Source organism: Chrysochloris asiatica, unplaced genomic scaffold (assembly GCF_000296735.1).
Source record: "Chrysochloris asiatica unplaced genomic scaffold, ChrAsi1.0 scaffold00039, whole genome shotgun sequence".
Classification (NCBI taxonomy): domain Eukaryota; kingdom Metazoa; phylum Chordata; class Mammalia; order Afrosoricida; family Chrysochloridae; genus Chrysochloris; species Chrysochloris asiatica.
The window spans coordinates 17,937,124-18,002,359 of record NW_006408557.1 but is presented as its reverse complement, the minus strand read 5'-3'; the positions used below and the strand labels follow the sequence as shown (position 1 = coordinate 18,002,359).

General features: G+C 46.8%; 2 protein-coding genes across 2 annotated transcripts; both read left to right on the top strand.

Moving 5' to 3' along the window:
* The first annotated feature begins 14,308 nt into the window (after window positions 1–14,308).
* Window positions 14,309–32,884, top strand: BPIFB1 (BPI fold containing family B, member 1). Its single transcript, XM_006860684.1, has 15 exons — window positions 14,309–14,423; window positions 17,042–17,174; window positions 17,837–17,944; window positions 18,721–18,870; window positions 19,845–19,926; window positions 21,211–21,274; window positions 23,366–23,451; window positions 25,922–26,101; window positions 26,925–26,978; window positions 27,462–27,620; window positions 29,419–29,486; window positions 30,262–30,307; window positions 31,114–31,177; window positions 32,042–32,118; window positions 32,852–32,884. Exons 1-15 carry the CDS (start codon window positions 14,309–14,311, stop codon window positions 32,882–32,884), a joined length of 1,419 nt encoding a protein of 472 aa, XP_006860746.1.
* A 7,250-nt stretch (window positions 32,885–40,134) lies between these two features.
* On the top strand, window positions 40,135–57,349 carry LOC102818601 (BPI fold-containing family A member 1-like). Its single transcript, XM_006860763.1, has 11 exons — window positions 40,135–40,243; window positions 41,246–41,462; window positions 47,440–47,544; window positions 48,641–48,772; window positions 49,786–49,870; window positions 49,977–50,040; window positions 50,630–50,715; window positions 51,484–51,666; window positions 54,114–54,167; window positions 55,290–55,442; window positions 57,278–57,349. Exons 1-11 carry the CDS (start codon window positions 40,135–40,137, stop codon window positions 57,347–57,349), a joined length of 1,260 nt encoding a protein of 419 aa, XP_006860825.1.
* The last annotated feature ends 7,887 nt before the right edge of the window (window positions 57,350–65,236 follow it).

Sequence of the window (65,236 nt, the reverse complement as noted above, 5' to 3'; positions counted from 1 at the left end):
TAGTTTAAGAATGTTCCAGGAAAGATAGAGTCCCCACTGAATAATTTTCATCTTGTCTAGAGGGGTCTGGTGATTCTTATGATTGAATAGTGAGTAAAACTGTTATCATAACTAATTGCAACTGTCAACAATTGTAAAGGTAGAAGTTTTATAACAAAAATGGGGGAGTAGTTAACCTTACAGTCCAGAAACAGAGGACCCTAGAACTATCAAGGGAGAAGAGCACAAGCAGAATGCAGGACCCTATCCAAAGAGGCAGCAACACCAGAAATGGAGGCAGAGATGAGGACATGGAGAGAGAGAGCAGCTGAGGACTCTAGACTCATGAAAAGAGAGGGACTGAGTGCTGGCAGGCAGGAGGCAGTCTTGCAGAATGTGCCCTTTGGTTGTTTAAATTATTATATATTAAGTGTTTTTGTATATATTTCCCCACCCTACATGCACCATCCAAAAAAAGAAAAAACAGAGGGAATGGAAGCAAGTACCATTGAATGACAATGCACGGAGGAAATTGTAATCATTGCAGTGAAATGATGGTGTAAAGCCAATGTTCTCCCATGGCAACTATCACTCAGTTTACAATTAAAAAAAAAAAAGATAATTGAATGTTGCCCTTAATGTTTGAAGCCCCCTCACATACTGTCTTTCCCTTCACCCAAGGAGTCCTAGTGTGGTGCTGTGGGCTAATGTGTCAGACTTCAAAGTCGTTTGAACTGCAAAGTTGGTGGTTCAAGCTCACCAGCTGCTCCTTGGAAACCCTATACAGGGTTGCTATGGGTTGGAATTGATTCGACAGCACTTAACAACAACAACAGCAAGTTAATATACATCTTGATTTCTCTCCCTTCCTCTCCTATCCCTGGTATCAAAGAATGTTTCTTTCATGTGCAAATCTTTTCTTGACTTTTTACAATAGTGGCCTCATACAATATTTGCCCTTTGTAATTGACTTATTTCACTCAGCATAACATCCTCAAGATTCATTCATGTGATGATGTTTGGCAGATGCATTGCTCTTCTTTAACATTGCATGGTATCCCAATGTGCATTGTGGTTTGGTTATCCATTCATCTATTGATAGGCACTTAGGTTGTCTCCATCTTTTTCATTATTGTGAATAATGTTGCAATGAACGTGGGTGTGCATATATCTGTTCTTGTAACAGCTCTTATTTCTCTAGTATATATATATATATCTAACAGTGGGCTTAAAAGGAGCTCTGGTAGTGTAGTGGTTACGAATCGGGCTGCGAACCTTAAGGTCAGTGGTTTGAAACTACCAGCCGCTCCGCGGGAGAAAGATGAGGCTTTCTACTCCCGTAAAGATTTACACCCTCGGAAACCCTGTACAGGGTCGCTATGGGTCGGAACCGACTCAACGGCACTTAACAACAACAAAAACAGTGGGCTTATTGGACCATATGGTATTTCTATTTCCAACTTTTTAAGGAAGTATCATAAAGTTTTCCACAGTGATTTGCCATTTTACAGTGTCAACTCATTTCTTGATGCACCATAGCTTGGTGTGGTATTTTCCTGAAGTGTGGACTGCCTACCTCACCACGACGGTCATGAGAAATGCATTTGCCTTTCTTCTGTCAGTCCTTCCACAGACTTCATCACCAGTTCCTGTCAGTTTGACCCCATGCTAAGAATTTGCATTTCCACTCCAGATACACTGGTTCAGAATCTTTTTTAACAAGATCTCCAGGTGATTCATATAGTTCTCCCAGTGTGGAAAAATATTTTTTATGATCACTTTCTTTTTTCTTTAAACTACTTCCTGGAATAAAGAATTTATGATCACTTTCTTCCTTAAACTACTTCCTGGAATAAGGAATTTATGATCACTTACTTTTTCCTTAAACTACTTTCTGGAGCAAAGACTTTATGATCGATCTCTTCTTCTTTTCCTAAAGTAGGAATGTGCGCTTTAAAATTTTTGAAGTAGCCAACCGGGTAAGGGAACAGATTGTGCAGTCAAAACCCTAGCCAATAGGGTGAGACACAGCCTTGAGATTCCCGTCAGGGATTGAAAATCCTAGTGGACTGCCCACTCGGTGTGCTCGCTGGCCTGTTCGTGTATGTACAGCTATGCGCACGCACCCTCTTGCAAGAGAAAATTTTACTTTGCCAAGGTAATTTAGTCTCACTGAGTGTCTTTTACGCGACATCGGGATTCATTTCTAATACCAGGTAATTCTTATTGTTGTTGTTGAGTGCCGTTAAGTTGGTTCCGACCCATAGTGACCCTGTCTAGGGTTTCCAAGGAGGAACTGGTGAGCTTGAATTGCCGATCCTTGCAGTTCAAACTGACTTTGCAGTCCAGTGCATTAACCCACAGCGTCACACCAGGACTTACAAATATATAAGAATCAACTGGGGATTCTGTTAAAGTGTAGATTTTGGTTCAGTGTTTCTGGAGTGGAAATGCAAATTATCAGGAGGGGGTAGAACCAAAATGAACCAGCTCAAAATCCTGGGGAAAGGCTTGAAACAGGGCTAATATGTCTTTAACACCCATCCAAGCTAAGCTCTTGGTAGGCTCCCTTTTCAAAAGAGAAGTCAGGTTCCTTGAGCAGGCAGCATTGTTAGCCAGAGTTTTACAACCTGTTTCTCTTTATTTTCACTGTAATTTGGGGAAAGATCTTCCTGAAGGGATCTTAGCCAAACTTTATCTGTGAAGTGAGTGCCCACTGCCAGGTGTTTGGGGGTAAGTGGGTTAATGCAAGAAAAGAACATAAAACGGTGCCAGGCACATGGCATGTGCTCACTAAAATTAATTATTGCCATTATTATCATCATTAGAGTCAGTTGCTGCTTGCTCTTTATGGAAACTGATGTTGGCTTTTAATTTTTCATGGTGATCTGAAATTTCCTTTTAGATATTGAAAATCAATTTTCTTTATGCTTTCACGTGACTCTGTTTATTAAAATGCATCTTGAGCAAATGACAGTCGCAGTAGTTGGCACATGATAGGTTGGTGAAGACAGCGCTTACACAACAGATGCTTGGGGACATTGAAAAACTCAGGGCATAAGTTTTGGGGTCAGACGGACGGGATTTCAAGTCTTGGCTTCTGGCCCAAGTAGCCATGTGATCTTGAATAGGCCATCCTGCCTCCCTGCACCTCCATTTCCTTATCTGTAAAATGGGGACAATAACAGGCACAAGGACCCAGTCTGACAGGTAATGAGTACTTAAACTGGTAGAGTCAGTCCTGTTCTCTCTACTTCATGCAGCGCCATCAGTTTGTACATAATTACTCACTGCCTTTGAGCCAATTCCTGCTCATTAGCAACCCTATAACCCTCCAGGGTTCCCTTGGCTGCAGTCTTATGGAAGCCTACTGCCACAGCAAATGGTGGATTCGAACCATCAACAATTTGGTTAGCAGCCACAAGAGTTAGCCCTCAAAATTGTATTCGAAAGGCAAAAAACATGCGAGAGTTGAACAGGAGAGATTTACATGGTGTAGATATGTGTACACCCATGTGTAAGTCTATCTGTCCTTAGTTTTGCACTCTCTTCATGACTGAAACTACTGGACACTGTGTCTATATTTGTCTGTTTCTGACTCACTCTCTTTCTTCCCAGGAGAATGGAAGCTCTGGAGGGCAGAGCTGGGCTGTTTGCTCCTGCTACGCCCATAGTATCCAGAATGGGCTCCCGCACACAAAGGACTAACAATACACGTTTGTTTATTGACAGACCTGCTGGCTGAGTTTCTAAAGAAAATGAGGGAATCAGGGAAGAAAGAATTCCTCCCACACAGCAATCTCAGGTTTCAGGTGTAGGTGACCCCTTGACCCTGCCCTGGACTGTTGAGGGGGACTTTCCTGCCCTCCTGACCTGGAGAGAAGGGGCAGGGGCAAATGGGGAGGGGTGTTGACTCTGAGAATCTATCTCAGAAGGTGGCCATTGGGGTGGATGAGGCTGATCCTCTGAGCGTTCCCTCAAACTGAGGCTCACTGTTTAGGACCAGAGGCCTGGTCCAAGTATGACAAGGAGCCCATCAATTACCAAGCCCTCCCCAAAACCCAGAGCCAGACCTCATTTCTAAAGACTTCATTCCTAAGGGAGGGTGTCACAATGTCCCAGACTTTTTCAATCACTTTGTTTTCCTTTGTCCAATGCTACACAATATCCGTAATTCCAACTGCAGTTGAGAGGACAGAAATCTTGATCTTCACAGCTCCCGGCCTCAGCTCCAGCCCTGCTTTTTGTGAGTTTTTGCTGCCATTGTCCCTTCTAGTGGCACTACTGCTCAGAGGGTTGAATGGGTTAATATGAGCAGGGCCCTCAGAACAGGGCCCAGGAAGGGAGCAAGACTCATGTGGTTGGTAGTTTATCTCCCAGTATCAGTGGCTGAGGCCAGCCAGGCCAGGTGCAACACAGCAAAGAGGCAGAGACCTGGAGTTTCTCCTACAGGCCCAGGCTGCAGACAGAGAGGTAAAGACATTTGTCCAAGGCCACACAGCTGTGACATCACCTGGGCTGTCCACAGGCCCTCACGGCTCCCTCCTGGGCCTCTGAGGTGGCACACAAGATGGACTTAGGCAGGGCAGGAGACAGAGATAGAGAGGAAGAGATACAGGGGTAAAGAGTAAGGAAGGGAGTAGGGAGGGACAGAGAATGAAGGGGCAGAGGGAAGGACAGAGTCAGTGAGAGAGGGAGGCAAAGCAAGAGATACCCAAGAGACCAAGGGCCAGAGGGCAGTGACCCCAAGACCTGGTTTGGGGGTGAGACCAGAATACCCCTTGTTCCATAGGAAGTTCCATTATAAAACATGGAATTTTGGAATGTGGAGGGGCTGCAGAATCCCAGCCCCCTTGCACCCAGCTCTTACTACCCCACCACATCTATCTCCTGCTTTGGGCTCTGGGGTCCCCTGAGATCCACCCCATTCCTTTCACCTGCACACCCCCAGTTGAGCTCCCAGACTCTTTCCCAAACTCACCCCCTGCCTTTGTTCCTGCACAGCCCTCTATCCAGAACCTCCACCCTTCCTGATCCCCCATACCAGCCTCTTATTACTATCCCCACCCTTCTATCTCTGCTCCAAGAAAGCCTTTTCTGAACAAAGGCTCCTAGCCAAGCAGCGCTGACCCTCTTGGGCCTCCACGAGCTGGTGCCAACAGTCACACGCTACGCAGATATGGGTCTCCCTCAAGCACAGTACTGCTCACGCTCCCTGTGTTTGCCTCCATCCTCATCTGACACACTCTGCCTGCAGTGACCTTAAGCACGGCACGTCCCCACTCTGGCACTGTCATGGCATGTGACACTCCATAACAATCACCCTGTCGACCTCCATTCATCTACTTGGCTCGGACTCACTGCTAGTACAGCACATATCCCTCCTCCGGATTTGCCTGCACCCCCCTGAGCACACTTTGCCTCTGCCAGGCTGACCTCCTGTGTGTTGACTTCGAGTCACTTGCCATCTGCATGGGCACACCAACCAGGGTCGCCCTCCTCACAGCCTTGACCTTGACCCTGCACCGTCCTTGTCTGACTTCTCCGCTTGACTTTAAGTCAAGCACCTGGTACCCCCAGCAGACGTAGGATACAGTAGGTTCAGCTAAGTCTGTTTGTGTTGAATTTAATCTATTCCTGCCCCACAAAGGAGGGATTAGTGTTTCAATGTTGATTTCTTTCTTTCTTTCCCGGGTGGTTCCGGGATGGCATGGCTGGACTTTTTTGTTGCTATTGTTAGCAATGGTATTGAGGTGTTTCCCCAGGTATCCCAAGTCGGTGGGGCTGCAGGTCCGGCATTGGGAAAATTGTGAGATTTGAGGTTTCCTCCCTACCCAGTCCTTGGTCCAACCTTTATTGACTTGTTTGAAAGTCATTTAATGGATTGTTTGCTGATTTAAAAAAAAAAAAAAGCTTTCAGTGTAAATTTTTTTCAGTTCTTCAAAACACAAAAGATAGAGGAAAAAGTCACTTGTGTTCACACCACCAAGAAACAAGCAGTGTTCCCAATGTGCTGTGTTTCCTCCCAGTGGTTTTCCTTGAGAGGGGAGGGTGAGATGAGGGGGAACAGGGGGCTTAATAAAAACTAGAACTGAATGCTACCTTGTAAATTGCTTCTTTTTCACTTATGAAAAGCCTTCGATTGATTTCTCTACATTGGTTTTTGATGGCTGCATGGTGGGCCCATTTACTGCATAAATTCCCTGTTGCTGAAGATTTAGACTGGTTCCATTTCAGGGCTGTTACAGTCCTCTTTGCACACACCACCGGGGAATTTCCTCAGACTACACTGAGACATACCCTGGGTGGGTGGATATGAACCTTTCTGAGAATGTGTCCTCAGGAATGAACCAGTCCTCACTGGCCTGAGCTCCCTTTGCTACAATCAAAGATAACCAGAGCCAGCCTGACCTACATCACCATGAAGCCCCAACATATTCATTTTACAGTTGGAGAGATTGAGGATCAAAGAAAACAAACTCATCCAAAGTCCACTCAGAGTCAGTGCCAATCCCCAGGCTGAAATCTATGTTATCTAGAGGTTTTCTACTCGCCTATGACTTTGACAAGGAACTCTGGTAGTGTAGTGGTTACGAATCGGGCTGCAAACTGCAAGGTCAGCAGTTCGAAACTACCAGCTGCTCCGTGGGAGAAAAGATGAGGCTTTCTGCTCACGTAAAGATTTACAACCTCGGAAACCCTGTTCAGGGTCGCTATGGGTTGGAACCAACTCAACAGCACTTAACAACAACAACAACATGACTTTGACATTTTGCAAAGGAAATCATAATCTTCAACAAGGATGAATGTGGGATAACAGCAAAGATGTAGTAGCTATACTATCATGCAGACATTGCTAATCAATCACCACACACTCTTATGCTGAGGACTTCAATGGTAGTAGCAATGGTGGTGGTTATGTGCTGTGGAGTCAGTTCTGACCCTGTATAGGGTTTCTGAAGCAATAAATCTTTACAGGAGCAGAAAGCCTTATCTTTCTCCCACAGAACTGTTGGTAGTTTCGAACTGCTGGCTTCAATAGCCATTATTAAATGACAAGAATTGGCACAAGAGCTGAAATGTTTCTGCCATTCCAGTGTGGCATCTTAGGTGCTGCCAAAGTGCTTTTTCTAATTGAGGACTTAAGCATGCTCATAGGTGGAGTGAATTTTTGTCTTTTTCTTTCCTTCAACAAGGCTTCCTGATTTCTGTTTACCTTACCTGAGAATGTCCTCAGAGATGCTTTCTGGTTTTCAGTGTGATTGTAGACTTCCTGGGACTCCTGGTGTGGCGCTGTAGGATCAGCATTGGTCTGGGAACCACAAAGTCAGTGGTTCAAACCCACCAGCTGCTCCTCAGAAACCCTACACAGGGTCACTATGAGTCAGAATTTACTTGACAGCGCTTAACAACAACGTAGACTTTCTGGGAGTCCATGTGTGGAGCAAACGGTTAACTGGCTTATTGCTAACCAAAAGGTTGTTTGTTTGAGTCCATTCAGAGGCTCCTTGGACGAAAGATCTGGCAGTGTATTCCCAAGACTTCGCCACTGAAAACCTCGTGGAACCGTTCTACACTGAAACACCTGGGGCTGTTGTGACTCATAGTGGAGTTGACGACTAGTTTGGTTTGGGTTTTACGTTGTTGGTGTTGTTAAGTGTCATCGAGTTGGTTCTGACTCACAGCAACACTGTAAAAGGTTTCCGAGGAGCGCCTGGTGAGTTGAACTACCAACCTTTCCATTCAAACTGACGTTGTGGTCTAGTGCATTATCCGCAGTGTCACACCAAAACTCCCTTCCGATCAACAATGCCAAATGGAAACAACAGAGCAACCTGGGACAGAGGGGCAGAGCAAGGCTTCAAGTGTCAGGAAGAACTGGGTCCAAAGCCTGGCCCCTCACTCGATGACTGAGGGACCTTGACCAAGGCACTTGTCTTCCACAAGACCTAATTTCCTCATCTGAAAAATGGGACTAATAATGCCCTTATTTTCTCCTCTCTGGACCTCAGTTTGGTGATGTGTAGAACGGACTAGTTGTTTCCACTCTGCCACCTTGCTGTATCTGAGCACCCAGTTTTGACTTAACATCAGCTTACCTCCCCTACTCCTAGCAGAGCTCTCTATATCCCTATCTTTCTCCCTACCCCTCTCTCTCTCTGTCTCTCTGTGTGCCTCTTTCCCTCTCTTTCTGTCTCTCTCCATCTCTCTCCGCTCTCTCTCTCCCCATTTCTCTCCTCTCTGTATTTCACTATGTCACGCTCTCTCTCTCTCTCTCTCTCTGTCTCCCACCCCCGTCTCTCTCTCTTCCCATATCTGTCTTACTCCCCCCTTCTCATCTCTTTCTATCTTCCCTCCCTCTCTCTTCCCATCTGTCTCTTAGTCTCCTTCTCTCTTTGTCTATGTTTTTCTCTCTCTCCCTCCCTTTCTCTGTGTGTGTGTTTCTCTATCTCTGTTCCCCCCACCCCTGTTTTCTTCTCTCCTCCTCTTTTCCCTCTCTCTGACTCTATGCAGGGATGGGGGCACAGATACGAAGGAAAAGAAAGAGGCTAGAACAAACTGGTCCTGCTGCAAGATGGCTCTCCACTCTCTGGAAAGCCAGAAAAGATTTCAAGCCAAGTCTCATGGGCTCCTTCACTTTGAGAGTACTTTCAGCCTTTCCTGCTGAGCCACTCCAGTGGCTGGCTGCCCTGCACACCACCCCAGCCCCTGGCTCTCAGCATTGTCTCCTCACTTCTTCAGAAAAGATCCTTGGGAAGGCCCTAACCTCTTGACTGCAGGGTCCACACCCAGTCTTTGGAAAAGCCCACATGCACCTTGACCCCATCCAGAGGAAGGAGAGGCCTGTCATTTCCCATCACAGAGGCCACTTTCTACCATGACTTGAGCTCATCAGCCATTTCTCTCAGGCAGGAGACAGAACCAGTTCATTGCATGTCCTGATGACAAGGGACACACCCCACAGGTCCCCAAGTGGCCCCTGAAAGGCCTTCTCCTTATAGGCCTGCACTGAGGACCAGACAGCCCCTTCCCTTCTCCCTGAGAGAGTGAAAGGAGGGACCACGACCATCTCCTTCCTTGCCTCTCCTTACTTCTTTATCACTTTGGTGAGGGACGTGTGAGCTGTGTGACCAGTCCTTGGCCACCTGCTTTCAAAGTCGGTGCTGCAGTCTGGCCCCCTTTTTGGTTTGCAGCATATCCGCAGAGCTGTGGTGTCTTGAACGACACTTCAGTTTTCAGACCCAGTTCCGGGGCTGTAAGGAAATCCCACCAGTGAGAAGTGAGAGAGAAGAACCAGGCAAGCTCTCTCCAAAGATGTGCCACTGAGGCTAAGACTCAGTGACTGGGAAGGAGCAAATCTGGGGCAGGGCTGGCGAGAGTGCTACTGGGAGAGGGCTCAGCATGTGCAATGGCCTGAAGAAAGAGTAGCGGGCAAGAGGAGCAAAGTGGTGAGAGACAAGCGCCTTGTAGGAGCTTGGATTTTGAGCTAAGAGAAGTGGAACCCACTGAAGGGCTTTAATAAGCAGGACAGCAACAAGATCTAAGTAATGTTTGTAAGACTGAACTCTGGCTTGTGGGTGGAAATTAGATTCAGGAGGGACTAGGTAGAAAGGAGACCAATAAGGAGACTGAAGCAATATGAAGGAAAGCAGGAAGAGAGGAGTGGACAGGTGAAATGAACACCCCTCAAGGCAGAAGAGGATCCAAGCCCCAAGAGAGTAAGTAAAAAGTTAGTGCTTTGGGGGTCAGACTGGGGTGAGAGGACATGAGAGCAAGGTAGAGTGTGACTGAAGAAAGCTTTAGGCAGATATTGCCTTCTGGTCAGTGTGCTGGTGTTGATATTTTAATAACAACAATAATAATAATTGTTGTTAGTTGTTGTGCACTTGATTCTGGTTCTTGGCTACTCCGGCTGTGCAGAGTAGAACGGTACTCCATAAGGTTTTCAAGGCTGTGACCTTTCAAAAGCAGTTTGCCAAATCTGACTTCCAAGGTGCCTCTGTTATTGTTGTTAATTGCTGTCCAGTCAGTTCTGACTTCTAGTGACCCTGTATAGGATTTCCAAGGAGCGGCTGGTGAGTTTGAACTGCCGACCTTGTGGTTCAATTCAAGCCAGCCTTGCTGTCCAGTGCTTATCCTCTAGTGCCACACCAGGTGCCTCTGGGTGGGTTCAAATGACCAAGCTTTCAGTTACTTCTTGAGTGCCTAATCATTTGTGCCACCCAAGGACTTCAAACAATAATAATAGCATTTACCATTTACTATGTTACTCAATGTTCCAAGCACCCTACATGTATTTTACACAATGTTCAAAACAATCTCATTTTGTCGTTAAAGAGAAAGTGGCTCAGAGTGGAAGCAGTTCTCTTGAGGTCACACAGCTGACAAGCACAAGAGCAGAGATGTGAGTCATGTACGCTGGACATCAGAGGCTTCCACTGCTCTACTGCCTGACCGGGTCAGATGGTGTGAAGGGGCATTCCCAGGAAAAGACGAGCAATGGGCTCAGGACTGTGAGGGGTGAGACCAGGAAAGGGACGTCTCTGGCAGCCTGGGAAGGGCTAGGCAGCTTGGAGACCAGGGGGTATTACCAGCTGTTACAGACAGTGAGTTCTAGATGCGTCAGGCCTATGCGGCACAGTCATGCTTCTGACCCAGTGAATAGGTAAGGGGTCAAGAGGCAGGAAGCAGGATCTGAAACAGGCCCTGGCACTGGGCTCTGGCTTCCCACAGAGGGACATTGTCCACCGGCAGCAGGTGTGCCCAAGGTACTGGCGGGGTCCTTCCCAAGAGGCCTTCCTGGCTTCCAAAGCATTTTACTTGTTGGCGCTCAGGGACCTTGGTATGTTTGCCAAAAGCATTTCACCTTGTTCCTCTTAAAAATAGCAGGAAGAGGTCAACCTACCATATGCTGTGTGACCTCAGGATTGCCCCTCTCTTGTCCCTGCTGCAGAGAGAGTTAAGATTTGCCCATTTCAATGGCCCTCCCACCTCTAAAGGCCCAACTCCATGCTTCTAGACTGAACTGGGCACCAAGGACGATATCACAGGAGTTACAAGGTAAGGAAGATGGCGTGGTGGTTAAGACCAGGTGTTCTGTGCCAGATGCTTGAGTTCAAAGACTTGCTGTCACTCCTTGTTGAGTTCCAAATGCCTCCAGTAGAATCAGGACTGTGGATGACTATGCAGGTTAACTAAGGCAAGACCTGTACAAAGGCAGTGGGTGATAGGGACCCTGCGAGGCCTCTCACATGTGCCCTTGGTTCAAGGTTGTTGTTGTTAGATGCCATCCAGTTGGTTCCAGCCCATAACAACGCTATGCACAACAGAACAAAACACCACCTGGTCCTGCGCTATCCTCACAATTGGTGTTACACTTGAGCCCATTGCTGCTGTCCCTGTGCCAAGCCATCTCCTTGGGGATTTTCCTCCTTTTCGCTGACCTTCCACTTTACCAAGCATGATGTCCTTCTTCAGGGACTGATCCCTCCTGATAATATGTCTGAAGTATGAGAGATGAAGTCTGGCCATCTTGGCTTCTAAGGAGCATTCTGGTTGTACTTCTTCCAACACAGGTTTGATTGTCCATGGTACGTTTAATGTTCTTCAAGGTTCAGCTTCAGTATTTGTTCACTCTACAAACATTCACTGAGATCCCTGAAGGAACAAGCAAGGCAAAGTCTGTGCTAATTGCTGCAGAATGAGTGAATGCCAGCCTGTGTTAAGGGCCTACACCTTAGTCATGCTCTTGGAAGCTGTGAGGAATGACCCACTATTATTGCCATTTTATAGATGAGGAAATTGAGGCCCAGAGAAGTGAAGTACTTTCCCCAGGGACATATGCAAGAAAGTGACAAAAATCAGATCCAAACAGATACTCTTTAGTGAATTAATGACTGGAAGTGTGAATCCTTGGGCGCATTGAAGAATACGGGGTGGGCAAAGCTATTCCTCCCTTTCCCCAAGTTAATTATCTTGACTAAACTATGATCATCATGTACCTACAAAGGTGCGTCCTTTTACAAATAATAACACCTACTGACGTTTACCAAGCACTTACTGTGTTCTAGGACCCGTGCTCTATATACTGTGCTTCCCTCTGCACACTGGGAAGGAAGTGCTCTCATCACTCCCAGTTCATAGACAAAAAAGCTGAAGCTCAGAGAAGCTAAGGAATATGCTCCAAGTCACACAGCACAGAAGTAGTGGGGTAGGACTCAGATTCCATTGGTCCCCAGGACACCCTGTATCTGCCACACTGTGGAGACATCCCCAGGTGGGTTTGGAGGCTGAGTTCTGGTTTGAATCCTGACTCGGCCATCTGCTCCAGGCTGTTTCCCATGACAAAGTCAGGATAAAGATGTTGACCCACTGCTACACTCAACGAGTCCCAGTCCCATCGTAAATACTTAGCCCCTCGTCACAGCTACTGTTCCCATGTTGTCCATGGGAGTTCCTGCCCATGAGTCAGGGAGACCATTGCATGGCCTACACTGTGCCTGGCCCAGCCCCCATGCCAAGAGCCCCAGCATCCCACTTGCCCCTCCTGCCAGGCCAGACCCTCCTTTCTGTAAACTCAGGAAGCTGGTGCCCCAAGGCTGTCTCCGGGCAGGGCTGTGGTTCACAGCTAGCCACAAATATTTACCTTGGAGACCTTGGACTGCCCTGAGGCCACTGCCAAAATGTAAGGGGTGGCCTCCCAGGCTGAAGTGTGCAGGATATAAGGCTGAACTTGTAGCTCTCTGATCGGAGAGGCAATCGGTCCGGAAAGAACTTTTGCATATCCAGGTAAAGTGCAAGAAAGGGCCCTGAAGCCTAGATGCCAGGAAGATTCTGAGCTAGAGATATCGGAGCAGAAGTGAGGCTGGTCCTTGGTCAACCAAGACCCTCTGAGGGTCAGGATCTATGGTGGAGAGCTGCCCAGCTCCCTGACCCATAGACCAAAGAGCGGTGCTAAAGGGACCAGACTGGCTGACTCTTTTCCTGAATTTGACCCCCAGGTCATAGGCCTGCTCTGCACACACGGATTGCTCTGTACCCCAGTTTGTGCTGAGACAAGAGAGGGACAAGGAGAAAGGCACTTGCAGTAGGAGCCAACGTGGTACTCAAAGAAAACCAGGGACACAGTAGAGGGTAGTCACGGAAAGCTTCCTAGAGGAGGTAATATGTCCGTTGAGAAGCTGAGTTTTGAAGCTGATTAGGCTAAGAAAGGAGTCCTGGTGTGGCCTTGGGAGTTACTGTGCTGAACTGCAAAGTCGGCAGTTCAAGCTCTCACCAGCTGCTCCTTGGAAACCCCATACAGGTTTGCTATGGGTTAGAACCGACTCGATGTCGCTTAACAACAACAGGAGAAAGAGAAAGAGAAAGGCAAGGGGAACAGCATAAGCTGCTTCCACCACTTGGAATTCTATCAGATCACTCTCATTCATGCCCCCAAGGCAACATTTCTCCAAGTGTGGGCTGAGCTTCTTGCTGGAGATGGGAAACTTTCAGAGGAGATGCTACCTGGACAGGGTTTTTAAAGATGAACAGGCAGAATGTGGTGCTGTAGGATCAGCACTAGACTGCAAACCACAAAGTCGGCAGTTCAAACCCACCAGCCACTCCTCAGACACCCTGCACAGAGTCACTTTGAGTCAGAACTGGCTTCACGGCACTTAGCAACAAAAACAACAGGCATTTGAGGATGAGAGAAAGCACTCCAAAACAAGGGGAAAGGCCCAGCACAGGAAAGAACCAGGCATGTTCTGGGAACCTATAAAGGCTGGAACTCTATAGAGCAAGAGAAGGAGGGAAGGGGGAAGTGGGGTTGAGTGAAGTTGGGTCATTGGTTGTTATTGTGAAGTGCCATCGAGTCAGTGCCAACTCATAGCAACGCTGTATAAAGTTTCCGAGGAACAGCTGGTAAGTTTGAACCGCCAACCTTGCGTTTCAACCAAACTGGACCGCAAAGTCGGCTTGAACTGAAGGTTGGTGGTTCAAACTCACCAACTGCTCCTGAGAAACCCCATACATGGTCACTTTGAGTCAGAACTGATTCAACAATAACATTAAGTAGGTGTCATGTCCATTTGTCAGATGAGAAAACTGAGGCACAGAAAGGTCCCTTGCTTGTCTAGGTCCACACATCTAGCAAGCAGCAGAGCAGAGTCAGGCAACTGAGCCCACACTCCTAACTACTGCCCTAAACACCTCTCCTGGGCCCCATGCTCCACCTCACCAGGCATAGCAGGCCTCCTGTTGGCCTCTCTGCCCAACCAACAAGGCCTTCTGTACTCACTCCAGGCTCTGACATCTGCCACGTACTGCTTACCCACCCTTCTGGAAGATGGCCAGTCCGTGGACCTTCACCCTCATCTGTGGTTTGCTGGCAGCTTCTTTGGTACAAGCCACCCTCCTCCCCCCTGCAGTTCTCAGCCTAGGCCCAGAAGTCATCAAAGAAAGTAAGTCTTGACCATCCAGGTCTCATCACTATAAGGCAAGGGGGTGGGTGGGTGAGGGAGCCCTCCAAAGCAGGGTAGGAGCCCCATCACTAGGGCTGTACAATGCATAACTCTGGGAGGAGACTTACTGGACCACCTGTGAACTGTGGAGTGTCTATGATCTCAAGAGCTTATGATTCTGAGAGTCCTGTTCCACAGATCTGGGGTTCCAAGAATTCTGCACCCAAAGTTCCCCATATCCTTCAGAAGGGGTGCATGGCCAGCACATGTGATGATATAACTACCTCTGTACTCTCCTATCCTGAAACTCCATCCATCATCAGAGCACCTCCTGTGAGTGAGACCAAGTGTTCTTCCAGTCCTCAGAATGGAGGGCCTTGACTGGGAGTCTAGTGGCTTTGGGCTCCAGCACAGCTTCACCCTTCTCCAGCTGCATGGCCCTATGCAAGTCCCTGAGCCTTCCATTTCTTCCTCTGGAACAAACTGAGGGTCTGCCTCACAGGATGGTTGTGAGTACCTGATAAGACAGGAATAGACAAGAACTTTATAAACTCTATGCCTGGGCTTCTGAATCTCAGTGCTATTGGCATTTAGAACTAGATAGCAATTTGTTATGGGAATCTATTCAGCATATTATAGGCTCTGTATGATAAGCACTGGACTGCAAGCCACAAGGTCTGTGGTTCGAACACACTAGCTGATCAATGGGAGAAAGATGAGACTTTCTGCTCCCGCAAAGATTTACAGCCTTGGAAACCCTATACGGGGTTGCTAGGAGTCAGAACGGACTCGACTCTCTATGAGTAACAACAAGAGCATGCAAGCCCAGTAGTGACACCTAAAAACATCTTCAGATATGCCAAATAGTCTCTGGGGAAAACCACTATTCTCAAGTATGGTCTCCTAAGGAGCAGAATGCTTAGTCAGCTCCGGAAGTTCGCTGTTAAAGCACTTAGAGAACCAAATCTCTGTATTGAGTAGCCCTGAGCCAGGACTGTATGGGCAAGGGCTTGGATCCTCAACCAGGATGAGCAGCAGAGAGCTCTAACAGGCCGCAGGAGGAAGTAGAGATGCTCTGGGCCTAAAGTTCAATCAGAAGGAACTTGGAGATGAGTAACTGTGGTTTAGGTTTCCCAATATTAGAATATGAGTCGAGTGCCAGTAGTTGGTTGGGATACAATCCCAAACAACACCCGCAGGACAGTGGAAGCAAGTAAGTAAAAGGGAGTACAACCAAGCCATTTACCACTGTGTGACTGGGATCAGAAACTACACAGTACTTCTAACAGGTACATGGAATAAAAAGAATTGTTATCAGGGAGTTTTTGAGTAATGGGAAATTGGCTAAGAGAGAAAAGAAAGGGAATTCTAAAGAACATCATAAGGATGAAGAAGCAGTATCCAAGGACAGAACAAACTTGGAGCGGGCTCAAACCACGTTGGAGAAGCTGTGGCTGAAGTTACTGAATAGTGAAGTTTGAAGTCAGTAGGCTACTAGCGGTTGGAGACCTGCCTGCTGAGATGCTTATGAAATTCTCGGAGAAGCCCTCCAAGGAGGAAGGAGAACTGCTGCTGACTCACTTGGAGGTGACTGGAAATGAGCTGGAGAGCTCAGAGAAGTCCTTCAGGAGTGCTGCTGAACTTGCAGTCCAAAGCCATTGGGAAACGGCATCACAGAGGTGCACACCTGGACCAAGAAGGGAAGCCCCTTCCTCCTCCAGTGCCTGTCCAGAGTGCTACTATCAGGGCTTAACACTGTGGCAGTCAGCAAAGGAGGAATATTTGTGGGACCCAGCCCCATTGCAGCAGAGCGGGCACAAAGGGTAGGTGTAAAGTTGAGAGGCAGTAACTTGACTATGAGAACTGGAACTCTGGAAGACAATCAAGGACACACACTTGAGTTGAAGAGGCTGATTCATCAGTTATTCACTAAGGGCTGCTTCTGAGGCACCAACTTTCCAGCACTCTCATCCACTCTGCACCTAAGTCAAAAGAGCTCTGGCTGCCAGACAAAACGTCCTCAGGCAGTGAGAAGCATTGAGGGGACGTGGGTGCGACCCACACTTTCCACCTCCACTGTTAGCTGGACACAGTGAATCTCTAGTCACACAGCAAGTCTGGAGTAACCAGTATCCAGGGCTCCTGAACCTCCTCACTCCTTCTCTGCTCTGTACCTGAGGGTCTTTGGACAGCAGGCTTTTAGGATGTGGATACCAGAGAATCGTTAACTATTGTGTTTGGGCAGCAAAACTGCACCAAACAGGGCCTTGTGGGGCCCCTGACTCTCGGTTCTGGAAGTGTCCACTGACTGGTGGGGGGAATACAAGTCCATGTGCCAGGTGTACTTACCAGCCCTCCTGGAAGAGCCTGGCAATACCCAGTGGGCTGAATGGCTCCACCTGTGCTCCAGCTTCAGTGCTCTTTTGAAAATGACCCATCTAGGCCACCATCCTCACAGTCCCATGTACATAGTGGAGATGGTCAGGATGGAGCTGCCCACATGCTCACCTCCTATCAGGGTCCAAGTATCCCTGGGTGATGCTCCTCCCCATCCTGAAGTCCCCACAAACCATCCTTCTTACCGCCCCCTGGACCTTAACCCTGGGGTCTGCCTCTAGAGTTGACAGAGGAGCTGAAGGAGCATGACGCCGTCAGCATCCTCCAGCAGTTGCCCTTGCTCGATGCCATGCAAGAGTCATCTGACGGCATCATGAGCAGCCTGGTGAACTCCATCCTGAAATATATTGTCTGGTAAGTGTAACAGGACAAACTTCCACAATACTTCCCTGAACACACTGACATGCTCAGTCAACAAACATCCATTTGTATCAGTTCTGTGCCCAGCTATGGAAAATGAATCAGACTAAACCTCTCCTTTGAGAAGCTCTAAGAGTAGTTAACAATAATTACAAGATAGTGACACAGGAACTCTAATAGTGGTAACCCCAGAGGAAGGTCACCCGAAGTGGGAATGAGATGGCTCTTCTCAATGGAGGTAATACTTGAGCCAGTGACTCAGAGTTCACCAGGAGGCAAGAAGAAAATGGCATTCTCGGCAGAGAGGCCAGCGGGGTAAAGGCACAGGGATGTGCAAGATTCCATCAGGATGGCTGGAGCTCCATCCTAGGGTACAGATTAAGGGGAGGGACTCAGTCACAGAGAGTCTTAAAGGTCAGTCCAATGAGCTGGAATTAATCATCCAAGTGAGAGGGAATTGTCATAATGCTATGAGCAGGGGTGGAGGAGAGGGATGGGGCAAGACCATGCTGGGAAGGGATCAGTGGACAGGGCTTGGGCTGCAGATACCAGCCAGGCACCCAGGGGAGGTGGGAGAGATAGAGGGGTAGCAAGTTTGGCAACAATGCTCAGTTAAGCATACGGCATGATTCTCATCTCTCCCAAATCTCATTCAGGCTAAAAGTCACCTCTGCCAGCATCCTGCAGCTTCAGGTGCAACCCTTGATGGATGGTCAGGAGTTAATGGTCAAGATTCCACTAGACATGGTGGCTGGATTCAACACGTGAGTGGCACAGTGGGTCTGGTGGGTTCACCTACTCATGCACCAGTGAGTATCTAGGACAGGGAAAGTGGTGGGAGGTTAGGTCAGCAGGAAGCTGGGCCCAGATCACACAGGGCCTTGTGAGGCAAGGTGAGGGTTTGGCTTTCACTGAGGAAGACAGGAGGGTAAAGGGTTCTGAGCAGAAGAGACCCATAAAGTGACAACATTTTTAAAGAAGGTTGCTCTGGGATCAAAAGTAGAGGCAGAGAGGCAGAACTGTGACAGTAATTCAAGAGGTGACAATGAAGGACTGGCCACAGGCTGTGGAATAGTGGAGGGGTGAGAAGTGGTTGGATTGTCGAGTTGTTCTGAAAATACAGAGACAATGGGGTTTCATGGTATATTGACTGTGAGCTGAGAGAGAAGTCCAAGGTGACTCCAAGGTTTTTTGCCACTTGAAGGATGAAGTGGCCAGCATTGAAGATTGGGGAGCAAGTGTGGGAAACACTACAGAGTTCAGTTTTTTACATGTTACATTTGAGATGCCTGTAAGACATCTGGATAAGGAATGAGGCAGAAGTTTGGAAGCTGTTGTCATATGGATGGGATTTAAAGCAGGAGAGGAATCCAAAACCCAAGTCTGAGACATGTTGGGGAAAAGAAATCGGGGAGACAAGGAGAAGCCAGAAGGAGACTGAGGAGAAGCCAGGCAGATGGGAGGAGAGCCAGATGACAGAGGGACAGCAGGCTTGCTTCAGCTTAGAGGGTGCTCACACGGCCTGCACCTCCACCCCCAGGCCACTGGTCAAGAGCATCGTGGAGATGCACATGGAGACTGAGGTCCTAGCCATCATCCAAGTGGAGAGCAACGGGCAGGGCCATGCCCGCCTCATCCTCAGCAGCTGTTCCAATAGCCAAGGGAGCCTGCGCATCAGCCTCCTACACAAGTGAGTGCAGCCAGCCTCCCACTGGCCTCCAACCATGCCTCGGAGGGAAGTAGGGGCTGGTTTTGCCTAATTTTACAGATGGAGATCACTGAGGCTCAGGGAAAGAAAGGGACTTATCCCTCTGGAATGAATCTACAATGTCTCAGAGAGTTCAAAACATAAGGAAGCAATAATGGTGGCATTTGAGGTATGACACCAGGAGGTAGGACAAACCTTTAAAGGTAGAGAGAGGCCTCCTTCCTAGGGTCTCTCAAGCACTCCAAGTAAACTCAGGTAAAGCCATGGTGTAAAAACAAAGGCTTTGGAGTCAAGCAAATGCAGCTCCTTTATTTACTATCTTCATGACATTGGGTACTTCACTGCTCTGTGCCTCAACTTCTTCATTTGTAGAGTTGATGACATCTTCCAGAAAGCAGGGAGAGAATTAGATGAAGCAATAGCCAAAAGGCACTCATAATAGTGTGTGACACATAGTACTCCCTGCCACCAAGTTGTTGCCTACACACAGGGACCCTATTTAGGGTCTTCAAAACTGTAAATCTTTATGAGAGCAGCCTCATCTTTCTCCCATGAAGTGAGGAGTGGGTTTGAACCACAGACCTTGAGGTTAGCAGCCCAGTCCCTAACCCACACCACCATCAGGGCTCCTTGTGGAACACGGTAGGTGTTCAAAAACACTATGCTTCCTTTCATTTCTCCTTAGCAGGAGAATGGGGACACATGCCAATCCCTATTATCCCACAGTCCAGCACAAATTTCAAGACAATCCCTCCCCCTAGATCCTGCTCTCAGAGAACTCTCTGACACTTTCTACATCTGACTCAGGGTCTACACTCAGCTCTACCCCTAACAGGCTGTATAGCCTTGGTCAGATTCCTTCCTCCCCTGGACTTGATTTCCCCTTTTGTAAAATCAGGAATGGACGATTATCTCTGGTCCTTCCTAACTTCTCTTTCCCTTCACCTCTTCGGAAGGCTCTCCTTTCTGGTCAACTCCTTTGCAAACAAAGTCATGAATCTCCTGGTGCCAGCCCTGCCCAAACTGGTGAAAAGTCAGGTGAGTGAAATCAGGGCCTCTCTAGTCTGTGAGGATTGTGCCCCCTACAGGACTGGGGTGGAACTATAAACTGGTGCTGAGGGATGAGAGTCTCTTGGAGCATGAAACTGCTGGATCTGGCCAATTCTATCAGGTATGATGACTGAACATGGCAGATTGTTGAGATCAAGGTAATGGATTTCCCAAAAGTCAGTCAGGGGGACTCAGGCTGATAACTTGATGTGCTGGTAGATATTTAACAATGAACTCTGGAGAAGGTAAGAGCAGGAAGCCTTGGTTTGTAACACTTGCTGATTGCCACGGTGTAAATACTCCCTCCATGGTTGGCTGCAAGCTACCAGTGTGATGTCACAGAACACAGACAGTTGAGAAGACATGTACAATAACACACTATTGTATATCTCCACCATACAGACACAAAAATGTAAATAATCTTAAGAGCCATTTGTTGTTGTTGTTATGTGCCATCGAGTCGGTTCCGACCCATAGCAACCCTGTACAGGGTTGCCAAGGCTATAAATCTTTATAGGAGCAGAAAACCTCATCTTTCTCCTGTGGAACAGCTGATAAGTTTTGAACTGCTGACCTTAAGGTTTGCAGCCCGATTCGTGACCACTACTACATTTTATTATTATCTATGACTTAAGAATCATAGATAATAATAAAATGTAGTAAAATAATTGTTGTTGTTGTTAAGTACTGTCAAATCAGTTCCAACTCATAAAAACTGATTTGACCCACTAGTAGGAGTGAAGGAAGGGAGATTGTGGGAGAGGATGTACAAGCAGTAGGCAGTTCCTTGACTGGGAATTTATAGCCTCTGAGTTCTAGGTTGGCAAAGTAGTTGGGGACAGGGAACAGTTAATCATAGAAAGAAAGAAAAGAATATTTCTCAAAGTGCATTGTCATTTCTAAAGAGTAGTAAGACATAGTCAACTAGAAGGTTTTAAACAACCTTGGAGCACGGCCCTGGAAAATGGGCTGCCTCTGAGCAGAGAACAAAAACTTTGGGTCCCACAGCCATGGGAATCCAATGCTGAGTGTCCTCCTTAAGCAGAACAAGTGAGACCACATTCTCTCAACCTCACTCAGTTTCCCATCATTGGAAGGGGTGGGTGGCTCACCTGTGCATTGTGGGATATTTAGTAGCATCACTGGTCTCTACTTGACCATAGCACAACGCCCCCAACGGGTGACAACTAATAGCCAAATGCAGTGTTGGGGATGAGAAATTCAGTGCATTCCGGCCCCTCATTGATGAAACTCCTGTTTGTGTTGTTGCAGCTGTGTCCTGTGATCCAGACATCCTTGAAGGACATGTATGCTGACCTCCTGCGCCTGGTGCGAGGTAGGCGCACTGCTCTCCTGCCACTCTCCTTTAAGACTGAGCCAGTCAGGCCTGTTCTGAAACTTGGGCCCACCAGCAGGTCAGATGAGCCGCAATGGGTTCCCTCCCCTACACCCACAGACGGAAATTCACCACAAATACAATATCACAAGCACCTACTATGTGCAGGGCTCTATGTGAGGCCAGCAGGTACAGTGGGAAAGGTGTGGGCTGCGGAACCCCAGGTAAACTCAAGTTCAAATCCCATCTTTGTTACTTTCCTTTGGATATGTCACTCCACCTCCTTTTAGCCTCAGTTTTCTCATCTATAAAATAGGGGTTATGAACTTCTACTTCATAGGATTGCCAGTGGGGGTGAAAGTTTACAGGAAAGTTCCAGGTTCTCTGCCTGGCACACAGACATACTTACAAAAGTGTGCTGGATGCACGGGTCGGTGGGTGAGTGAGTGAGCAAGCCAGCAACACAGCAACCACAGTGTCTGAGGGATGAGGGGACAAGGGAAGGGACAAGATCTGTGTCCAGGAAGGCGGCATGTGAACTGCAAGGTCGGCAGCTCAATCTCACCAGCTGCTCCTCAGAAATCCTATATAGGGTCGCTGAGTCGGAACTAACTTGACAGCACTTAACAACAACAACAACAACAACAAGAATTACAAGAGATAAAAGGATGTGGGCTGCTGCAGAGTGGAGATTGGTTTTGTTTTTGAGGGTGCTGAGGCTTATTCCAAGAGCAGCCAGAAAGGAGTGGAAAGAAGAGAACAGAATTAATATACCTGGAGCATTTACTATGGGCCAAGTCCTCAGACAACCCTAGCAATCATTTATTGTTGTTAAGTGCCGTCGAATCAATTATGACTCATAGCAACCCTGTATAGGGTTTCCAAGGAGCAGCTGGTGAGCTTGAACCGCCACCCTTGCAGTTCAAACAGCTTTGCAGTCTGATGCATCAGCCCACAGCGCCACACCAGGACACCTAGCAATCAGTACCCCTCTCCAAATAAGGAAACTGAGCTCCGAGAAATTAAGCCATTTGTCCAAGTTCACAGAGGAAAGCAACGATAGGGGAAGGCTTGAATTCATTTCTTTCAGTTCCAAGTCTGAAGTCATTCAGATCTGAGCCAACTTTATTACACTCTTAATAGGTGCCAGTTGTCTCCAACCTTATGAAGCAAGTATTACTAATGTTGGTGTTAACTGTCATGGAGTAGGTTCTGACTCATAGTGACCCTGTACAGGGCTTCCAAGGGGCAGCTGGTGGTGGGTTTGAACAGTAAACCTTGTGGTTAGTAGTCCAGTGCTTAACCTACAGCGCCCCGCCATGGTTCCATTTACACCCTCACTTTAAGATGAGTAAATCGACTTAGTCCTGGCGGGTTAATGCGTCATAATGCGTCAGACTGCAAAGTCATTTGATCTGCAAGGTCAGTGGTTCAAGCTCACCAGCTGCTCCTTGGAAACACTATACAGGGTAGCTATGGGTCAGAAGCGACTCAACGGCACTTAACAACAACCATAAATAGAGGTGAGAAGAAACCAGTCACTGGAGCTCAACCCCAGATCTGTCTGGCTCCTTTTCCGGTGCAGGTCCCGGGATCTCTCAGGGAGTGGGCGGGGCCAAGTGTTGAGCCGGCTGGAAAAAATGCTAGTCTGAGCCCTGGTCTCCCCAGTCCTCACCTTTCTTACAACGCCACAGCCCTGGGTAGATGAGACACTACCACCACCTGGTGGCCAAATTGGGAATCCCAACGAGAACAGATAAAGTCTAGGTACCCAAACTGGGAGGTGCCGGTCAGTCTAGCAGGGGACATGGAAAGTTACAAGCAAAATAGTTCCATTTTTTTCGCGAGTTGGCATAAGGCTGACTGGTTCCAAGTCTTCTCAAAATCTGTAAAATGAGTTAATAACAGGACCTAATTCATAGGGTATTGTGAAAATTAGAACAGTGCTTGGCACTTAATATTAAGCACGTAAATACCAGTCATTATTATTATCACCATTGCCTTTGTCAACATCATCATTACTACTCCTGCTTCTCTCCCACACCATTCAGCCCTCCACCCTCACAGAACTGTCTTCTTGTCCCTGCGCAGTGCCCGTTTCCCTAGGCTTTAACCGCCTGGAGTTCGACCTTTTGTCTTCTGCCATCAAGAGTAATGTCATCCAGCTCAGCCTGAAGGTGAGTGTCACAGGACCTTCCCTGAACACCCAGACTCAGACAGCATAGGTCTGTCTCAAGGGAGACAACACCAGTTACAATTGGGAAAACTCAGAAAAGTCACAATAGACTGAGCAAGCCCCACGCAAACCATCTGAGGGAGAAAAACCAGCAGGTGGAACCTAAGGTCCACACACAGAATATCGACCCAGGGAGATCTGTGCTCCGAATCGGATTTCACCAGCTAGGACCAGGAGTATATGTTCTGGGCCTTCTGCCTTTTCTCTCAGGCAAGACTCTGCCAATCTCCAAATCTCTGGTGACCTTGAAAGAGTGGGCCCTGGCTGATCCCAGGATCATGACACATCATTGAGAATTGCAAAGACCTGTTTCTTCCCTGGTCTCAGTTCTCTCTGTCTGTGTGACTTTGGGCAAGCATTTTCACCTCTTGGATCCTTACTTTCATCTATAAAATGTTTGTTGTTGTTGTTGTTGTTAAGTGCCGTCGAGTCGGTTCTGACCCATAGCGACCCTGTACAGGATTTCCGAGGGTGTAAATCCTTACGGGAGTAGAAAGCCTCATCTTTCTCCCGCGGAACGGCTGGTAGTTTCGAACCGCTGACCTTAAGGTTCACAGCCCGATTCGTAACCACTACGCTACCAGAGCTCCTTTTGTAGATAGTAATAATCACTGTCGTTGTTGTTGTTAAGTGCCATCGAGTCGGTTGCACCCCTTATAGGGTTTCCTAGGAGCAACTGGTGAACTTGAACTGCTGACCTTGCAGTTCAAACGGGTTTGCAGTCTGGCGCATTAACCTACAGATCCATACCAGGACTCCATTAATCACTGAGGAGAGGATAAAATTAGAATGCATGGGGCCCAGCAGACGTTAGTGCCTAGGAAATGTTGGTGGTTGATGGTGTTTGTTGATTCCGACTCATAGTGTCCCTGTATAGAGATTCCAAGGCTGTAACTCTTTATGGGGGCAGAAAGCCTTCTTTCTCCCTAGGAGTTGCTAATAAATTCGAACTGTCATCTTTGCAGTTAACAGCCCACCTCATAATCCAGTACACTATCAGGTAATGTTATATGACTATGTGCCTGGAGTCGATTCCGACTAACAGTGATCCTGTACAGGGTTTCCAAGGCTGTGCTGTAAATTTTTATGGGAGCAAAAAGCCTCATCTTTCTCGCACAGAACAGCTGGTAGTTTCAAACTGCTGACCTTAAAGTTCGCAGCCGGATTCGTAACCACTACGCTACCAGAGCTCCTTGTTGTTGTTAAGTGCCGTCGTGTCGGTTCCAACCCACAGCGACCTGTACAGGGTTTCCGAGGCTGTAAATCTTTACAGGAGTAGAAAGCCTCTTCTTTCTCCCGCGAGGCAGCTGGTAGTTTCAAACTGCTGACCTTGCGGTTCATAGCCCGATTCGTAACCACTACGCTTCCAGAGCTCTTAGTTAGCGCTCTATAAAATATGGAAGTACACATCTGTGAGAAATAACTCTTGTGGGTGTGGTCCATCTTCAGGAATTCATGAGATTGCTAGACCAGGCAGACAGATTGTTGATTTACATCCAGGGATATGTAAGCAGGCTGTTAGAGGACTAGGAAATTTAAATAAGTCATTAAGACCATAGCTAGCCATTTTGGCTTCTCTGGGGGAAGTGAAAATGGGACTAGGACATGCCATAGACTTGTATATGAGAAGCTGAAACTGGAGGAGGGGCTTTTTGTAGAAATAAAAGCCATTTGTGGCAGGCCATGTGGCCTGTCTGCCTGTGCCTACTGGGCTGGGTGCCTGATTTTGCAAAATTGAATAAAGAAAACCTCACTCTCACTAAACTGAGTACAGATTGGATTACTTGAGCGTTTGTCAGTATAGACAACATTTCTCACACATCCATGCTGTGTGCACCGGGAGGAACCATATCAACCCAGGCTGTGTGCACCACACAATCCAGCTTTCATGGCTCCCTTGGGAAATCATAGCATCAAACATTTCTACCATTTTTGTTGCCTTTTGAATTTTTCCTTCACCCAAATTGTTTGGGGTATGTGAGAAGTTGAACTATAGGTGCAAAATGAGTCACCTGAGTTTAAAAAAAGTCAAAGTCACAGATTATTTGAGGGTTGCAGTTGGAGTAGATATTATCAGGCATTTGAGATAAATCCACCAAGGCACTGAATTGTAGGCTAAGCTTCCCAGCAGCAAATGTAAAAAGAGAAACACGGAAGGTATCATTTCTTTCTTGGTTGTTATAGGGTAAAGAGCCCTTGTGGTACTGTGGGATAAGCACTGGATGGCTAACTACAAGGGCAGCAGTTCAAACCCACCAGCTGCTCTAGAAAAAAAAAAAAACAAGCCTTTCTGCTTCCAAAAAGATTTAGTCTCAGAAACCCTATACAGGCTCTCTATATGAGTTGGTTTGTTAAATGGTAAACAGTGGAGCTAAAATTCTCAGTCAACTCTTTGTTCTGTGTCTCCTCAGGCCAAACTGTTGGACTCCCAAGGACAGGTGACCAATTGGTTCAATGGCTCTTCAACATCTCTGACTATTCCCTCCCTGGACAGCACCCCCTTCAGCCTCATTGTGAGGCAGGATGTGTTGAATGCTGCAATGGCTGCCCTGCTCCCTCCAGAAGAACTTGCAGTGCTATTGGACTACGTGGTAAGCCTCGGCATGGGGCAGACTGCATCATGGGAACTTCCTGAGTCAGAGAGGGTGTAGGGATCCTAGGGCCCCAAGCAGTACTCCTGTGTCAGGCTCATTTAAATCCCTTCAGTGATAGAGAGTACATCCTTGACTCCAACAGACTCAACATCTTCCCTGTAAGGTTCAATCCTTATCCTATTCTTCTCTCTGGAAACTCATCCATCTGCTTCCTTCACCAAATAGCAGTCCCGTCAAGCCAAGGATCAATACTGAGAGGGTGGCAGGAATTCGGGCCAGCTGGCAGGCAACAAATCAGCAGGTTCTTAAAGATTAGAACTCAGACTAAGGGGCTGGGATGGTGAGGAAACAGTAGGGGTCACTAGCAACCACAGTGGTGACTGTGCTAAGAATTGGGGTGACTCTCTATGTACTCTGGGATTGGGGAACAGCCCATAATCCATGACCACCATCACCCACAGGAAAGCTCAGGTCAGTGGGGGTCCCACGCCCCACAGTAGTTGACATAGGGGCTGTTGTTCCAGCAGTGACATGCATGTGTCATGAACCACCTGGCCTGCCCAGTGTTTCTAAGGGTCTAGAAAACCTTCGGAGTCTTGGTGTGGCACTGAAGGATAAGTACCAGAATGCTGACCACAAGGTCAGTGACTATATAGTGACGAGACAGTGACTTATAGCGACTATACAGAGTCACTATAAGTTGGAACCAACACAATGACACTTAACAATAACAGAAAACCACCGTCCCATCAGTGAGTTTCTGGAAGCATATCTTGTCTCCCCCTCTGGCTGACTTTTTCTGATTTCCTCTTGCCCTCAGCTTCCCGAGCTAGCCCAACAGCTGAAGTCAAGCATCAAGGTGATCAATGAAAAGGTGGGTCCATTTGCTCTCTGCAGTTCGGTGGGTATTTTCTGGGATCTGACATGGGCTTCTGGGGAGAATATGTGAGGGACTACTCGCTTTCCTCCCAGCACTGTCCCTGTCCCCACAGAGACTTCAATCTAATGGGGCTGTTGGAGCTGAATCAAATGCTTGCATAGAAAAAATGTTGTTACAAGTACAACATCAAAGGAGAGGTTCTAAGGGTGTGGAAGCATTACTGAGGCAGCTGATCAAGTCTGGGAAGTTAGGGAGTGCTTCCATGAAGGGACATGTATTCCAGGCAGAGGAACGGCATAACCAAAGGTGGGAAGAACCTTGAAAAGGACCTTGAAAAGGGAAGGGGATTGTGATGAGCACATGCAGGAGGCAGGAAGGCAAGAAAGGTGGGCAGGACCAGGCCACCTGGGCTACATGGCATCTGTGGGTTAAGGTGAGGTACTTGGGAGGTCACATGTGAATCTGATGTCCTTCTAGGCTGCGGATCAGCTGGGGCCCACACAGATTGTGAAGATCTTACTTCAGGAAAGCCCCAAGCTCCTTTTGAGCCAGGGCACTGCCAAGGTGGCTCAGCTGATCATATTGGAGATGTTTGCCACCAATGAAGTCCGCCGTCCTCTCTTCACTCTGGGCATTGTGAGTTCAGTCATCTGTGACAGTGGCAGCAACCTGGGGGAGCACTCCTGATCACACTTTCCTGGTTACCCCTCCTGCTTTGATAAACACCCCCACCTTTCTTGTCATCCATCAGGGATGCGGAGGGAGAAGAGTTCTGATCCAAGAGTTAGGTGCTCTGGGCATGCAGCTCTGGCAGAAACTAACTCATGTGCACAAAAGAAATTGTATTAGCGCAGATAACTGAAACATCTAGATGATTTTGCCTTCAGGAATAGCTGGATCCAAGTGCTTGGTCATGTCTTCTTCTCCATCTCCATCTGTCACCCTTCCTTCGCAGGCTGGCTATCCCCTCATGGGTCCACAGAGCTTACCCCACATTGAAACAAGAGGATTGGCCTTTGGTACCCATCATTAGTCACCAGTGGTTCCCAACAGTAGGAGAATCTAACCTCCCAGCAAGGCTGCTCTGCTCAAGCAAGGACAAGTTTCCACAGAAGGGAAATTAGGGGCCTGTGTGAACCATGAGAACAACACTCACAGCAGCTAGTGTTCTTGAGGGAGCACCCACACCATCCATTTTAGAAGGCAAAGGAGACGATAGATGAGGCAGACTTGTTGTTGGGTGCCGGGTAATCAAGGCCTTCTGTGCTTAACCAAGGGAGACTCCCAAATAGGAGACTAATGCTCACATTATGATTATAGCAGGGACTACTGTTCACAAAAGGAGATCTGGTAGCATAGTGGTTACAAATCGAGCTGCGAACCGCAAGGTCAGCAGTTCGAAACTACCAGCTACTCTGTGGGAGAAAGATGAGGCTTTCTGGTTATGTAAAGATTTACAGCCTCAGAAACCCTGTGCAGGGTTGCTATGGGTCAGAACCGACTCAATAGCACTTAACAACAACTGTTCACAAAAACTATAAGGTGAATGGCACCTCTGAGTTGTTCAGCACTGTGTCTTGGCTTCCTGTATTGAAGGACATTCTGATCTATACACACACACACACACACACACACACACACAATGACCAGCAGTGGGAATAGACTCAGGCCAACCTCACTTCCTGCTGGGACTCTCCCCCTAGTCAATAGCATGTATTTTTCAAAAGATCCACAGCCTAGGCCTGGAGCTAGAGCCTCCTACCCTGCTCTCAGGATAAAACTGCTGGTGCACATCTTGGACCCCCATATTTGGGTTCTGGCTTAGCGTCTGCCCTTTTCAGTAAGAGTGGTTAACATTTACCAAGTGTTTGTTTATTTTCTCTGTCTCCCAGTTTCCTCACCTCTACCATGGGGTAATAATAGAGCCACCTCATAGGTTGTGAGGATGGAAGGAGAGACTTGTATGACACAGCATACCGTGAGAGTTCCATGCATAGTGCCACCATCTTTGTCACCATCATCATCACTATCCCCCACAACAATCCTATGTTGAATCTGTTAAATAAGGAGTAAGTATATCATGCTTGGAAAAGAAGAGGGTCAGCAATAAAGAGGAAGACCCTCCACAAGACAGATTAACACCGTGACTGTTTGTGAGATGGCGCAGGACAGGGCCGTGTCTCATTCTGCTTGCATAGGGTTACTATGAACCAGAACTGACTCAGTGACACTTACAAACAAGAGCATAGCTGTTATCCCATTTAATAGATAAGGAAAAACCAGAGAAGTCAAACCCTTTCTCAAAGTTACAGAGCTAGTAGCTGAGATTCAAACTGTGTCAACTTGACCCTCGAGACTCCTTGTATAACCCCCAGCACTTCATACTTGACACATCCTCTTAGAAGAAATGGGACATGCGCTTCTCTTCTTGCAGGAAGCTAGTTCTGAAGCTCAGTTTTACACTGAAGGTGATCAACTTATGCTCAACTTAAATGAAATCAGGTAAGCATGGAAACCACTGGAAAGACTGCAGTGATGAAAACCAATCATGCCCTGTGACCATCAGATTTCGTAGAGTATTTTGAGCCTCTGCGAGCTGACCATCCGGTAAAGGCTGCTCCAGGACTTACAGGTAGCTGCCTGGTCCAGAGTCAGCAGCCACATCAAGGACTGAGGGAGAGGGAAAAGGTCTAGCAGCAGCCACAGAACAGGCTGGTCCTGGCCATCAGGAATGGCCTGCCCACATGTCTGAGACTGAGCCTAACACTGGGGACCAGGGAACCTGACAGCCACACCCAGACACCATGTCCTTGCCTGTTCTCCCCCAGCCCACCCTTCCCTGCTTCCCCAGAGAGTAGCTCAGGACTGCAAGCTGGAGCCTCCTGGGACAAACCAACCCCACAGGGTGGTATGATCAGCCCACACATAATTAGTTTTTTAACATAAATTATTTGCCACATATAAAAATCAGAATATCTGGTCCCTTGGGCATGTATTCATATACAGTAACAAACACCAGAGTTAGGAACCAGGTGTCCCCTTTAGAAGGGGCCTGGGCCCCCAGTTCACCACAGTCCTCGTTCTTGGGGCCACTGTGTGTTTCCTATCCCCCCATTCAACTGTAAGCTCCACAGAGCAAAAATTGTGTTTGGTTTACTGCTATCTCTACAGAAACAGCACTGTGCCTGGTACACAAAAGGTACTCAATAAATATTTGTTGATTGTATGAATGAGTGGGGTCCCGAAGAGCCATTCTCACACTCATCTTCTGTTGTAGCGCTGATCGGATCCAACTGATGAACTCAGGGATTGGCTTGTTCAACGTGAGTACAAGCAGTTTGTCCCCGGGACGCTGGGATGGTCCAGAATGGTTTGTCCCAAAAAGAAACATTGCCACAAAGTTCTGGTCTGAGATGAGCATCAGGTGAGGCTGCCTGGCCTGGAATCTCTAGCTGTTGAGGAGGAAGAGGGAAGAGGCGTGGCAATAGCCGCAGACTTCCTGGCTTGGGTGTTAACTGCTGGATACACTCACACACAGCGATACTTATACTCACACACACTCACTGTCCTTCAGGGAAGCTTTGATCCTAAATTAAAAAACAGATCTCCGCTTCTCTTCACAATCTCATTTTGCTTATATAGGCTCTCCTAGTGACTCTGGGTAGCCTCTTCCCTGCTATTCCTCAGTTTCCCCATCTGAGTCTGACTGAATCTGTCTCAAAATGGCAAACTCTGCCTGTTGCCATCTTTCCTTTGGTCCTTGTATTTTGTTTTGTTTTTAATTTTTTAAGCATATTTTACTTTTTTTAATATACTTACATTTTAAATATTTTATAGTATTTAAAGTTTAAGTTATTTTAAAACTCAGACAAGCAAGGACAGCATTCCCTCAGAGCAAATTAGCCTGGAACAGAGCCATGAAGTCCCATTCTCCATTGTACCCAATTCCACCACCTGCCAGAGGTGGCTTTTTGTGGCCCGCCACAGTCTGTCTAGGTTCCAGGAACCCTTGCTGCTCTACCAGGTAGGGGACCAGGGATCTCAGCATCTCCCCAGTTGCCCTATCCTGGGAATGACGGGGAAGACTTGGGATTTTCAGCCAGGGTGACATGTCCCTACTCTCTCCCAGCCTGAGCTTCTGAAAGACATTGTCACCGAGACCCTGCTTTCCATCCTGCTGCCTAATGAGAATGGTGAGTCACTTTACTTCTCCTGCTGGGGTTTCCCAGTGGGGCCTTTCATTCGTTTTCCATTCAGCCTTCAGAATTGTTGTTGTTAAGTGCAGTCAAGTCGGTTTCGACTCATAGTGACCCTGTATAGGGTTTCTGAGGTGCGGTTGGTGAGTTTGAATGGCCGACCTTGTGGTTCAAACTTCCAAGCACACACCTGGAAATGACCTCCCAGACAGACCTAGTAATGCCTTTAGCCTGGGCACAAAGAAACAAACCAGGCAGGACCCAACCTCACAGGGCTGTAGCTGTAAACAGACAACCAGCGTTCACTCAAGCTGCCTCACATAGACCTGGGTTCAAGTCCTGGTCCCCTCTCTTTCTGGCTGCTACCTTGGACAAGCTGTTTAATTCCTCTTGAGCTTCAATTGTCCCCATATGTAAAACGGGGAAATAAGAGTACCTGCCTCTGAGGTGCAAATGAGGTAACATCTGCAAGGTGGTGCCTGACATATAGTCTGTGCACAACACTTCTTAGCCATTGCTTCTGTTGGCATCGTAGTCTCTGCTACCAGTGGAGGCAGCCCTTTGTTGTATGGGTAGAGAACGTTACTAACCCATGCCAACCCTGCCTTCTCCATTTCAGTATTTTATTAGAATGGAGAATCTCAAAGTATTGAAACCCCTGCTGTGGACCATGGGAGCTCCTGATGGTTCTTGAGCAGGAAAGTGAGAGGATGTGAGGGTATGCTTTGTGAGCAGCCAGAAGCTGATATCAGAGGCAAAGGATGGGGAGATGCTGGGTGTCTGGAGAACAGACAAGCAGAGAAAACACTCCAAACACGAGTCTACAAGCCCACCAGTCACTGACCACATTTGTTATTTCAGGCAAACTAAGATCCGGAATCCCAATTTCAGTGATGAAGGATTTGGGATTTGAGGCAGCTGCATGTTCTGTGACCAAGGTGAGTAGCCCATGGACTTCAATATACTATATACAGAGGGTATAGAGGTGTCTTGGTGGTGCAGTGGTTAAGTTCTTGGCTGCTAACTGAAAGGTCAGCAGTTCAAAGCTGACCTATAGGAGGAAGATGTGGCCATTTACATCCATAAAGATTCACAGCCTTGGAAAAAATCCCTATGGGGCACTTCTGCTGTGTCCTCTAGGGTCGCTATTAGTAGGAAATGACATAATGGTGATGGGCTTGGGTTTAGGAAGGATACAGCAGCTGGGAGAGTCCTGGGAGGTGGACCCGCGCTCCACTCATGGGGGACTTGGGCAAGTGTCAGCCCCTCTCCAGACTTCACCTCCTCATCTGTAAAGCGCTTTGATGGTACCCTGGAAGGTGGGCTATCCTGGCAGGTGTGGCCTGAGGTCAACACACTGCCACGTTTTCTCATCCTACCTGTCATTCATTCATTCATTCATTCAATGAATAACTTTTGAAGACCTACTAAGTGCCAGGCATGCTTAAGAGTGCTTGGGGTCACAGCAGTGACCAAACAGGAAACACCCCTTCCTGGTGTTCTAGTTCACACACTGGACCCACCTCTTTAGATCCCTCCAAAAATTCTATGTGAGTGCATTCAGAGTCATGACGTCCCAAAAGCCAGCATGCACCTTGTCAAGGATAAAGTCAGTATAAATCTCCAGCTAGGCAGTAAAGACCCACTTTGACTTTTCTCCCCCAATTCCAGGACGCCCTTGTGCTCACCCCAGCCTCCTCATAGAAGCCTTGACTGCTCTCCTTGATCCCCCTGAAACTTGGATGGTGGTCCTCCAGGGCAGGATATCCCGCTGAGAGTCAGGGAGTGCTGGCAAATGCTGTCAACTGTCCCTTTCTACAATAAACAAATACTTTTCTTTGAGTCTTGCTGTGTGATTTTTGATGTCCCAGCACAGAAGTCCTTTGGTGGGCTTGGAGACAAAACGTCCAAGCCATATGTGGGTCTTGTTAAGGAACATCTGGGCCAATTTGGGAAATGACTGAGCTGTTTCTGTGCCACATCTGAGTCCTATGTAGATAGTGTTCAAGGTCTTTGCCACCTCTCTAGGCTTCAGGAATAAGAAAATCAGTTCCTCCCTCCTGCCTTCCATGTCAGCCTCAAGGCTACTTTGCTAGGACATGTACATTTTATCAAATGCACAATGTAGTGGATCGAGGGCACTTTGAATAGTATGACTCTGAAGACAAATGAACTAAACTTTGAGTTCTGGCCGGGCCACCCATTGGTTGTATGACCCTGGGATACTGCTCCCCTTCTCTGGGCCTCAGTTTCTTTCTCTGTAAAATGGGTTGAGTTATAGCCTCACATTGGAAGTCATTGTTGTAGTTGTTATTGTTAAAGTGCTGTCAAGTCAGTTCTGACCCATAGCAACCCTGTATAGGGTTTCCAAGGAGTGGCTGGTGAGCTTGAACTACCAACCTTGCGGTTCAAGCCGACTTTGCAGTCCTGCGCATTAACCCACAAACCCACACCAGGACTCCTTGGAGGTCATGGTGAGGATTCAATGAGAGAGAATAGTTCCAGACACATGGCAGGAGCTCAAGCATTATCAGCTAGGGGTGATATCATCCTTACAATTGTTACCTGAGCTCCAGGAAGCCAGGCCTTATCACTGAAGGCCCTTCTAGTACTGAAAGTTCATAGCTGTCACTGTCTCACTGCCTGATGCCAGGAGGTTCCAGACAGACAAGAGAGCTCCTGTTCTCCAGACCCCAGGCTACAGGAGCATGCAGAGCCCTCCACTCACACAGGAGCCTTTCAGGAAGGTGTGGGTGGGTGCTTCCGGAAGAGGTATTTCTCCACTTCAAGGCACGAACATTTAAATCTCAACTCTGCAGGCCTGTTGGCCCAGGTATAGAACAGGTCACAGTCTGGAGAGGCACCCTAGAGAGGACTTCTATCACAAGTCATGGGCTAGGACTTGAGGCCCTTACACCACACTGCTAACACTGAGCAGTTACTGAGAGGCAAGCTGTTTGCTGAGGCTTCCCCAGACTCACAACCACACGGTGGTCTGAGAAATGGGTATGAATTTGTTCCATATTCAATATGTTTCTTTGTTTTTCTGAATAGTATTAAATCTGGGTTTGAGTCCTTACTCACCTGGGAGCTGAGAAATCAATCTCCATTTTGCTTAGGATAGGTCCCTTCTGGTCCTCTGAGGCTACACAAGGATCTGTCGGGGGAGAAGGACTCCAAGGAAGCTGGCAGATGGCGGTGGTGGTGGTGTGCCGTGGAGTCGGTTTCTACTCATAACACCCCTGTATATGGTTTCTGAGGCTGTAAATCTTTACAGGAGCAGGAAAGCCTCATCTCTCTCTCACAGAAGGGCTGGTAGTTTCGAACTGCTGACCTTGAGGTTATCAGCCCGACTCGTAACCACCATGCTACCAGAGCCTCTGATTTTGTTGCTGCCTAGTCATGAAGACTCCCAATGAGAAGGATTGGTATGGTGGCCGCAGTGATGGACTCAGATGTAGCAACAATTGTGAGGTTGGCGCAGGACTGAGCAGTGTTTTGCTCTGTTGTGCATAGGGTCACTATGAGTCGGAACCAACTTGATGGCCCCTAACAACAACAAATCATGATAATGGAGCCCTGGTGGTATAGTGGGTTACAAGATGGGCTGGTTTTTGAATCACCACATGGTTGGCGATTCAAATCCACCAGCCACTTCACAGGAGAAAGACGAGGTTTTCTGCTCCCAAAGAGATTTATAGTCTTTGGAGCCCTATACAGGGTTGCTATGAGTTAGAACCAACTCCCCAGCACGTAACAATAGCAGTCCTGATGAAGGGGGTCTCTCTGTCCCACCCACATGATCCCACTGAACAGTTCAGACCAAGCTGAGGCATGGGGATTCTTCTCCAAATCAGCCATGGCCACAGCTCCCAGGATTCCAATCACCGAGTCATCTGGGGCTTCCTGGGAAGTGATCAATAATTCCAGCTTCCTCACCCCTTGTGGGGTTGGGGCAACTCTGAGGCATGTGTTCTACACTGGCTCACAGAGCTCCCCACAGAACGTAACCCCCGTTGTCCATGTGAGCTGGGTAACACACTCTATTGGCTGCCCCCTCTTCCCTGTCTTACATCCCACTCTCCAAATCAACCACCTGCACCCAAACTCCTGTTCCAAGGCCTGCATCTGAGGAACCCAAACCAAGACAAGCATTTGCTCTAGGCAAGTGTCACAGAAATGCCTGCATTGGCCATAGACCTTCATTCACTCAGCTTTCTCCATGGGGCCATAGTCCAAGTTCTGCCATCCTCTCCCACTGACCAAATGAAGAAACTGAGGCTCTGGCGGCTCAACCCAACTGCCAAACAGCCCTACCCATCAGCCTACACTGCCTCCCCTCTACTTCATCCCCCTCCCTTGGGTCACTACCTCCCAAACAGGAGAGGGACTGGCCTCTGTTGTCAACTTCCTTCCAATTTGGGGCAAGAACCCTCAGACTCAGAATTTCTAAGTCCGACCTTCCTGGGCTAAAAAGCTCTGGTGGTGCAGTGGTTACAAATCAGGCTATGAACCTTAAGGTCAGCAGTTCAAAACTACCAGCTGTTCCGTGGGAGAAAGATGAGGCTAATTCTGCTCCCGTAAAGATTTACAGCCTCAGAAACCCTGTACAGGGTTGCTATGAGTCGGAACCGACTCCATGGCACATCATGACCACACCACAACCACGACCTTCCTGGGCTGGAGGAAGGAAAACATCTCAGTTCCCTCTGAGTCTTAGCAGCAGCAAAGAAAAAAACACAAAGTAATATCTCAGTGAACTACTCAACTTCACAGGAATTAGTAATGCCTTCATTTTATTGATGAGATGTCAAGTAACACACGGCTGGTAAATGATGGCACTGGATTGGACACCAAGAGCTCACCCATTTGACTCTGGTACCCCTGACCTGAATCCACAATAAGACCCACTCTTCTTCTTCCTCAAAATGAGGAAGAAGCATTCCTCTTAACAGATCAATAAGCTGAGACTGAGACAGAGTCCGTGATTATTGACTTGTACCTCTCTGTGTCTTTCCCAGACCTTCCCTTTCAGGAAGGAGACCCTCAGAAATCTCCCAACAGAGTAAGATAAACAGAGTATCTTACTCCCAACAGAGTATCTTACTCTCAACAGAGTAAGATAAACAGAGTCCATGAAGATCCAGCCAAATTGTTCCCTCGTAGAGGGCGTCCATGGTGTGGCGCTGCAGGATAACGTATTGGACTAAAGGCCAGTTTGAACCGCAAGGTCAGCAATTCAAACCCCCCAACCGCTCCTTGGAAACCCTAAACAGGGTCTCTATGAGTTGGAACTGACTCAATAGCACTTAACAACACTTAACAGGGAGTCCTGGTGTGGTGCTGTAGGATAAGCACTGGACTGCTAGCCACAAGGTCAGTGGTTCAAACCCACCAGCTAGAAACCCTATCAGGGTCGCTATGAGTCGAATCTGACTTGATGGAACTTAACAACAACAATTCCATTTAGAGGGGGTAGCACCATGGCTCTGTAGGATAAGCACTGGACTGCTAACCACAAGGTCGGAAGTTCAAACCCACACGCCGCTCTATAAGAGAAAGATGAGGTTTTCTACTCACAAAAAGATGTATAGCCTCAGAAACCCGCTACAGGGTCACTATGAGTTGAAACAAATTCCATTTAGAAGGGACCCAGGTGGTTCCTTGGATTGAGGTCGGAGGTTAGAACCCACCAGTCACTCCCGACTCCAAAATCCTATGGAATTGTTCTATTCTGTCCTTTCGGGTCACAGCATTGAGTTTGCCTTTAGGCAATTCCATTTAAAGAAGCCCAGTTTTGGAAGGGAAGGGATACATCGCTGCTTCCATCAATAAATATCCAGGTGAATCAAATGAGGAAATAAATCTAGAGCCTTCCTCTGCCCCAGGCAGAAGGTGGCCAGTACTTAGTAGTAATGTTGACACCTAAGCAACAGAAATGAGGAGGACTTAAAATGATGATCCTTTAAAGCATCCTCCAGCCCAGGAAGTCCATGATTTTCTGAGCTTCTAGAAAAAGCCCAGTTCACTTAATAAGTGCTCCAAAATCATATTAACATTGGCCATTTGCTTTTAACCTCAGTCCAAGTGAAAATTTCAGACCTACACACAACTAATCAAGCAGTTCCTGCTGAGCTGCTGGCTTTCAGAACTCACCAGTCCTTCAATCTCCAGCTGAAGAACGGTGTTTAATACCTGATCTGAGCTGTGAGGAAGAAAATCCACATGCCATCTAGAGACGAGTCGCATCCTCCATTGGACAGTGTTAATGAAAGAGGTCGATGCTATGCACACTCACAGTGCTGACCCACAGGATTCCCACAAAGAGGGCCTCTGCATAACCGTGTGATTGCAAGTGAAGACTCAGGGTCTCAAGTTTACAGTGTGCCTGATTCCCCATCATTGGAAGGGTAATTCTCTCCGTGGGCTCTGTGAACTTGAGTAAATCACTTAACCTCTCTGAGTCTGTTTCTTCACCTATAAAATGGAAATTAAAATAAGTAACTTTTGAACAAATCTTTCCTGTGTGCCAGACTTCATGGTGACATCTAAATCAGTTGCCTCACTGAACCTTCACAAGAGACATGTTAAATACCAAGAGACATGTTGTTGTTGTCAGGTGCCATTGAGTCGGAACCAACTCATGCACAGCAGAACGAAACAACGTCCCATCCTGGGCCAACCTCACTACCGCTGCCACACTTGACACCATCAATGATGCCACCTGGCCGATCCATCTCGTTGGGGGTCTTCCTCTTTTTCTCTGACCCTCCATCTGGTAGATTTATTATTTCCAATTTACAGAGGCGAAGAGTGAGGCTCAGAAAGAGGAAGTAACTTGTCTACAGTCACACAGCTATGAGAATGCTGACTATTTGAAGCCCAGCCTGTTTGGCTTCAGAAGTGATATCCTTGACAGTTATACCACAACAGAAAATTATGGTGTGGAATAAGTTGAGAAAAGCATAGACGTGGGGAAAGGACATGAGGAAAGGCCACAAGTGGTTGCCTTCCCCCCTCCCCAGTCTCCCCTCTAGCTCTTACCTGTCTTCTCCACTATGCTCTCCCTCCTTTGATGTCTATGGCTACCACATCCTGTCTTAGAAGCACCCCGCCCTTGCCAAATCCTGGAGGCCACATCCCAGGCTCCACAGTTCTGATGTCCTTCCAAAGGGAAAGGACCCACCCCCAAACCACAAGGACCTGCCCACTTCCTGGGGTCTGTGGGCCAAACTCAGGACCAGAGCCTGCCCCATGGGCTTCAGTGACAGATTCTATTGATTTTGGCCAGAAGCCCCTTGCCACCCAGTGCCAGGGGGACCCCTTCCCCCACTGAAGAGCTCTTTTGAATGTCCCACCCAGTTCAGAGCACAGGTTATAAACGTTGTGTCTTTCTGGGAAGTTGGAGACAAAGACCAGGAGAGTCTCTGGACAGGCCAGTTCTGGAGAGGTAAGACAAGGATGCCAACCTGGGCATTTCTCCAGCATGTCTTGAGCACCTACAATAATATGGGGAAGTAGTAGCATCTAGGTTCTTAGCATCAGGAAAAGCTGGGTTCAAATCCCAGCTCTGTCACCTCACCACCATGGTGATGAGGACTCAATGATGAGATGAAGCTTGCAATGTTCCCAGTATGGTTGCTGGTTCATAGTAAGAAGAAGTTGGGTTTGGCACTGATGGGTCAAGGCATGAGCTGGAAAGGGCTGGAAGACAAGTGTGAAGTGCTAAGGACAGGGAGGGAGGAGTTGATTGAGAAATGTGCCTGACAGAGGGACACTGCCTGGAAGCAAAATACCATTAGTCCTGGTATGGAGCTGTAGGATCAGCAGTGGACTGCTAACCACAAGGTTGGCGGTTCAAACCCACCAGTTGCTTCTTGGAAGCCCTATACTGGATCACTTTGAGTCAGAACCGACTCAACACACTTAACAACGATAATATTACAAGTATAAATTCCAAAATTCACATATGCAAATAAACAAACAGTTAAGTTAATACTTCTATCACCCAATTTAATCACTATTTTGAGCACTTGTACCACCAAGTAGCAAACAACTTCCTGATGTTGCTGATTCTAAGCACCACAAGGATTTTCTCCAGCATGCCAAGGTAGGCTCAGTCACTTTTGAGGGTCTCTTGCCTCCACTCAAGGGCAGTGGTTGCACTCTGGGTGGCTTCTTGATGGGTGTGGCATTGGGCAGTGGCAGTGATGACTCCTGGGTGGACCCTAATTAAATTGGCTTCTGCCAAAGAAATATCTGCCTTGCAGTCCCAGAGACTGCGCCCCCTCGTGGTGTGCCCTTTCCCATCACCAAAGGCCTCTGCCTGTAGGCTCTGAGGTCGCAGCCAGACTCAGCTCATTGAGCAGGGCAGAGTTTAAGATGGTAGGAACTGGTTGGTGGGTGGAAATATTGAAGTAGCTCCCTACTAACTAGTAAAAAAGTCATGGTTTCAAGCCCCCAAGTGCCTACCCCATCACCTGAGAATGCCGTCCACCGGGCCTCCTCAAGCTCCAGAAACTTCCAGGGTTAAAAATCATCTTTCAACCATTCATAACATAGTCCAGTCACTGTGACGGCTCATGCGCACTCATTGCTTGCTAAGTGTTTTGCACATATTTATCATCTCAGTCTACAACTGTTCTCATCTCACAGATGAAACAACTGAGGCATGGAGAGGTCAAGAAACTGGCTCATGGTGTTAGTGGTTGGCCTCATGATGGGGGAGGTGTTCCAGGCAGAGGGACTCTATCCACAAATGAGTAGGGTGGGGAGTGAAACCTGCGGTCAGGGACTTGCATCAGGAACTAAGGGAGGATGTGAGGGAAGAAGCATGGAGAAATGGTTTAGGAGAGAAGTAGAGTTGGAAACCACAAAGTGCTGGGTCCCCAGGGAGGATATTAAGATGGTTTCTGGAGTTCTCAGCTCTGTGTCCACAGGTCCTGACCAAGAAAATGCTGCTGTTCTGGGGGTTACTGCTGTGTTGGGGGTTGTTGCCTCAGACCCGAGGGGAGGCCCAGCACCTGCTCTTCCATCGGATCAGCATAGATCAGCTAGAAACAGGTAAATTTTAAGGAGGCAAGAATCTAGGGCAGGGTGGGAGAGAACACCACCTCTGTGCTCTCAGCCTCTCCTCCCTGGGCCACTCCCTACTCAGCCCCAGAATGTACCTTCCTTTATCCAGGCCTGACCCTGTCCCTCCCCTGCTCTAACACTTGCCATGACTCCCCTGTTCCCTCAGAAGAAACTTCAGCTCCTCATCCTGGCATTCAAGGTCCTGCTGGTACCTCCCACCACCTTCCCTGACCACGTCCTAGACTTCTCAGCTGCCCTGCCTTTGCTACTGCTATTCCTCCACTTAAAATACTCTCTCCCTCCTTCTGGCCATGGTGACCTTCTGACTCATCTTCTAAGGTGCCTCCACTGGGAATCCCTTCCTGCTTCCTCAGGCAGGAGTCCCTCCTTCCGCTGGACTCTCCTTGGGTAAATCCTCTTCTGTAGATTACCCAAGTGTATCATAGCTGTCAGTTTATCTGTCTGTCTCCCTATATTAGCCTGAATTCCTTGGTGTCCATTAACCTCCTTCTATGCCCACCATACTCCAGCCTCATGGGTCTTTCTGTCTCATAAACACATCAAGCACATTCCTGCCTCAGTGCTTCTGCCTCATATTCTCTTTGCCTGCACTGCCCTCCTTCCAGATCTTTCAATCATTCACTTCATTCAGGTCTCAGCTCCCTGGCCACCCTGTCAAAAGCAAACCTTCATCCCTCCCATATTCCAGCTCAACTCTTGTGCTATTTTCTTTGTAGCACTTTCAAAATTCACCCTGTTTGTTTATCAGGTTGCTCGGTTATTATCTGTCTCCCCCACAAGAATGTAGACTCCATGAGGCCAAAAGTCTCATTGCTTCTGTTTTCTCGAGCCCCAAAGAGAGTAAGCGCTGAATCAGTACTTGTTGTTGAATGACTATCTCAACACCTGATTCCGGGCAGCTGCTACAGAGAGTTTGTTGGATGGCTGAAAGCAAGGTGAAGCCCCACACAAAGAGACTTGTGTCCTCAGACATTTCAGACATGTTCTCAAAGAACCACGTCCTGGAGCGCATGACCAAGATACCTGTGACCGGGGACATGAGTAAAGGGATGCCCATCCTGGATCACCTGCCCTTCGTCAGAGAAAACCTCTCCAAGAAGAAAACGGGCCTTGACCTGTCAATAGTTGGGGACCTGCTCTCAGGGAAGAAGCTTCCAGTGGTGGAGGAGCTGATCAGGGCAGGCGGGTGAGTCCCCAAGGCTGCCTTCAGTCTTCCATGTTCCCCAGGCACGGCCCATTTCCCTAAGCCTCAGTATTCTCACCTGTCTAGTGGAGCAGGTATTACTGGCTCACCTCACAAGGTGGGCGGAGGCCCAGCTTCCTTAGAGGGTCTTCCCCTCTAAGGAAGCAAGTACATTCAGACTGTTCCTAAGCCTCTACAATCCCCTTGGAATTTCTCTAAGAACAACTCATGGCCACTGAGTCCATTCTGAGTCACAGTGACACCTATAGGGTAAAGTGGAACTTATGGAAGCAGACAGCCTCAGCTTTCTGCCTCAGAGTGACTGATAGGTTTGATCCCTCAACGTTTCTGTTAGCATCTCAGCACTTAAACCACTGTGCCACACTGCAAGTCTAACTCAGAGATCTTAACCTTAGCCACATTCAGTCTACACCTGGGTTTTGCAAATTTGCAGCTTTGTTTAACATTTTTAAATAATTGTCAACAAGGAAAAATCAAGAAGGTTTTCATTGAAACCTGAATTTCCAAATTCTCTCTCAAAAAAGCAAAAATCTGGCCACATTTGGCCTGACCTCCCATGAGGCAATAATTAGTGCTAGAACTATAACCCATCACCCTATGCCTTCTGGCTGCCGCTACACATTCTCCCTGGCACAGGACTTCAGCTTGGGAGGGTCATAGCTGCCAAGGGTTGTGGTCACGGAGAAACGCCATGAGGTCCACGTCATTCTTTTTTATTTTTAAGATTTGTATAGTGGATTCTCTGGTAGCGTAGTGGTTACGAATTGGGCTGTGAACCACAAGGTCAGCAGTTCGAAACTACCAGCTGCTCCGCGGGAGAAATATGAGGCGTTCTGCTCCCATAAAGATTAACAGCCTTGGAAACCCTGTTCAGGGTCACTATGAGTCAGATTAACAGCCTCGGAAACCCTGTTCAGGGTCTCTATGAGTCGGAACCGACTCCACGGCACATAACAACAACAACAACAACATAGTGGATTGAATGAAAGTTTACAGGGCAAGATCATCAGCTTTATAATCAACAAATGATACACCTTGTTTTATTACAATGATTATAATCCCCTCCATGTACCATCAGTTAATGATATTTCACTGTATTCACTCTCTGCTCCCTTAAAGATTTACAGCCTCAAAAACCCTGTACAGGGTTGCTATGAGTTGGAACCTACTCCACGGCACTTAACAACAGCAACAACAAAAACAATTCACTTTAGCTTTAAACAAGAAAAACACTCAGGCATATATAATAATTTAAATCTCCAAAGGGCACATTCTGCAAGTCTGCCTCCTGGCCACCCGCTCTTAGTCCCTCTCTTGCCATTTGTCTAGAGTCCTCAGCCACTCCCCCTCTCCATGCCCCCTTCTCTGCCTCTATCTCTGGTGTCGCTGCTTCTCTGGATAAAGTCCCACATTCTGTTTGTGCTCTTCTCCTTTGATGGCCCTAGGGCCTTCTGTTTCTGGACTGTAAGATTAACCACTCTCCTGTTTTTGTTACACAACTTCTACCTTTACAATTGTGACAGTCGCAATTAGTCGTAATAACAATTATTCACTATTGAATCATACGAATCTTACCCCATCTTTTTACACAAGATGAAAACTAATCAGTGGGGACTCTTTCTTCCCCCCCATACTCTTAAACTAAACTCCCTCTTAAAACCTTGTAAGCCAGTCACTTTATGCCTTCATCGTCCCTCATTTTAGATAGCCAGTATCTTAGTTGCCCGCCCCTATCTACCCTGTGTACAGAGGGGATAGCATTGACACTTGATGTGAAGACTCTTTCCCTCTCTGTTGGTATTTAGAGTTACAACTTCCATGAGTATAGGTCAGGTTCATCAGATTGTAGCAATTTACCCTTGCTTCTTTTATCAAAAAAAAAAAATTTTTTTTTTTTGTAATCTTCCTCTAGTCGTGTTCTAATTCTCAAGTCATTGAGGCTAGGTCAAATGTGTACTATCTGCAAGTTTGGGTGTTCTTGTGTATCTCCCCTCACTTCATATCAGCTGGATGCTTCAACTCTCAGCTCTAGTCCTCTGTGGCTATGTCCTTGTCCATGGGCTCAAGTTTCCCCAGGTATCACCACACTTTGGACCAACCAGCCCTTCCTCTTCTCTCTCTCATCTCCAGGTCAATGGGATTCAATGGACTGTGGTTGAACTCAGCCCATTTTTTCATTGCTGTCTTTCCCCCTCTTCCACAGTAGACCAATGTGGTCACCAGCAAGTTTGCATGCCTGTTCATGTGCTCCCTTTGAGTTTCAGTCTTAGAGAGAAGTTTGTCCTGAAGGAACTTGATTGCTTGCCTTAATGGCTTCTTGGCGAACAGCTTGCTTATTCTTGTAGTAGCCAGTCATGCTGACATTTTTGTTTCGGGTTTTTACTGATGATCTTTCTTTGAAGGTGTATCTTCTCTTGCTGTAACTGTTCCAGGCTGGTCTGCTTGTCCTTGCTAGTGGGAATGTCCCACCTCATAAGGTTCTGAATGGTACTGCGGATTCCACCTACGGTCCTATATGCTGCAAAGGCTTTGCAAGAGGACTATTTCACTGGGCAAGTTCTACCCCTTTGAGGTATTCCAATCAGTTATAGACTGAAGACGGGCTTACAAGTCTTCTGTAATCATATTTCCCAACATTCCTTTCTATCCCACTCAACTGTCAATTTTATAATAGTAGGCAAGGGAAAGCAATATTCATAAGACAGCCAAGCATTTTAGTATCATTTCCCCTCTTCAAGCTATGACTAGATCCCTGTATCACACAGACCTGTTGTTCCAAGGTTGAGCATGTATCACTATTTACCACTGTCCCACTTAGGCCATGCAAACCTGTCTCAGTGTTCCCCTCTCTATTTTGTTCTTCTGCCTCCTCCCCCATTTTGTATTGCCCTCCCCAACACCCGAACTAAACCCCCCACCCCAACCCCTTGTTGTGGTTACCTTATATTCCCTCCATTTAAGATAGTCTATTTTATCCTGTAATATACCTGACTTTCCCACCACCTGGATCTCTGTTCCTCTGTGTTTACCTCTGTGTTTATCGCATTGTAATTGTTTTGATCATAGACCTGCCAGATCCTTTGTTCGTATAATTTTATTCTGTTCTTTACTTTTCCATTTGTCAATTGAGTTCAGGGTGATGCTGCCATGTACATCATTCTGTAGTTGTGGTCTGTTCTTGTTGGTTCTTAGTTCACAGAACTTCCTTTAGGATGTTTTTCATAGCAGGGTTGGCTTTGGCAAAATCCCTTAGCGTCTGTTTATCCTGGAATGTTTTGATTACACCATCGTATTTGATTGACAGCTTTGCTGGGTAGAGGATTCTTGGGTGGCAGTTTTTTTCTTTCAAGGTTTTATATATGTCTCCCCATTGCCTTCTTGCCTGTATGGTTTCTGTGGAAAAATCCGAGCTTAATCTGATTTGCTTGCCTTTGTATATTATATTTCTCTTTTCTCTAGCTGCTTTCAAGATCCTGTCCTTATCTTTGATTTTGGAGAGCTTGGTTATTATATGTCTTGGTGATTGTCTTTTAGGTTCTATCCATCCTGGGGTTCATTGAGCTTCTTGAATGCTTATCTTTTCACTTTTCAGGATGTTAGGAAAATTTTCTTCCAGAAGCTCTTCAACTATCTCCTCTGTGGACTTGTGTAATTGTTCCTATTTTGGAATGCCAATAATTCTTATGTTATTCCTCTTCATGTTGTCCAACATGAATCTTAGGCCTTCTTCAGATTTTTCATCTTTTTCTGTATTTACTCTTCTATCTTAGAAGTGTTGAGAGATTTATCTTCTAGATCACTAGTTCTGGCTTCTATCTCTTCAATTCTACTCCTTTGCCCTTTCAGTGTATTGTCTATTTCTGATATTCTGTCATTAATCATTTGGAACTCTTTCTGTAGGTTTTGAATTGTTTCCAATGCTCTATTTTATTTGATTGTTCCTATGGCACTTTCCTGACTTCTTCCTTATTTTTGTCAACTCCATTGTATAGTGTTTTGATACATTTTATAATCATTTTTCTGAATTCCTTCTCAGGCATTTCCAAAACCTGCCCATATTCCAGTATGGAGTGTAGGTCTCACTTCCAGCTCATTTGCCTCAGTCACTTTATCTCGTTTCTGGACACGTGCAGATATGGTCATCTGCTTCTGGGATTTTGGGGGGCATATTCGGGAGTTATCTGTGGCCTTAATACTTAGATGGGTGTGTATTTTGGTATTTTTTATGTTTTCTGAATGCCTCCAGGTAGATGTGATCAGGAGATGGCTTCTTTTTTCACTCTTCTTCCTGAGAAATTTCAAGATGCCACCATTGGTCATTGTGACGTAACTCAGGATTTAATTTTTGGCCCATTTCATTTTAGTCTGCCTGTCCCGCTCCACAATCCCTGTTCAGGCTCTTTTCCTAGTGATAAACAGTTCAGGGCCAGCTGTGCCATTTTGTGCTGCTGTTTGGTTTTAAGTGGAAACTGTCACTTTAAATTTCAAGGAGATCTGTGCACATGCATAATAGAAACCTCCGGGAGTGGGAGTTGGGTGTCCACTCACTCAGGCACCCCCTTAAGTCATCAGCATGGAGGTGCGTAAACAGCGAGAGACTAATCAACAGATACCAAAAAATAAAAATAAAAGAGCATCCACACCTTTATCTCCATGGTTCTTTCAGACATCTGCCGCTGCTCTGATCCTTCCCCCGCTTGGTTTCATCCAAGATGGTGGCTCCTGGAGAAGCTGAACGTCTTGAATTAGAAAGCAATGGATTTCTTGCTTCTGCTACAAATTCCCCTAGCTGTGAATCTTCCAACCTTCTAAATATTCCTTTATATGTGGTTCAGAGTTCTGGCACCATCCCCTGAGCCTGCTTGGTCCGGTATTCTGTGTTGTTGCTGACAGAGCTCCTCACTGCACTTCCACCATACCCGCCATCTTGTTTGTTCTTCCATGAGGTCCAAGTCATTCTTGAAGACCCTTCTAGAGGCCTTGAGGCAGGCACACAGCTTCAGGAAGCCTGACCCAGTGGAACATCAACAAGACCCCACAGATTGCTCTAGTGAGTACCAAAGGAATCCTCTGCCTGTATCAATTGTTCAGAAAATACAAGGAGCTCTGGGTTCCCTTCAGCTCAAAAAGCTGAAGTCACTGAAGGGAATAGATGATGCTCTTTCTTTTAAATGCCCAGTATGGAGCAAGACAGATGGATTTTGCTGATGGTGGTGGGGTCAACAGCTATCTGGCTTTCCCAGACTCTCATACACTCATCTGTATTTTGCAGAAGCCTTCTACTTGAATTCAGATAAGTTCAATGCATATTGACAGCTTCTCCACTATATTCTCCCTATTTTATAGAGGGTGACACTGAGACTCAGAGAGGGGAAGGACTTGCCCAGGTCTGCAAGGTGTGGAGACTGAATGAAACTAGAGCCCACACTGTTCTGAGATGGCTGGTGGTCAAGGGAAGAGATTTCCCCCAGAGTTACCCTGTCCCTCCTGGGTTCTGCCCTTGTCCAGTCATTCCAGACACACTCTCCTGACTCACAGAGTCCTTGATGGGCCACAACCACAGAGCAGCCTCATATCCCAACTCCGTTGTTGTTGCTGTTAAGCACCATGAAGTCGGTTCTGACTCATAGCAACCCTGTATAAGGTTTCCAAAGAGCAGCTGGTGGATTTGAACCACTGACCTGGTGGTTCACAGTCCATTGCTGATGCTAGAGCACCATATCAGCTGACCCCAAAGGATCCCAGGGCACTGTAGAGAGGGAAGAGGCCAGTAGGAGAATCAGGCTGTCAGACCACAAGCCCTCCAAGGCTTCAGTCTACCCAGCATCTGATCAGAGAGCTTCCTCGATGATACCTTTCCAGCTCCAGGGCCCTCTATTTCCTGCCCCCAGTGTCTAGACACAGAGTCCCCAAAGCCCAGCAAGGAGTAAATGACTTCCAACCCACATGCTTCTCACAGGTTGGTCATAGAAGATGCCAAAGGACCCGAGGTCACCCTGGAAATCTTGAGCTACAGCCTGCTGCAAGTCACATTACGCTGCAAACTGTATGTCTCACTCCAGGGGTGAGTGTGCAGTGGGTGCTTTCTTCTCATCCACTTGGGTGCCAGGCAGCCAAATCCCTCTCACTGCCATAGCATGAGAGATGCCATGCAGGGTCTCATGTCACCACAAGGGTCTCAATATTCCTTTTTACTTGTGCACATATCAAATCCAATTTTACTGAGGCACAGAGTGGGAGACCGGGCGTTGGTGGCTGAGGCTAAGATAAAACCCTCTGACTGTCCTGCCAAGAGACACACAACCAAGCTGAGGAAATGGTCAGGCAGGTAGATGAGCCAGGAGAATCTGAGAAGGGAATGGGACAAGCTCAGCTTGAAGTCCAGAAAACGGTTGATCCTTCCGTTTTCTCACCTATACAATGAGTGTTACCAGGTTTCTACCACATGAGAGTTTATTGCCAGAATTCCTAAAATGTGGCTGATTGTGCAGACCTAGATTTACAAATGCTAATAGCCAACCTTGTGTGGCAATGTGGGTTAATGAGCTGGACTGCAAAGTTGGTTTGAACCGCAAGGTCATTGGTTCAAGCTCACCAGCCATTCCACAGAAACCCTATACAGGGTGGCTATGGGTGGCTTGACAGCACTTAACAACAACAATAGCCAACAGAGGTGGTGATCTTGCACATTCAACAAAAATATCCTTATTTGTCACTTAGGACTATTCCTGCTCCTGATTTTCTTGTGAAATATCATCTTCTCGGCCTAGCGTCCCTTTTTAAGAAAGATGTGAGCACAAATATTTCTTTGATGGAGACAAAGGCACAGAGAGAAGTGTCTCTGCTATACCATAAATATATCCCTGTCTTTGTGATGACAGCACCATCAGGAGGCACCTGGTGGGAAGGTGGCCAACTGAGAAGCCTGCACTCCGTCTCGAGGTCACCTTCAACCCCAGGTGGCTGACACCTTGTCTAGTATTGTCAGAGCCTTAAAGCTTTCCAAAGTGTGGAATCCCTCTGCATAATGAAATCGCCCAGTTTTTCTGCTTTGAGCCCTCCAGGCACCGTGTGTCATCCTGAAAGCCACCAGATTGGGATCGCTGATCTCAACCTGGGGCTGGGGCTTGGAATCTGTCCCAGACAAGCTGTTCCTCTAGGATCCTGCGGCTCAAAATCATCAAGAATATCCGCATTGGGGTAGGGCTGGAACAGACAAGGAACAAGACTAAGGTGGTCCTTAAGGAGTGCTACACCCCTCCAGGATACCTGAGCATCAAGCTTCTGGAGACGTGAGTACGGGCCAGCCCCATGCTTCCCTGGGCAGGGGCAGGGGCAGAGGCCAGGCTTCCAGGCACCAGTCCTGTTGGAACACTCAGGGTAGGAGGCTACTTTGCAGTTGAGCTATTTATAATGACAAGGGGTGTCAGGGGTAAGTGGGTCTCCAAGACTACACATGCTGCCATGCTGGATGTCGTAACTAAGAGCATGGGCATACTACGTTCAAATCTTGGCTTGGTTATTTTACAGCAATGATTGGGCTTCAAGGAGCCCCAGTATCCTCACCAGTACCATAAGTTCACTCATATCACCCAGTCAGCATGGGTTCGTGATAGGAAAGAAATGAGCTACGTCATGTGACCCCCTTAGCACAGAACCTTATTATTATATTGTTGTTGTTCTTGTTAAGTGCTGTCAAGTCGATTCCGACCCATAGCAACCCGGTATAGGGTTTCCAAGGAGCAGCTGGTAAGCTTGAACCACTGACCTTGCAGTTCAAATGACTTTGCAGTCTGACACATTAGTCCACAGTGCCACACCAGGACTCCATTCTTAGATTAGTATATAAGAATATATATATATATATATGTAAATATATTATCATCAAGTTGATGCTGACTCCTAGTGATGCTGTAGGACAGAGCAGAACTGCCCCAGAGGGTTTCCAAGGCTGGCAATCTTTATGGAAGCAGACTGACATGTATTTCTACCATGGAGTAGCTGGCTGGTGGTTTGAACCACCAACCAAACCACTGTGCCACCAGGGATCCTTTTCTTAGGTTTACCCAAGGCAAAAGTCACCTCCTTCAGGAAGTCTTGCACTTTATGAGAAAGAGAAATAAAGGAACAGAAGCAGAGAGGGAGACTCAGGAAGAAATGAAGAGGAGAAAGAAAGCACAAAAAGAAAAGAGAATACAAGAGGAAAGAGAAGACAAGGAGAGGGGAGGGAAGGGAAACACTCAGAACCTCCACATCACATAGAGGTGTCCTCAGCTCAGACTCCATCGTGGTCCTCTGTCCCTAGGATAAATCCCCTCCTGGTGAACGAAGCCCTGGAGTTAGTGTCAAAAACCTTGGATGAAGTGCTGCCCTTTCTGTTGCAGAAGATAGTGAGTTTCCCACCCTCCCCTCATTCCCACCTAGGGTTGTAACCCCAAAGGAGAGTCCCATAACCTCATCCCAACCCCATTAAGGACCCTCATACCTTCCCTCCAGGTATGCCCCAAGGTCTCAACCCTCCTCAATTTACTACTGGAAGACCTGCTGCAGTTTATTTTGCGTACGTTGCTCTTGGCCAGGGTGGGGTTTGTCTTCTGTCCCCCTCTATGTGCCAGGTACTGTTCCAGGCTCTGGAAATAGACCAGGGTACAACACAGACCAACCCTCCTTTCTAGTGAGGAAGAGAAAGGGCAGTGTAGTTTGTGACCATGGTAAGTCATTTCTTCTCTTTTAAACCTCGGTTTCCCAGTCAGTAAAATGGGATTCATCATAGGCCCATTGAGCAGGACTGTTTAGAATAATACAAATAGCCTGCACTAAGTTGTTGTTTTTGTTGTTGTCAAATGTCATGAAGTTGGTTCCAAGTCATAGTAACACTGTATGTTTCCAAGGCTTGTTAATCTTTGCAGGAGCAGAAAGCCTCATCTTTCTCCCACTGAGCCACTAGTGGGCTCAAACCACCAACCTTGTAGTTTGAAGTATAATAAAAAAGTGTATTTATTAACTGTGCATACTTAATAAATTTCCATTACAAGAAGCACAGGCCTACCCTTCAAGGATCTTCAACCTAAGTGGAAAAGAACAAATGTCTCCCTACCCAAGGTCCCTCCACAGGAAACCTGGGCCCCAGTTTCATATCCTCATTGTAGCTCCAACCATCTCGGGTGCAGAGGACTTCCAGTACTACGTCATCACCACAGAGCTCATGAAAGACACCATCGTTATGGAAATCCTGGTGAGCCTGTACCTGGTCTGGAGGGTGGACAAAGAAGAAAATGAGATGGGGCTTCTCTGGAAAGTAGGTAGAGACATGAAGAGAAAGGAAAAGAAAGAGGAAGGAGAGAGCGCAAGAAAATGAGGTGATAGGTAAAGGCAAAGGAAGGAGCAAAAGTAGGGAAGGAGAATGGAGAGTCCCAAGGCAGCAGGTGCTAACCCCAGAGCGTTCTGCCTCTACCCTTGAGGGGAGGAGGAGACTCAGGGCTCCAGTGAGGGAGAATAAGGCTCTAACAAGATGGAAGGTGACCAGGCTGTTTGCTGACCACACAATACCCCAGGGATCCTCAAATGGGTAAACAAGGCCCAGAGAGGGAACAGGGATAGATAGCTACATTGTCTACCCAGCTCCCCATCCACAGCCCTTCCTTGTCCCCATGGAATCATAAGATGTGGGGCAGGAGGATGAGTGGGATTTGAGTGGATAGGAAGGAGCTGTTAAAGGCACAGAAAAGGGAATGTGGGTCAAGTGAAGGAGGGGGTGAGGGAATGAGGCTCATGTGTTCAGAGGCTACCTTGTGTGGGATCTTGGGTAAATCACGTCACCTCTCTGTTTCCTCCTCTGTCAAGTGGTGACAAAGATGGTTCTCATTCCGTGAGACTGCTGTGAGGTTCAGTTGGGACTGTGCCCAACCCTCACACATTGTGAGTCTTCATACATCAGCTATAAGAATTCTTGGCCAGGAAGGTGGGTCTCACTGAATTTCTCTTCTTCCATATTTCTCTGAAGCTCGTGACCCCTTGTGGCCAACACCAGAGAGTACAATGGCCTGACCACCAACCCCCTCAGCCTCTCCCCAAATTAGCCCATGGCAGCATGGCAGACCTGGTCTTCTGGCAGGAAGTCTACAATGGTATCCTCTCCTGCCTCTACACTAGTGAAGTGATCCACGTGGATGCCCAGGACCCCATGGTGAGTGCTTGAAATGGGGAAATAGTAGCACATAGATTTATTGCTCTATTTTTCACATGAAGAAACCAAAGTCCAGATAGTGACATGTCTAGCAGCGTGGGTTTACGCATGCCATTTACCCTCTGTGGACCTTACTTGGAAACTTCCTATTCTGACTTCAGAACCAACATAACACTTATCCATTCATTTATACAACAAGTTTTTATTGAGGAATCCTGTTGTGGCACTGTAGAATAAGCACTGGACTGCTCACCATAAAGTCAGCAGTCCAAACTCCCCAGCCACTCCTTGGAAACATGATGTTGTTGTTAGGTGCCATCGAGTCCGTACCAACTCATAGCGACCCTATACACAACAGAACGAAACACTGCCCCATCCTGGCCAACCTCACAATTGTTGCCACACTTGAGCCCATTGATGCCACTACTTCACCAATCCATCTCACTGGGGGTCTTCCTCTTTTTCTCTGACCCTCCACCTTACCAAACATGACATCCTTCTCCAGGGACTGGTCCCTCCACACTATACAGGGTCGCTATAAGGAGGAACTGACTCAATGACACACAACAACAACAATCAAAACAGAGGCTTCGGAAAGAATCTGCTGAAGCAGTTGAATTTAGGGCAGAGAGGTCATCTCAGAAGGTTATGACTACTTTTCTTTGGGATTCTAATAAAATCATGAAAAATTTTAAGAAAATTGAAAACTGCATTGAACAAGGTCAGGAAAATTGAACTAAGGAATTTTTTTCCCATCACAATGCACGTACTCAGTTTTCGAATGTAGAAAGGGCTGTCCTACAAGAATTTTGCTGGGAAATCATACCCTAGCCACACTACAGCCCCAGATCTGCCCCTTCAGATTTCTTTTTGTTCCCAAAACTCAAAGAACATTTAATAGGAACACAATTTGAATGCCAAAACTGCCATTTGGACATGGTGTAAATTGAAGAGTGCAAAATCTAGGGGGGAAGGGTTAGAGAAATGGAAACACTGCTCCCAGAAGTGTATAGGCCTAGATGGAGGATATGTTAGAAAATAACAGCTTCACATTTTAATAATTTTGTTTAAGAAAGGTTTTTATGATTTTGTACCAATAGTTTTTACTTACCCTCATGCACGTATACGTGTATGTGTGTGTTTATATATGTAGATATAATTTTGTTCATCCACTATCTCCCCATTACAAGGGCAGAAACTCTAAACAATGTACTGTGTGAATGGCACATTGTAGATGTTCAATAAATATTGGATGAATAAATAAAATCCTAAGATCCATATCTGGAAGAAGTTTAATGTTAGTGCCCTATTTTTCATACAAGCAAACCAAAGACCAGGTGGGGAAAGTAACTTGTCTAAGGATCAGGAAGAATTCTGCCCTTGTATTGTTCCTTCATCCCACATAGGTGTGGAAGTTCTGAGACAGTTAGAAATGAACCCAGTAATTCCATGTTACAGAAATTCATATGCCATAAAGCAAGGATGCATGTACAAGGATGTTCTTTGCAACTTCCTCCATTATATGGGGGAAATAAAGGTAACAGGTATGCATCAATAAAAAACTGATATCTATAAATTAGTTTGTGGTCATATAGTTTGGAATCATATGCATCTGTTAAAAATAATGGGAATGTTCTGTATGCACTGGTGTTAAGAGAAACAAACAAGGAACAAGACTAGAATGTTCCCAACTATTCATAACTGTTTGTGGTGGTGGTGGTTGTGCCGTGGAGTCGGTTCCAGCTCATAGCAACCCTGCATAGGGTTTCCAAGGCTGTAAATCTTTACGGAAGCAGAAAGCCTCATCTTTCTTCCACAGAACAGCTGGTAGTTTTGAACAGCTTACCCAGAGGTTAGCAGCCCGACTCATAATTACTCTGCTACCAGAGCTCCTTGTTCACAACTGTATGTGTGTAGAAAAAAGTCTGTTAGCATATACTCCAAATGGCCAACAGTGGTTACCCCTCAGAACAGACTTTAGTGGGGAAAGGGAAGAGGTGTTGGAATGAATACTTTTGTAGTATTGTCTATAATTGTTTGTGATTTTTAAAAATCAAGAAAACTATAGCTAAATGAGTAGAAATATGATTCACAAATCTAGTATAGGAAAATGTTAATAGCAGAATCTAAGTGATGAGTATACAAATGTTCTCTCTATAATTCCTTCAACTTTGCGGTGTGTGAGAATTGACTCAACATCACCCAACAACAGCCTACTGTGGAAATTTTCATATTAACACATTAGAGTGACATCATGAGAACAATACAAATTGAACCTTTCCAGATACTCATGCCAAGAAAGCAGCTGAATGCCTCTTTTCAGATGAGGCTGACTTGGCATACAAGTGGTGCATGGAGTCAGGGGCAGTGGCGTCTCATCGAGCCCCACTGAGGTCCTCAGCCTGTTCAAGATTCTAAAGTCCAGCACTTGCTTTGCTCTTTTTCAGGCTGTCGACCTCGTTCAGCTGTTGTGGCTGAGAGAGCTGGATCCTGAGCCCAAGGTAGATGTGTTCCCCAAATTTGTCCCCCCCAGCAACCTGGCCAGAGTCTCAAGAAAGATTCTGGGATGGGGGCTGGGCTGGGCCACATGGGAATGCTCCATTTAGCCAAGGTTTTCTGTTAAGGATTCTGCTAATCCCCAGCACCTACTTCACAAGGATTATAAGAATTAAACAAGTAATATACATAAGGTTCCTGGTTCAGTGCCCAGCCCAGGAGCCTCGTTGTGTGACCGTCACTATTATTCATCACTGAACAAGATCCCAACCTTCAGGCAACCCTCAGGCAGCCAGATGTGCACACGGTAGACAATAGGCATCATGCCCCTTCATATGCTGTTGTTGTTGTTGTTAAGTGCCGTTGAGTAGGTATAGGGGTTCCAAAAAGCAGCTGGTGGGTCTGAACTGACAACCTTGTGGTTCATAGCCCAGTGCTGATCCACAGTGCCACACAAGAAGCCCCTTCATATACATCAGTTTTATTGAACAACAACCTCCCACTATCACCACCTTTTTACAGGTGAGCATATCGAGGTTCAACAAGGTGAATCTCACATTATCCAGTAACGAGAAGCAGAACCAGAATTTGATCTCAGTCTCCTGACTCTAAAACCCACGTTCACTCTATGACAATACCATCTCTCAAAGGCTTTGAGCATATGGCACCGGTGGGCAAACCATAGCTGACACATATATCGTGTCTCTATGTGCCAAGCTCTGTTCTACAGTTCCTCACATAAATTCACTCATTTAATCCTCACATAATAACCTTATGGGGTAGGTGCCATTATCATTCCATTTTACAAATGTGAAAATTGAGGCACAGAGAAATTAAGAAAGTTGCTTTAATCCATACAGGTTATAAGTAGTAGCCTGGATATATGGCTCCAAAATTTATGTTTTTACGTATGGTGCATGCCCACAAAAAGGAAACTACTCCCACCTAAGAGAAGTTCAGGGAGAATAAGCAAGCTCCCTAAGATTACATAGCAAGTTTCTGCAGAGCTCAAAAGACAGCCCAGATGTCTCGGCACCTAAGATGGTCTTCTTCCCATCTTCCAAGAGGGTGCTGAGGAAAACCATCTTCTGTTCCTTCCTGCACCTTCTCTGTTTTAACCTCATCAGGCTTCTCTTCTGTCGGGAGAGAGCATGGTACTAACCATCAGCACGCCAGAGTCTCCTACTGTCCACCTGGACAACGGCATGGCCATGCTTACCCAGCCAGGCTCACTGGCGCTGCTGGGACCCAGCAACACCTCCTTCTCTTCTGTTTCCTGGGTGAGTGAGATAACATGTGCCTGTTTCATGGGAGGTGTAGGTCAGCTATGAGGTTGCCCTTCAGGGTCTGCGGACTCTGAGCTGAGCAGCAGCAAACTTCACAGCCGTGGAATCCAGTAAGACTCAGTCCACACCTAGACAGCTACACCTGTTGCTAAAATATTAAACTACTCAAACACCTGCTCCCTGAGTTCACCTCCAGGGCTCCCCCAAAGACTTCCTCAGCAGCCATTTGATGGGTGCCCTTGCTTTGCTGGTTAGTAAGTGTCTTATATGTCTCCCCTGGGCATTGAAAGGCCCGGTCCACTAAATGGGAGGAAGTTCAGAACTCTGTTCATGGAGGGGATCAACACATCTCTGTTTCTTTACTCTATGGGAGAAGGTGACCCAAGCGGCAAAGAAGCAAAGGCTGGGCTCTTGGAAGAGTTCTGGAGAAATATAGCCTCCAAAAATTTTGGTTGCTCCATTCTGAGTCCCTGTGGCATTTCTATTTCCCACCCCACGGACACTGTACTTGGGAAGGAAGTACTTCAGACAAGGGTGTTTGTGAACTCACCATCTCAGTGTAAACAATACATTCCAGGGTTCTTAATTGGCTTGACACTGTGGCCTGGAAACCCAGCCATCTCTGACTATTGGTGGAGCTCTGTTTCTAGCTTATAAAGTGACCGTGTGAATTATTGGGACCCACAAATGACCTCAAAATCGAGGAGTCCTTTGGCTCCCAGCAATAGTGATTCTACTGCTAAGTGGTCCTCATTGCAAAAGGCTTTCCACTAACTGAGCTAAGTCCCTTCCACTTGCATCCTACCCTATCCTCCCTTACCCTCCAGGGGTACTCTCAGTCATGGGTGCCCTCGACCACAAAAGCACACACACTCTTGAGCTCTAAACTGTGTGAACCAACTGATGGAGAAAGAAATACCCTGAGGTCATAGAAGAGGAGCCACATGATTGGAGGTCAACCCTGGAGAAGTACTCATAAGGGTGTTGCTGTTTTTAGGTGACTTTGAGTCAATTCCAACTCACAGCGATCTTATGAATAACAGAACAAAACACTGTGCTGTCTGGCACCATCCTTACAATCATTAAGCTTGAGCCCATTGCTGCTGCCACTGGGCCAATCTATCTTGTTGGGGGTCTCCCTCTTTTTTGCTGACCTTCCACTTTACCTAGCATGATGTCCTCCTCCAGGGACTGGTCCCTCCTGATAATATGTCCCAAGTATGAAAGACCAAGTCTCACCACCCTGGCTTCCAAAGAGAATTCTAGTTATACATCTTCCAACACAGATTTGTTCTTCTAGCAGTTCCTGGTACTTTTAATATTCTTCTCCAATGGTGGTGGTGGTGGTGATATGCCATGGAGTCGGTTCTGACTCACAGTGACCCTGTACAGGGTTTCCAAGGCGGTGAATCTTTACGGGAGAAGAAAGCCTCATCTTTCTCCCACAGAGCAGCTGGTAGTTCCAAACTGCTGACCTTGCTGTTAGCAGCCCAACTCATAACCACTACGCTACCAGAGCTCCTTTCTTCTCCAACACCATAACTCAAATGCATTAGTTCTTCTATGGTCTTCCTTTTTCACTGTCCAACTTTCACAAGCACATGAAGCTATTGAAAATACCCTGGCCTGGGTCAGGCTCACCTTGTTGTTGTTGTTGTTAAGTGGCATCAAGTTGATTCCGACCCATAGCGACCCTGTATAGGGTTTCCAAGGAACAGCTGGTGAGCTTGAACCACTGACCTTGCAGGTTTCCCTTAGGGGTGAAGAAAGTGCTTCTGACTTCAACAGAATTCTCTCTCCTGTTATGACCTCATTTTAATTTCTCATAGAAACTCCACTCGAAGGCTGTGTTTTCCTCAAGAAACCGGATATTAAATGTCCAGATCCATCTAGACAGGTGATGCTTTTGGTTTGTATATTCAAAAAAGCTAAGATGGCTGACAGAAAACGAGAAACAGACATGGCACAAGGGAATGTAGTTAAGGGTGTTGTTTCCATGCCTGCTGTCAGCTCAGGACAGTGGAGCAGTGTGTTGTGTGGAAGGAGAGGGGTTGGGAGGAGTCTAGTGGTAAAAACCAAAGACTTTGGAGTCAGCAGGCCTTGTGTTCAAATTCCAGGGCAGCCACTTCCTAGCTATGTGACGTTTGGCACACCACACACCCTGTGTCTCTGCTTCTTCATCTGTCCGGTGTGACTGAAGCTTCCTCACACTATTCATATGAGAATTCAATGAACTCACGTATGTGATATCTCTGTCAGGGTGTTAGGCACTCAACAAACGGCAGCCAAGTATTTTAGAGAAGAGAGAGGCTGAAGGCAGGATTTCATTGACTAAAAATTAAGACAATATGAAATCCCTCCAGCTTGCCCCCAAATGCCAATTGAGAGCATGAAGCCCGTGCCTATTAAAGGGGTTTCACCATGTCTGTATTAGGGTTATAGCAAGAGCCAGCTCTAAATATGTCATGTCACTTATTCCCCAAACAACTACTATGTGCTCAGTCTTCAAAATGTCTGAGAGCGAGTTCAGGGGGATAAAATAGACAGAACATTCGAGGCACTATTATTCCCATCAGAATGTTGTTGCTGTTGTTGTTGTTGTTAAGTGCCATCGAGTTGGTTCCCACCCATAGCGAACCTGTATAGGGTTTCCAAGGAGCAGCTGGTGAGCTTGAACAGCAGGCCTTGCGGCTCAAGATGACTTTGCAGTCCAGCGCATCAATCCTTAGTGTCACACCAGGACTGTAGGGTGTGGTTAAAAGGCATTCAGGAATTAGTATTCCCTCATTGAGACACCTTCCATGTGTCAGTCATTGTGCTTAGAACTTTACATATCTGGTCCCTGTACCAGGACTTTACAATATCCCTAGATATTGGTATTATTAGCCCTATTTAATAAAAAAAAAGGAACCTGAGGCTCAGTGAGGGAAAATGATTTGCCCTAGCTGGTAAGTGGCAGAGCTAGGATTTGAACTCAAGTCTGTCCAATTTTAAAACTTCTTATCCTGCTTCAGGGCTAACATGATTGGAAAAGTCTGTGACAGAGAAGAAACTTAGGTGGCATGAGAACAGAAAAAAGGGAGGGTGTAATCACCTAAATCTTAGCTGGCAAACAGAGAACTTGAAGAGATCTGTTGCCCCTCAATGCACCTGGGGCAGACAACTCTAAGCCGTCACTAAACCCAGAGGCAGCTTCAAAATCCATTCCCACACAGCCTTTGCCAAACATACCCGGTACACTCAAAGAAATGCAGTTTCCATCTCTGGTCTGAAAGAAGCTAGATGATTAACAAAATGGGGAGTATCAGCAGAAACCCAGTCATCGTTAGGTGATAGTCCCCTGGCTTCCTCTGGGCCAGGCTGGCAAAATGTTGGCATGGCCTTGGAGCTGTGTGCAGGGACAACTTAAGACCGAGAGAAGGACCCAGAGTGTTTAGGACTCAGATCCAACGTTCTGCAGGTGGACGATCAGACATCTTTTGAAAGTGCCCAGGGACAAGCTTTGTTTCTTGAGACCCCAGAAGCAAGGTGGTTTGTCTGTTTTCCAATTTGGGGGGGGGGGGTCACAGGGAAGGCACAAGTTTTCGTCACCAAGACCCCCTGCTCTATCTTCAGTGGGGGTCACTTTCAGCTGGAGGCCTTTAGCCATAAAGGGGGTAAGAGTGTGGTTTGGGGCAAGATCTCTGAGCTTCAGTTTCTCAAGTCTGTAAAAGAGAGCTATTGTTAGATCTGGGGATATAATGGGATAAAATGCCACAAACACACAAAGCACAGGAAACACTCAGTATACACTGGTTTGTATTGCCATGGTGGCAGTGGCAATTGTTTGGTGTGGGTTTTACTGCAAACTAACGTGGAGGGAGAAGGGACACAGTTGGCTCTGAAAAGACTCTGTAGGAGAAAACTGGTGAGGACACAGCAGACACAGGGTGTGTTGTGGGCATCATTCCCACACACAAACAGCTGTGAAATGAGCCACGTTGTGGGACCAATTCGATGAGATGGTTCAGGTCAATGTCTGCCACATAGCAGGTACTCTGATTTATGTTGGCTGCCATTTCTATCCTCAAGCTTCATATTCTTGGCCCTTTCACACCTCACATTTGTTCTTCAACAGGACACCGGGAGCAAATAGATTCCAGAGGAGATTATGCCTGCTGTACATTTGAGGGCACTGAAGCTCAGAGAGGCGACAAGGCTTTCTGGGTTCACACGGGGATTCTATGACTTGCTGCTCACTGAGTGACATGCCCAGAAAGCAGCTGCTATGACCTAAAAGAGTGATTTCTTTTCTCTAGTAGCACTACGGTGACCCTGGATGCCTACTCCACTGATCCCCTAAAGCAGGTAGGTCTCTTCCCTTAGTCCTGCCCTCCCTGTAGTCTGAAAATCTCCATGAACAGTCCTGGAAAAGGGCCGTGGCATAGATACTGAAAGCCTCATTCACTTCCTATCACTGACCTCATCTTGTTGTGTGGTTCCCATGCCCATTGATGGGGACAGGAGACATGAGGACATTTCACCCATTCATACATCTAACAAATATTTGTAGAGCATCTACTATGTGTCTGTCCCTGGCTTAGGTACCTAGGATGTATTGGTGCTCACATTCCAGCAGGATGAGCTCAGCTAAAAACCAACAAACTACATAATAAAGTAGACAGTATTTCAATTGCTGTGTATTTGATCCCAACACATGGTAACCCATGTGCTGCAGAGTAGGAATGTGCACCATAGGGTTTTCAAGACTGTGCCCTTTTCTACCGGTTGAAAACTGCCTTTTTGGTAGAGCTATTCAGCCAAACCACGGTTTGCACTCCCAACAGAGTTATGTGTCCCTTCTCCAAGGATCACCACCCCTGTGCTTCCCAATGACATCCTAAGATACTTGTACTCATGTAGCAGCATGTGGGTTTCTGCTGTAGTATCTCTGTCTGGGCCCTCCCTTTCCTTGGGGTGCTGTACTGCCCCCACTGTGGGTGGAATGCATGGTCTCCTCCTGGGGAGGTTGTTCCTGATCCTGTACTAGCTGAACTTCCACTAGCCCTGCCTGTTCCCTTCCCATTCTCCCAGACACTAGGGACATCCCAATAGCCTCAGTTCTGTGAGACTCATGCTTTAGTCCTGATGGAGGGAGATTGCAAGGGGGAAAACAAAACAAAAAAGGCTGAGTGAGAACATGTATTGAGAAGCACTTCGAAAATATCCCTATTCCACCAGGTCTCGCTCCATCTTTACTTCTATAGAATCTCAGGGTTGAGAAATTCCAAAGATGATCTGCCCAGGTTTTTTCTGTAATATCATTGTAGGATGGTTATGCAGACCAGGGATACCATGGATGGTTGAACAGGTCATCCAATGTACAAGGTGTCACATGTATGAGGAGTACCACCCCCATCACAGACAAGACAAATATGCATGTTTACTAATGTTTCCCACTAGATGAGAAAAGAGTGTCTTGAAAAAAGGGGGTCTTTTTCTAATCTCTCCAAATGGGTTGGGACAACCCTAATCAAGACCCCTTGAATATCCCTGTGGTGGAAAGCTCACTACCTCAATGAGACAATTCCTGGCCCTATTATAACTATCTTGGCATTGGAGAATTCCTCCTTGAACTGACCCAAAGTCAGTCTCTGGACAACTGTAGCTCTGAGGTTCCACAATGCAATTGGCTCCCCCTTCCCCAGGACTGCCCTGGGGAGTAGTCATTGGAATATAGGCCAAGGGCTTCTTTGTTCCAAACCCCCAGTCACTTTACTACTTTTGTCCTCTGTCTTGAATGCCCTATAAATGTTCAGTCCCTGAACTTCTCCTGATCCCCTGTGAGCATCTATCTGTGTGTTGGGACCTTCCATTCCTTTGGTCAGCTGACTCCACTGAAGTGACTTGCCTGTTCCTTTTATTTGTTGCAGAAAAAACATCTGGATACCTCTTTCTTGGATCTTCTTAGAAGGGTGTTTATGGACCAGTACAACAGTGAGCCACACTTTCTTTTTCATGTCCCACGTTCCATGTGGTTTGGGATAGCACGAGCCATTTCCCGATTGTCTGTACAGAGAACTGCAGCTGACTCCTGCCTGGTCTCCCAGGGTCAGTCAAGCAGAGCCATGAACTAGACAGTGGAAGCTGGGTAGGCGTTTTGAATCCAGGGTATGGAAGATGAGGAGGACGGGGCTGTATATGTCCTCTTCTTCATCTCTCAGGCAGCACTTGAGAAGTGAAATCAGTGGCCAGGAAGGACTTCTTGGGAGAGGTGGAAGTTAGCATTATGGATTATCAGGACAAGAGGAAGGATCTTCAGAGGGGATAGAACCCAAAGTCCACATTACCAACGCCTGCAGGGGCCAAGCAGGTAACGGACCAAGTGGAGCAGCCCCAGTGGGACCCATGGCAAAGTGTGGAGACCTTACTCTACCTAAGCGGACAGCTAACACTCAGCACAGTAATTTGTTGCCAGCAGGACACTTGTTTGTTTGTTTGTTTCATCTTTTGAGAGATGCCAGAAATTGGAGCTTTTTGAAACATCAGTCCTCTCTTTGTTGTTGTTGTTGTTGTTATTGTTGTTGTTGTTGTTAAGTGCCTTTGAGTTGGTTCCAATTCATAGAGGTCCCATGTAGGGTTTCCAAGGAGCAGTTGGTGAGTTTGAACCACTGACCTAGTGATTCAAACAGACCTTGTGATCCAGTGTTTATTCCACAGTGCCACACCAGGACTCCTCCCTTCTCTTTAGAAGTCAGTAACAAATTCAAAATTTTCCAGAGCAGTATTATCTTCATTTAGGCTTCCTCAGAAGCAGATAATAGCATGCAGGGAGTTTGAACTGCAAGGTTGGCGGTTCAAGCTCACCAGCGGCTCTTCGGAAACCCTGTACAGGGTCGCTATGGGTCAGAACTGACTTGATGGCACTTAACAACAACAACTAGGAAGTAGAGGGTCATAGGGAAGTGAGTTCTATGGAAGTGTAGACCATTTGACCAATGCCTGTGTCCCCAAAAAGCTGGACTACATGAAGAAGAATATGGCATCAAGATTGGAGGCAGACTCAGTAACACCTTAGATATACAGATGGTACAACTTTGCATGCTGAAAGAGGACTTGCAGCACTTACTAATGAATATCAAATACTACAGCCTTCAGTATGAATTACACCTCAGTGTAAACAAAACTAACATCATTGCCACAATTGGACCAATAAGCAACCATATCATAAATGGAGAAAACATTGAACTTGTCAAAGATTTCATTTTACTCAGATCCACAATCAATGCCCATAAAAGCAGCAGTCAAGAAATCAAATGACACATTTCATTGGGCAAATATTCTGCAAAAGACCACTTTAAAATATTCAAAATCAAAGATGTCAGTTTGAGAACTAAGGTGTACCTGATGCAAGTCATGGTATTTTCAATCACCTCAAATGCATGTGAAAGGTAGACAATGAATATGGAATCCGGAAGAAAAATTGGCAGATTTTTAATTACAGTGTTGGTGAAGAATATTGAATATGCCATGAACTGCCAGAATGAACAAATGTGTCTTGGAAGAAGGCTACTTAGAAGCAAGAATGGTGAAACTCTGTCTCAAGTACTCTGGACATACTATCATGAGAGACCAGTTCCTGGAGAAGGCCATCATGATTTGTAAAGCAGAGCATCAGTAAAAGAGAGGAAGACCCTCAACAAAATGGCCTGACACTGTGGCTTCAACAATGGACTCAAATATAGCAAACATTGTGAGGATAACAGGGGACAAGACCACAATCTCCTTCTATTACAGTACATAGGGTCACTATGAATGATGACTAACTGACAGTACCTAATAATATAAAAATAATCAAAAACTTAGTTAAGGGCTATTTTCATATATTTAATAGATAAGAGTTTATTCATGAGTAGTTTCCTTTCTTGCTATATATAATGGATTTTTTCACTACTATAACCAAACGTCCAGTGTTTCACAGGTAATTATCAATTTATAATGCCTTTCTTATCCTTTTTTGAGACATTTTCTGTTTCTGCCAGTATTGTAGCATTTTAGAAGCTCTCCAACAGTTTCCTTCAATTAAATGTTGTTGTTGTTAAGTGCCGTCGAGTTGATTTCAACCCATAGCGACCCTGTATAGAGTTTCCAAGGAGCAGCTGGTGAGCTTGAAGTGCCGACCTTGCAGTTCAAACGGCTTTGCAGTCTGGTGCATTAACCCACAGCGCCACACCAGGACTTCAATTAAATAAGAAGGTTAAAATTCATTGCATTCCTTAAAAGCCTTTAACAAATTGAATGAGAATTCATTAAAATGCTGCTGAGAAGAATATATTCATAAGAATGTCACTGAACAAGAAGAATTTCTTTAAAATAGATTTGTAGTAAGTGGGTAATGTGGCCATTTGGGGACTTGGCTTTTGGAACTGGATTAATGCAAATCCAGGGCTACCTGATGGGGCTGGGAGTTGCTGACTGGGGAAGGAGGGGGAGAAACGACATGCTGAGTCCCTTCCCTGTTCTGGGTGTTGGAGCAGCAGAAATCAGCTAGCCTGTCCCCATGCCACCCCTTTGTCCTGCACCCAGAGAGAGCCCTACCCACCAGGACACTGAGTTCTCTTTCCCACCCCTCTCACAGAGCAACTCAGAAAACAAGGTCTTCCACTACCCAACATCAAGGGCATCTCCTTTGGCCAAGCCTACATGGACTTCTCTGAGGTAAGTGCTAGGGAAAGGGGTCCCTCCTGAACTGCATGTGAGGGGTCAGAGCTTCTTCAAACTTTTCAGCAGCACCTCCAAGCTCAGACATTAGATGACCCCTTTCTGCAGGTGAAGGAGGCTCTTTACCTTCATCCCTCACCTCCTCCTCATAGCCATCCTAGATATGCCCCCATTTGCAAATGAGAAAACTGAATCTTTGAAGGAATACATGAATTCCTCAGGGAACAGATCAGGACCATAGGAGCTCACTGAGAACTTCAGTGTCTTAACAAAGGTCCCATAAGTTAATGTTATTTACCCCATCTTACAACTGAAGAAACAGAGGCTCCAGGAGACAGAGAGACCTACCCAGGGCAGCAGAGCTAGGATTAAAACTGAGGTTCATCTGACTCAAGCCTGTTACCCTTACCTAGACCACAAGGTCCCTAAAACTTGGGCAATCTGACACCCAGCAGTTTCCTCTGGAACCTGCTGCCATGATCTACCAGAGGTTGGGAGCTAGAGCCACCCAGCCTAACTAAATGTCAGAGAGGCAAGGTGAGATCGGGCTCTGCTGTTGTTGTGGGTCATCATGTCTGGTCCCCTTCATAACGACCCAGGGCAGAGAAAACCATCAGAGGAATAACGGGCCATCAGGATTTGTCTGCTCTGAACCCACCCCTGGGGCCTCCTTGCCTCTTCCTTCCCAGAGTGAATTGAGTCTGAGGAGGGGCAGTGGTTGAGGAAAAGATGCTTAGGAAGATTAGTGGGAGGTGACAGGTCTTAGAGACTCCCTTCATTTCTTTTGTCTCCTATTTTAAAAGAACTCTCACTCTTAAACAACAGAGCAGGAATAGACATTAGGGATGAAGCAGAGAAACAGAGTCTGTCAGAACTGAGTTAAAGGTGGGCCTACGGCCTCCTGGATGACTGATCTCACTCAAGCCTCTGCCATCTCTTAGCCTATTCTCCTTGTCTGAAAAAACTAGGGTTAAAGATAATTCTCCCCAAGAGTTTGGAGGTGAAATCTCCCCTTCACAAACATAAGGAACTGTTAGGGACACTGATGACACCCAGCCCAATTCAGCTGTCACGACAGAACGTGACCC

Coding starts and splice junctions, on each gene's coding strand:
- BPIFB1 (XM_006860684.1), top strand. CDS start 14,309: ATGGCCAGTCCGTGGACCTTCACCCTCATCTGTGGTTTGCTGGCAGCT. Junction 26,102..26,924: donor CAGTGCTATTGGACTACGTG/GTAAGCCTCGGC, acceptor TCTTGCCCTCAG/CTTCCCGAGCTAGCCCAACA. Junction 31,178..32,041: donor CCTGCTGCCTAATGAGAATG/GTGAGTCACTTT, acceptor TTGTTATTTCAG/GCAAACTAAGATCCGGAATC.
- LOC102818601 (XM_006860763.1), top strand. CDS start 40,135: ATGCTGCTGTTCTGGGGGTTACTGCTGTGTTGGGGGTTGTTGCCTCAG. Junction 40,244..41,245: donor CATAGATCAGCTAGAAACAG/GTAAATTTTAAG, acceptor TTGTGTCCTCAG/ACATTTCAGACATGTTCTCA. Junction 49,871..49,976: donor CCTTTCTGTTGCAGAAGATA/GTGAGTTTCCCA, acceptor CCTTCCCTCCAG/GTATGCCCCAAGGTCTCAAC.